The sequence below is a fragment of the Zingiber officinale genome, chromosome 6B (genome assembly GCF_018446385.1).
Source record: "Zingiber officinale cultivar Zhangliang chromosome 6B, Zo_v1.1, whole genome shotgun sequence".
Lineage (NCBI taxonomy): Eukaryota > Viridiplantae > Streptophyta > Magnoliopsida > Zingiberales > Zingiberaceae > Zingiber > Zingiber officinale.
In genome coordinates, this window is record NC_055996.1 from 133,083,805 (window position 1) to 133,146,447 (window position 62,643).

Here is a 62,643-nt window from a genome sequence, read left to right on the forward strand (position 1 = left end):
AGTCAATGGCGTCTCAATGTCGTGGCGGTAGCTCTCGCCACGGCTTGTGATCCCAAGAGTCCCTTCTCAATTCCAACTCCTTCACCTTTCCATCCATCATCAATGCGTGCCAACTTCGTCAAAAGTTATCTAAGTATAGCCTTACAATATATATATATATATATATATATATAATTCAGATATTTAATTCTTCACATCAATTAATCTGGAAGGTAGGAGTAACTTCGAAAGCGTGGACTGCTCGTGTTAGATATTTTTTTTCTTAATATTATAATTTAATCTCTATCCTAAAAAAATAAAAATTTATTAGCATAATTAAGAGTTAAAAAAAAATCACCATTTCAACAGCTGTAAGAGGTGTTCCCCTGCACCTTTCCCAGTTGTAGCCTAGCTAAAAATACTATAGATATATATAATTTTTTATATATAATCCGCCTTAACGAAATTTACCCTGAATGCCTGATTAATTTTGGAGTTAATTTTGGCATACGTTTGATACTTGTTTTAGCAAATCGTTCAGCGAAATAACTTGATGAATTAAATAATTGGCCAACGGTAAAATCTGATCTTATCTCAGCTGAGTTTTAAACCGTGATACTGCATGCATCCACCAAACAGTGCCAGAGGGCAAATAAAATATTATTTATCGGTTGAAGGGAAGCTATTGATATTTGCTTAAATGGGCCGTCAGTCCTTGTGGCCCGTAATTTTAGGCAGTTGAAAGGGTTGCCGTCCTTTACGTGCTGTGTAGTTACTTCATTGCTTTTGCTCCTTCCGTCGCCGCCGTCGTCGTCGTGCTCCGTGATCTTGTCTGGGAATCTTGAGATCGCGCAGGGCTCGTAGGAGATGTGGCGCCGCTGCCTGCCGCAGACCTTGCTCTTCTCGAAGAAGGCATCGTCGTCGATCGGGGCGACGCCTAGATTCCTCTCCAACAATTCGGTATTCCTCTGTCGTTCTGCGATCCTTTTGAAGTTATTCTGGTTCTGATACGGGATCTCAGCTTGACAAAAGAGCTTCGTGTGTTTAGGCCGTCCGCTTTGCATGGCCCGTCTTGGCATTTGATGGCGATGGGAAGAATTTTTTTTTTGTATTTTTAAAATTTTTTTAATCGCGTTTTAGTGAAGTTCTTGTCTCTCTGAAATTTCAATAATAAGAACGATCCGTTCTTGAAAAACCATTTGGTCGTTCTAACTACTAGCATGCCTCTGCTTTGGATTGGATCACGAGCACTGTCGGAGATATGATGTTGTTTAATAATATTTGTTGCTTAATGAAGAATTTGTTCCTTTTTTTCTTATTTCTGTGCTCGATTATCGTCTCGCTTCGTCTCTCTCTCTCTCCCCTTTTTTTTCTTTATTTTCCTGGTCACTAGTCGATGTCTTGTTTGGTGTTTTATCATCTCAAAGGACTGAATCTCACTATTTTCCTTTGAATGTAGATGATTTAGTTTTCTTAGTCAATCTATACTCTCCGATGGAGTAATTACTTAGACGACGCAATTTGCCACCATGTGTCACGGATTAGGGTTCTGTCCATGTATCGTGATCCGATTTTATGTAATTTTTTATAAAATAGCTGTGCAGTATATTTCCTTGAGTTTAATTTTTTTTTTTTTCGAAAATTGATCTTTTGTGTGTGTCATTTTACATTCAAAGGCTGTTCGTTAATCTTCTTAACTTTTTTTTCCTCTCACTAATCTTGGTTAACCATTTACAATGATATATACTTATTCTTTGTAAGACTGAATGTTTCCCTTTTGATGCAAAGGTTGGACAATCTTCATACACTATCGTAGATCACACATATGATGCAGTCGTTGTTGGTGCTGGAGGTGCTGGCCTTAGAGCAGCTATTGGTCTCTCGGAGCATGGCTTCAACACAGCTTGCATTACCAAGCTCTTTCCAACTCGCTCTCATACAGTAGCCGCACAGGTGCTGAAAGCTAGTTCTTCATTTTTAGTATTTTCAATTTGTATATTCAATCTCAAATGCTGATACATTTATGCATTCTTTTGTAGCTGTACATATGGATAACTAAATACATACAAATCCTTGCTAACTACCTCTGGCATATCTTAAATTGATTGGTTTGGTCAGTCATTAGGTTCTTGTTGGTAAGTTAAATTGTCATTCTGTAAGATAATAAGTGGTATTAAGACAATATAAGTGGATTAACTAAATATGTAGATGCAGGTCTGATACAACATTTCTTTTTTTTTTTCCAGATTATGAGATTTTGCTATATTCTTTTCTAAATTGAAACTATTTTTTTTTAATGATACAAGTGTGAATACTATATATTTCCACCTTTTGTAAAAGACTGAGCTATCATTGTGTTTTTTAATCATGCTATGAAATAATTCATGTGTAGAAGGGTGAAAGTTTAACTTTCAACCTCTTAGGAATTCTGGTTCTCCCTTTGATTGGAGAAGTGTAATTTAAAATTGGTATCGATGATAACATTTCCATGTCTGCATCACTTTTGTCATATGCTCTACTTTGAGAGGCTATAGAGGTAGTAAGTTCTAATTTTTACAACTCTTGGAAAGATTGTAGTTCTGTCCTTCTGAGCAATGGGAAGTGTGTACCTGTTTGTGAAATGAGCATCTTGATCAACAAAATTTGAATAACATACTATATTTTGAAATGCAGAATCAAGGAACTAATGCAGTTTTTTTGAATTCCTTGCTTTTGAAATTATTCAGTTACCAAATGCAACAACTCCTGTGTAATCCATTTTGTTGGTTTTGGACAAACTATCTTTGAGTTGCTAATAACCTAATGGTTAAGTGATGCCAGTTCTTTTAAAGGCATCACCCTTGTTATTTTTCTAATAGGATTTTCTGCTTGTACTTGAATTTTGGGTTTCAACCAGCTTCACTCTCACTATTAGTTTGGAAATATATACTGAATCATGTTAACAATCATATACAGGGTGGCATAAATGCAGCTCTGGGTAATATGTCAGAAGATGATTGGAGGTGGCATATGTATGATACCGTCAAAGGAAGTGATTGGCTAGGTAACTAACTTGCAAGAAGGATCTGTCAATTTACTTAATCTCATAAATGTATGATATTGTCTAATTTGCTTTGGCAGAGTAAAATAGAAAATAATAAATCCTCATTGTTAGATGAACCTACCCAGACTTTTTTCTTTTGGTGGATAGGGAGATGCTATCACTCTTTGGCTTTAGGTTTCCTCACTTCTACATCTATGTACCATAGTGACGTGTGGCTTGTTGACTTCCACTAGGTGATCAAGATGCCATTCAGTATATGTGCAGAGAAGCACCAAAAGCAGTCATTGAGCTGGAAAATTATGGTTTACCTTTCTCTCGGACTGAAGATGGGAAAATCTATCAACGAGCTTTTGGAGGTCAAAGTTTGAATTTTGGAAAAGGTTGTAACTTAACACACATGATTATGGTGAAAAAATCTCCAGGTTTTTAGTGCCTAATAATAACTAACATACTATTTGCATTGGTTGGCATATCAATAGGTGGCCAGGCATATCGTTGTGCATGTGCTGCTGATCGAACTGGTCATGCGCTGTTGCACACACTATATGGTCAAGCGATGAAGCATAATACTCAGTTTTTTGTTGAATACTTTGCTTTGGATCTTATTATGGATAAGGATGGTAAGTTTTTTTTTTGTTGAGATTCCGCTAAAATATATTAATTTGGACAATTTTTATCTTTTAGTTTCGTACTATGTATTGAGCCGACCCCGCCTAGTGGGATAAGGCTTGATTGTTGTTGGTTGTTGTAGTTTCTTACTATGTATTGGTAGACATTTTCCATGCCCTCTTTGTACTCTTATTTGGGAACTTAAATTAGCACTACTTTTGGTTATTGATTGATTTCTTTAAGGAGATATCATAAAACTCGTATAGAAATCTGATGTTTTTTTCATGTATTATTTACTGCTGAGCATGCTGACTGGTGTACCTTTGGTTGATGTTTATGCTAAAATGATCAGAAAGGTGAAATTATGAAGGAAAAGAAATGCATATTAGTGCAGTTCTGAATTCCATCTTTTTAACTCTGATCAACTCTAGCGAATGGCTCTTCCTACACATATTTATATTTTCTTCTAATTTCATGTTTGGAATACATCATAATGGCTATAAAGTCCCAGCTACTTGGGTTGTTATACAGAATTTTAGATGTAGTTTGGAATAATGAATTTTAAATAACCAAAGTAAGCAATATAGTGCAAGAGGGGAGATTAAAAATTTTGAAAAATGAATGAATGAGCTCTCTTTGTTTTGGTTAACACGCATACAATATCCACGGAAGATTTTGGCCATGTGGTCTTAGTGTCTTGATTTCTTAAAATTGTCACTAAAAAGTTAGAGTTTCTCATGGAATTTCTTTTTTGATAATGCATAAAAGCAAGCCCTCATTTTGGTAAAGGCATATACTGAACCAAGGACTTGACAATCACTTCGAAGGTCTTTTCCAACTTCTTAAGCTGACTTCTTTGAGTTGTTCATGCAAATTAAGGACTAGTTTATGTATTTTTCCTTTCTAGTTAAAGCTCTAGTAAGACAGGTATTTACGGCTTCAAGAAGAATTAGCAAACAACAGGGACCCAATTTGTTGGATTTGTTTCGAGTTGAGGATTGCACAATAGCCAATAGTAGATCAGACAATAGTTCAGATCCCTCAAAATAAGCGATTAGCAAATTTTAAAGGCCATCTGCAACTAGTAGGCATCACCGACATTCCTTTTGGTGCTTCAGCAGAGGTCAAGTGCTGATCCAGTTGGATTTCCAGATGAAGTTTGCCCTGGATCATCTCGTGTTTAGGTTTGCTTAATTGGTTTGTTTTTCTGGATCAAATAAGTTTGTAGTTGCTTCAGTATTGTTTTCTGGGAATATCTTTGCCTGATGGTTGTGATATCACGTCTTAGAGATGCAGTAGTAAACAAGTCATGCTTCATGTGTCATGACCGGTTATTACTACTATTTCTCAAACGTGGATGTTGAGCTTTAGCTACAGTGGTTGAAGTATGCTGATTATTTCAGTAAATGTTGTTAGCATGTTGTTTATCTGGAATTTCTGCTTGGAGATTAAGGGTATTTGCTGCTAATGTTTGTTGGGTATAGATTCATTAAGGTGTATCTTGGTATGTGTCAACCTGATCAGTTTTTAGAACATTTGTTGTTGCTACTAAATACAGACTTGTATATCTGGATGAAGCATAAGTGTTGATTCAGTCAAAGAGATTAGCAAAATTTTTGCTTGATGCAGTTTATTTTTTGTGAAGTTTTCTCAGATTATACTGTCAAAGTGGTTGTGAGTTCCATTTTACTATTGGGCTCTTCCATCCCGGGATTAATGGAGCTGAGATCTACCATGTAAATATATCCTTTCATTAATGCACTTTTATTTAGTCCCACGCCAAAAAGTGAACTATTTATTTAGAATTTAAAGAATGAAATAATTGGACTAGTAAATACTTGAAAGATGGGTTGTTTATAGGACTAAATGAATAGCAGAGCTAAAATCTTAGATTTGTTGAAATCTAATGCTAGCAGTTCATCTGTCACATTTTGTTATTATCCTACTCTTGCCATTCCTTTCTGATTGATCCAAATGGTTGGGAGCCAAGGCTTGTTTGTCTTGTTGTTGTCATTATTATCTTCTTTTCTGATTCATGCAATTTTTTAGATATGTAATTAATTCTTATACATGTATGCTTGTTATCAATGGCGTAGGGACTTGTCAGGGAGTGATTGCCCTTAATATGGAGGATGGGACACTTCATCGTTTCCATGCAACAAACACAATTTTGGCCACTGGGGTACTGATAGTTTACTTTTGGGGTCCAAAACAACACTTTCTTTGATTTCTCACTGAATTAAGTTATGAATTACTTTACTCAGGGTTATGGTAGAGCTTACTTCTCTGCAACATCGGCTCATACATGTACTGGAGATGGCAATGCCATGGTTGCACGAGCTGGTTTACCCCTTGAGGTTAGTTTGATTACTATTCTATTGTAGTGCTATTCTATGCCTAACACATGTGGTGCTTCTTCTTAAATTTTATTCTTCCTGTAGGATCTTGAGTTTGTTCAGTTTCATCCTACGGGCATATATGGTGCTGGATGCCTAATTACTGAAGGTTTTAATGCTTTTCTCTTAGTTTTAAGCAATCCCTGAGTCCATGTAAAGGATGTCCAATTTTTTATTCCATCCTTAAAAGAATGCTTTCTCTTCACTAATTGTGGTTTATTGATTGTTTTAACTGCAAAGTTTAGGATCTCGAGGAGAAGGTGGTATTCTTAGGAACAGTGAAGGTGAACGGTTTATGGAACGATATGCTCCTACCGCAAAGGATCTTGCATCACGTGATGTGGTTTCGAGATCTATGACAATCGAGATACGAGAAGGACGTGGTGTAGGTATGGACTGAATGATTACTTGTGGGTTTGTTTTTCTAATGCTGATTTTTGTGGTGCTGAAGTGCATGGCATTGATATTTGGTTATTTTGGATATACTTTAGGACCGCTGAAGGATCATATTTATCTCCATCTGAATCATTTGCCCCCGGATGTTCTCAAGGAAAGACTTCCTGGGATATCCGAGACTGCTGCTATTTTTGCTGGTGTCGATGTCACTAAAGAACCCATCCCTGTTTTACCCACTGTGCACTATAATATGGGTGGAATACCAACAAACTACCACGGGGAGGTTCGCTAGTGGCTATCATATGGATTCTGAGAGTGCCTGTAGCTCTTTCTATGCCCGCTACTGATTTGTTCTATTTGTACATGTGATTGGTTTCTCAGGTGGTTCAGATAAAGGGCAATGATCCTGATGCAGTCGTTCCTGGTCTGATGGCTGCTGGAGAGGCCGCTTGTGCATCTGTTCATGGAGCCAACCGACTTGGTGCAAATTCACTCCTCGATATAGTGGTTTTTGGCAGAGCATGTGCTAACAGAGTTGCCAAAATCTGCAAACCAGGTATAACGTCATATTCTCGTGTGAGCTAGAACTTAGTGAATGCCTATTGCAAGTAGAATCATCCTATTGAATGGACAGGCCAGAAGCAGAAACCTCTAGAGAAAAATGCTGCAGAAAAGACTATTGCATGGTTGGATAAATTAAGGAATGCGAATGGTTCATTACCTACTTCAGAAATACGTTTAAACATGCAACGGGTGATGCAAAATAATGCTGCTGTTTTTCGAACACAAGAAACACTTGAAGAAGGTTATTTGTGTGCCATGTAGTAGTTCATTGAATGAAGTACTTCTGCTCTGTGATTTTCTGTGCTAATTACTTTTGCCTGACTTTCTTGTAGGTTGTCAATTGATCGACAAGACATGCGAAAGCTTTCACGATGTTAAAGTCCATGATCGGAGTTTGATATGGTTGATTCCTTGTGCTTCAAATGATCAAGTTTTCAATGATCTTTCTGGTTCTTAATGTCTACTTGTGTTTGCAGGAATTCTGACTTGATTGAGACCATTGAGCTAGAAAATCTTTTGATTAATGCATCCATAACAATGCACTCTGCTGAGGCAAGAAAGGAAAGCCGAGGAGCTCATGCTCGTGAAGATTTTACGGTCAGACTCTCTCTGCTGAATATTTCATTTCACTATCGTGTTAAAATCATGGTTGTAACGTGAGTGTTCTCTTGCAGAAAAGAGATGACCAGAACTGGATGAAACATACATTGGGGTAAGTATTCAAGTTTATCTTAATTTCCTCTCAAACTTCAAACATGATGCATTATTTGAGTAGTGTTTTTCAACATGCATTGCTATCTGAATGCTGAGAAAACCAAGAACACACTGATTCAATCAATGCTCATTAAATGCTTAAAGACCTCGATAGAAGCTGCTCAAGGTTCGACAGCAAGTTAGAACAGTTGAGAACTTTGGTGTCGAGTTGATTGTTAACGATTTAACCCCATAGTCATGTGGAGTCAAAAATAGATGCTTGATTGAGCCAATAAGGAAATGGTTAGAAACAAGCTACTCTGAATTTACCAACTGGCCAGCCAATTTGAAACACCAATCAGTCGATTGATTGGCAAATACGATATACATACCTACCGTCCGGATTCTTGAAATTGGCTCTGTTTTTGCTAGTTTGGATTGGATTCGATTCTAGTCAACTGTCTGAGTAGAGGTATATTTCCTTGTTTGACAGATACTGGGAGAACGGAAAGGTGAGGCTTGCATATCGGCCTGTCCATATGAACACCTTGGATGATGGAATCGAGTCCTTCCCGCCGAAAGCACGAGTTTACTAAGCTTGTATGGATTCCCACATGTATGGTGTTCCTAAACTGATTGAGTTTTTAATAATGGAACAATCTTCTTTTTTTTTTTTTTGTTGTAATTCGTCAGAGAAATCCTGATATGTATGGACTACATTCGAACCGTCTCAAATGAGGCTCAACTTTGTAATTTGACTCAATTGAGGATCAACTGCATGAATAAATTCTGTAGGTTGGACTAATTTTCCCCAATTGTTGTTCAATGTAATCAAATATGTTTAATAAATTTGCCATTTAGTTTGTGAAATTCTTTTTTATTCACTTTATTTTTATTAAAAAAATCTCGGTCGTAAGGAAAACAGCAGCATACGTTTTAATTTTAAGTACACATCGCACTGTAAGCGTACTTGAATACAAATTAATCAGTATTTTATTATTTCTAATACCTAAAGTGCGGATACAAAAGATTTTGATCAAAAGTTTTAAAGATTTAAAGAGAACTCGAGTGTTAATTCCCAAGCAACGATGGTTTTGGTGCGAAGGTAAATGGGCGGATGGGTTTTTAGGGTTTGATTTTCATGCCGCACAAATAAATATGTGTAGTGATAGATTCACTATTGGTTCCCTAATATCAGTGCCAGATTATCAGTTTCTAAGAATATTTTTTTTTTTAGTTTTAGTTGGATTTGATAAATAGAACTCTGAGTTTTTTATTTTTGGTGGGTCATATTAAAACTAATTATTAATTTTTTAAATATGATTTAATTAGTTTTTTAGCCGTTTTTTGGTGAAATGTTGATTTTCAGACCTTCGATTTTCAAACGTTAATTGCTTTTTTGAACGTTGGTTTTTGCGAACGGTATTTTTTTTTCTCTAACAGTCATCAATTTTAGATTATATATATATCTATACTGCCTTATAAAATGTTCTCATTCATCCTACCTCTATTCTTTTTTTTTTAATCTATTCTATCCTTTATTCTTTTAAAATGGATCCAAATTATAACGGTATCCTTAGCATAGTCAATGTCTTAGCATAGTCAATATATTACGACATCATGAAATGCATGATCGCTATCCGTCAATTGACGTGTGAATCCCCTGCCGACATTTGTGATGAATATCTATGCATGGGTGAAACAACTACTCTAGATTGTTTGGTCAACTTTTGTCAGTGTGTGATTGAAGTATTTGGGTCACAATACTTAAGAAGATCTAATGTACAGGTCTTCTTTGGTATGTTGGATAGCTTTGTTTGTATACATTGGGAATGGAGAAATTGCCCTGTTGCTTAGAAAAACTAATTTACTCTAGACGATTATGGGGTCCCAACAATTGTCCTTAAAGTGGTTGCATCTATAGACTTATGGATATGACATGTTTTTTTTGGAATCGCAATGTCACGTAACGATATCAATGTGCTTAACAAATCATCTTTATTCAACGAAGTTCTACAAGGAACTACATCGGAGATTAATTTTATAATAAATGACATGCAATATATAAAAGAATACTATTTAACTGATGGGATTTACTTAGAATGAGCTATTTCGTTAAGAGCTTTATGTGCTCCTAAGATTTCAAGAGAAAAATGTTCAAACAAAGACAAGAAGCTAAAAAAGAGCATCAACCGAGTATTTGGAGTGCTCCAATCTCGTTAGACAATGATTAGAAGTCTTTGGTATAAGAATAACTTGAAGCATATCATGTATATATGTATTATTTTACATAACATGATTATTGAGAACGAGGAGATATAGTAAGCAATTGGTCAAATGATGAAAAAGATCCTCCGACATAGATATTTTAGAGCTCTCTATCTAAGAGTTTGAAGAATATCTTCAAAGAAACTGCGAGCTACGTGATAATCAAATACATCATCAACTTTAAACTGACTTTGTTAAGCATATTTAAACATGCTACTAAGTGCGATCAATAAAAGATTATTTTTATAAATTATTTGTAATAATTTATTATTTAATGTTGTATTTCTTATTTTAATAGTGTGACTATTATCAAATAATTAAGGTTTCTTTTAATATGTGAATTATTGAGGGTGGAGCCCATAAAAGTTGTAGGTTTTTTTTTTTTTTTTTATAGAGATGAGTAAGATTTTTTTACTTTTGATAAGACAAACCTCACTTGTTGAATTTTCTCTGTTTGGAGATGCAGTATATTTATGATCTTTTGGTCCATTTAATATTTTGATTCGACAAGGATAAATATTAATTTAATTATCTGTATATTATTATTTTTTTTTTTCCTTTTTCTTTTGGATTCCTGGTTGATAAGAGTGTAATTCAGCCCAGACAAGTTTAAATGTACTTAAGCCTTTTCATTTTTTTTTATCAAGCTCTCAATTAATAATAAACACACATTATTATTTTTATTTTAAGGATATTATAAAAATGTACACAATTGTTATATTTTTATTAAAAAATTATTATTATTATTTATATAAATTAAATAAATAAATTTATTTATAAATTGTTCATCACTTTTATTCAGCTTCGACTTAGAATGGAGTTCATTAATGTTCAAATTTATTTATTTTATATTTTCTTACTATATGAAAAGAATTTGTTTTATGTAATTTTTTTTAAAACAATAAAAAATGGAATTGAAATATTACTATAATTTAATTGGTCATCTCTGGCTCTGAGTTAAATTGATATAATAAATATTTTATCAGTTGAGTTCCATTATTTATATTAAAATGAAGTTATATCAATATTACCTTTTAATTTATATAATAAATATTTTATCAGTTTTGACGAGCTTATTTGAGCGTAAAAACGGCATTTTCATATACCACGTTCCTAAGTTTTTAAAATTTTAAAATAGCGCATCACATTCAAATAGGGGTGAATTTTTTGATGTTTAAGTTTGACTCGTTTATAATTGAGTCGAGCTCGAGTTTTATTTAACAAATATATTCATGGCTCACTAGCTTATTCGAGCTTTTATCGAACCTAAACGAGCTTAATAAATATAAATTATATATTTAAATATTCATTAAAAATTAAATTATATATTTTAAAAAATTATAATATTCTTGTTAAAATTTATAATTTTATTCTAATAAATAAATTTAATATATTTGTCTATGTTTTTCATAAGTAGAGTGTAAAATCTATAAATTCAATATCAAAACTATTATTTTTTTTATTTAAAAATTGATTCATGAGCTTAACGAACATGTTCACGAGCTAACGAGTCGAATATTGTGAAACTTGAGTTTGGTTTGTTTATCTTAACGAACCTAATTAAACGAGCTCAAACGAACTTTTATCGAATCAAGATTCGAATAGTTCATGAGCAGCTTGACTCGTTTACCCCCCTACATTCAAAGAGCACATGATTTTATTTTTGTTAAAAAAACATATAATAAAGATCACGTAACCTAGATAGTTGCATGACCTAACCACTTGACACAGGCAGCCACATACTGACAATTATAGGCCCGTTGAACTCAATTTTATTATGTTTAAATTTATTAATTGAGTCAAATTAAATTAAATCTAAAATGGAATAAATCATTTAAAATGATTATTTAATTTGAGTTTGATTTGTTTAGATTTATCAAATTCTCAATTAAAATTTATTTAATTATTTAAATTTTTTATATTTTAAATCTGTTTCATTGATTATTAAATTTGATAATATAAAACTATTTGTTCTTTTGATAAATTTCTTTATTTATTTAGTATAACAAGATGTATGTATATATTCAAGTTTATTTATTTAATTTAATAAATTATTTGATACGGGATGTAATTCAGGAGATAACGTAATAGTTAAAGGTGATAAATTTTAAATTTATTTTTTAAGAAAATAAACCCCAAGGAATTTGAATCTCGCTCCCGCAAAGTTATCACCCGACGTCAGGTTGTTTCCACGGTTTTGAGTAAAAGGTAATTAGTTCCTGAAGGTGGGTGTAGATACTTCAGAGTACAGCGTATTAAAGAAGATCCTACCCCTTTTTAAAAGTAATAATCGATTTAAAATCCATCAAAAAGGAAGATTTGAAGAGTCGTCGCCCTACAAGTGATTGCTTCTGTTTTCTCCAACGCTGTTGTTAGCCACAATTAATCCACATCCACATTCACAAACAACTTCTGCATCCGGTCAAAGAAGTGTTTACCTGACTCCATAATCTTTCTCAACAATTTACAATATCTTTATTGCAATAATCTTAAATTGACAAACATGCCTTGTGGGTTGTCACGACTAATTAATCTTCCAAGTTTATCTTTCTGCGGTTAGAACTGGCGCATGCTCAATTATTGAGCTTGAAGATTTGAAGCTTCATGGAGAAATGACAATTAGAGAAATGGTCTATTAGTTCTCATGATGACTATCAGTTGTTCCTTTCACTGCAGTGGCTTCCTAGAATCCAACGTCTTTCTTTATATTACTGCAGTGAGAGACTACTACTCTCGTGTTGGTAGACTGACTTCTCTTTCTACTCTCCGAGTGAGGTGGATGTAGAACACGGAGTAGAAGTTCTATAATATTTACATAATTCAAATAAATTTCTTTGTGTTCTTGGTGGAATTAACTTGTAAAAAAAAAGTTATTTCACTACTTTTAATTGCTATGAAAGTTCAAGGTTAATGGCATTAATTCAATCATGATTAACAAGACATGACTTCTTTCCTATCAACTTAAGCATTTGGGTAATCAATCATCTAAACTACATCTTATTGGTTGTTGAGATCCATGTATGTGGATTATTCTCTATACCCATTAGGAAAATCTGCAGTCGTACTCTCTGATGACTGCTGGATTATCATAATACTCTGCTTGTTTATATTATATCTTTCTTTAAAACTGTTTCTTTAAGTCATTTTTTCTGCTTGTTATTTATCTGACATTTTTTATAGGACTGAAAGTGCCTTTGGGTGGTTTTTCCTATTCTACTTGGTAAGTCTTTTGTTTACTCGATTTTATACTTTACCATTTGTTTAAGGTAATCAGCAAAGGGAACGTTAGGATGTGTCAACTCTTGTAATCTTCTGAATAAAATGAAGTACTTGTGCAAGCTTTTGTTGGAGTTTTAACAGTAGTTCTATGATTCTTTCAGCCAAAGAAACAGAAGAATTTATTTGATTCTTTTATATGTTCATTTTGTTTTCGGCAAGTATACAGGTACTTCAGAGGCAGTGGGAAAGAAGCAGAGATGAAGAGGGAGCCTGCTCGAGGAGGTCTGGTACTAAGAAACTTCACAGTGTGATGCAATGGTAAAATACTTAAAACAACAAATAAGAGGAATACTCGAAGAACAAATAAGAGGATCAAAATTCAAATAGAGATCGGCCTCCGAGTTGAGTAGTTAGTTTTTTACTGTAACATCTCATAACTTTGCAAGAATTCAGAGATTTCCTAGGCAAATCATTCATTTTGAAGACAATAATTTGAAACTACTACATTGTTATATAATACACATCCTTCAATCCTCTGAAGATGTATCAATCATAGAGAGTAGAGTTGGGAAGAAGGCAAGATTCCAATATAATTTCATATGCCCATAGCTCTGTTATAAAGATTGTTTACAATCAAGAACGTTTACCGATCACTTGATCGCCCTAAAACAAATAACATGCTAATGAATATAGGAAACAAATAGTGTGAAGAACACTAATACAAATGTGGACTGCCTGTATCAACCGATTCTCGAGTTATCCCGGCCGAATACTAGAGTGGTAGCCCAATTGACGGCGACGTAAAATCTGTTCCTCCAACTCACCACGCGAGTCAAATAGGCCGAACGCCATATGAACCAGCTGACGAACCCTGCCATCGAGAGACCCTTTGCATCCTATTTGATATGTCAGTTTTACAATGCACAACAATTAGTTTCAGTCTAAGGCTTTGTGCTTAAGAAAGAATAAGGATTTGATTCTACCTTGTTCTGCCTTAGATCGACTAAGGCTTTGTACCGGCCGACAGATGCCATGCTCCCTAAATGCTTGTAGACGAAAGGATCTCCTAGAGGAACCTCTTTGGCACAATAAGCTTTCCCGGCATTCGTCTTACCGATCTGATTGAATAAGTTGGCTAAGTACTTGCCTTCCCTCTCTGCAACCTATTTGACATATCACACAATTGTCATAATTTGACATAAAACAGATAGACGAGCTGAAGTATCAAAAGTTGGGACTGACCTGAGCCAGAGCAGGAAGAACTGGCTTCCCTGTTTGTTCAAGGAAGCCAGCACAATCCCCAAGTGCAAAAACATCTTCCGCCGAGGGAACTCGAAGCCATTGATCGACACCGATCCTGCATTCATAAATCGCCATGTTTGTTCTCGACATGATACCGAAACAGAATTGAGCAGCACAACTCAATGCCACACTAACCTTCCTCCAGGGGATTGGGGAAAGTTGAGAGATTTTATGAACTGAGAAGGCCCAACCCCAGTCGACCAGACTAGGAGACCATAAGGAACGCTTGTTCCATCGTTAAGGTGGATCACTTCCGGAAGCACCTCTTTGACGACACCGCGCACGAGGCGAACTCCAGACTGGAGAAGAATGCACACAAATTGTTCGACGATTAGCCACACTCGCAGACAAGGACAAAAAATGGCACTTGCTAGCATCTACATTACCCTTGTCAAGTGATTCGTTGCATATTGCCTCAAGCTAATATCGAACGACGACAGTATCTCATTTGCCTGCTCAAGAAACCATCAAGCCTCGTCAAGTGATTCGCCTGGTTTTATCTTGAAGGAAAAGGAAGAAGCATGATGTTGAACTTGAAGGGTTCACCTCGATGAGAGTCACTCGAATGTAGTCCTTCACATGCGAATACCTTTCGCGCACATCTTTCATGATGAAATCGCTGAGTTCACCGCTGAATTCTACTCCGGTCGGGCCGCCGCCTACGACAACGCAGTGCAGAAGTCGCTTCTTCTCGTCCTCGGATATGCCTGCACATTCCACACGAAAACACAGTGATGATCGGAACTTGGAGGAAATTTGCTAAGAGCAGATGCAGATGCCACTTGCCGGGGGATTCGGAGAGCATCAGGTTCAAGAGAAGCTTCCTCCGGATTTCTTGAGCATGGTTTACCTCGCGGAGAAACATGGCGTTCTCTTTGACTCCTTTGATGTTAAAGGTCAGAGGGTCCGCACCGGCTGCGATGACCAGCTTGTCGTATGCAACTCTGAAGCGGTGGGGGGAATGAGGCGGCTGCCCGTCGCCGGGAACGGACTCACAGTACACCTGCAAACGGCTGAAACAGTCAGCACAAGTCGAGGGAGTTGCCGTCGGATATGGTGTAGAGGAGTGGTTGAGCTGGTTGCCTCGTGTTTGTCGGTGTCGATGCCGGTGCAGGAGGCGAGGTAGAAGTAGGAGTCGGGGGATCTGGCGAGGGCGGACTGGATCCGGCTGACCGGCTCGGCGACGGAGCGGAACTCGAGCGTCCCGACGCAGGTGGAGGCCAGCAGAGGCGTGAAGACCATGTGGTTCCTGGGGGAGATGCACACGATGTCGTAAAGCTTCGCGTCCAGGCCTTTGAGGAACCGGCAGCCGGCCCAGCCGGTGCCGAGGACCACAACCCTGGGTTTCTGGCCGGGCTTGGTGGCCTCCAGCCCCGGCAGCCTCTCGTCGTCTTCGTCCGCCAACTCGTCTTTTCGGGCGGCGGCCGCGGCCGAGGCCGAGGGGGATTGGGAGTGCGGCGTGTGGCTGATGGCTCTGCTCTCGTCTCCGAAGACGCCGGCTCTTCTAATCGGAGACAAGTGGCGAGCTCCATTGAGCAGAGTGTGGTACGGTTGGCCGGAGGGAACCCCGGCGCGGAAGAGCGTTTCCGGTCTGTAGTGCATGCCTCCGGCGGCCGTTCTGCTTCGTGACTGGCTCAATGCAGCCTTCGCAATCTTAGAAAAAGCCATGTTCTGCATCGATCTACATAAACAAAGTTGTGATTTTGATCGCGTTGAGGAAGAATCAAGAACAAACATATAAAAAATAGAGATTGAACTCCAAGAAATTGGGAGAACTCCAATAAAAACTGCAAATTTGGCATCCTTACCTGAATGAGATGCAGATCACAAGGGGACGGAGCTTGAGCCTGAGCTTGCCGATGAAGAACAGTCGGCAACTTCACACAGTTGCAGAATTGAGAATAGGGCAAACTATACATATATATTTATAGTAATGATTTTTTTTAAAAAAAAACAAAAGGAGAAAAAAAAAATCTTGACTTACTATACAAGAAAGAACGAGTTTTGAAAGGACAAATAAAAATAATTAAAAATGTGTTTTTTTTTATTGTCATTTGTCTATAACTTGTAAAAATAGAATTTGAATTTAAACTTTAATTCAATTCAATGTATTATGCTCTCTTTTTGTTGGCAGAGAATTTTTATAATAATTTAAAAAATTGGGAAGAAAAGGAAAAAAAAATAATGAGGGAAATTAAAAGAATGAAGTGCACGTTTTGTTGAAGGAATTAAATGAAGCTTTGAATTGTCCACCGTCAAGGATGGGTTGGGCACAGCAAATAATATTAATAAAATAATAAATACTAAGAATCTTAACCTAAAAAATGAGTTTTAGTTTGTATCTACATGGAATGGAATGAAATGAAATGAAATGAGATGTGTTTTGAGGTTTTTGGTCTTATGTTCCAAAGCTCTATAGAAATGTGCGAGGAGAGGTGCAAAAATGGTATTTCCCTAAGAATTTTTCTACGAGAAGAGTTTTAGAAAATTCTTTCCAAAGAAATTTATGCCCAAACTATGAAAATACTTTATTCAAAGATCTTTTAACCCGACTCAAGTTGAAGAGACTTATTCAATGGTGATGTCAAGTTTTATTATCTCAAATCTTAGGGTTGCTTTTTTTTTTTAAATAAATGTGAGTTACATTTTTTTATATAAATAAATGTTATTAGGGTAATTGGTCTAGTTATGAATGTACATGTCTATGATTACGTTTCCTAAGAAATAGGTGAAAAAGAAAAGCCAAGACAACAACACCACCAAGATACACGGCAGACGCCAAGATTGACTGACTGCCAAGTGCCAACCAATTCAAACGAAATTGGAACACGACCATTTTCCCCCAATTTTTTTCTTTGTTTCCATGTTTTTATTTTCCTTCTTCCTGGTTTCGCGGAAGGTGTTTCGTTTGAGTGGCAGTTAAAGGTCTGGGACCCACCAAAACAGTTGGAAAAGAGCGAGAGTTTTTAATATAATTTTTCCAAATCATATTTCTTTTTTTACAAAAATCAAAAGGGCATTGTTTTTTTTTAATCACGACTTCCCATTTTAATTTTTTTCTTTTAATGAAAATTGAAAGGGGATGCTGTTTCTTTTTTTTTTAATATTATTTTCGTCCAAAATTCTAAACGGGTCGGATGCATGGTAAGACTTATTGTTCGAGTTGTAGTAATTACAAACCGTAAATACTACACATGTTTTAACCGTTATAATTTTTATAGTTGCTGTAACATAAATATTAGAGGAGTAGATCTAATTCACATTGTAATAATTATAATTTTATAATTACTATCATAAATGAATCATAATCATTATAATGTAAATATTTTTTAACATATTAAATATGTACTATAGTAGTTACAAAATAGTGATTGTTACAACATATTTATCAACTATAAAATTATAATTATTACAACAGCTCACATTTAGATTAGAAATTTAGATAGGAAAACGATCATTTTAGTGGCCTCTTCAAGAGGTCTCACACATTCTAAAAGAGGATAAATATTCATGGACCAATTGTGACAGATATCTAGGGATGTAAATGAATCAAATCGCTCGTGAGCTATTCGAATCTCGATTCGATAAAAGTTTGTTTGAGCTCATTTAATTTGACTCGTTAAGATAAACAAGTCAAGCTCAAACTTCACAATACTCGGCTCGTTAGCTCGTGAACACGTTTGTTAAACTCATGAATCAACTTTTAAATAAAAACAATAATAATTTTGATATTGAATTTATAGATTTTACACTCTACTTATGAAAAGTATAGATAAATATATTAAATTTATTTATTAGAATAAAATTATAAACTTTAATAAGAATATTATAATTTCTCTTAAATATATAATTTAGTTTTTAATGAATATTTAAATTTATAATTTGTATTTATTAAACTCGTTTAGGTTCGATAAAAGCTCGAATAAGCTCGTGAACCATGAATATATTCGTTAAATAAAGCTCGAACTTGACTCGATTATAAATGAACCAAGTTCAAATATTCAAGAATTCGATTCAACTCGACTCGATTACACCTCTACTGACATTCATATAAATACAAATTGTGCCAACTCATAAAGACTATAATTATACATAATTGAAATCATTATCTTATCGACTCCTACATCGTCTTAAAAAAAAGATAAATTATGGGAGGACATTTATCCTTACACAGGATCTTTTGCATTATAAAATTAGACATTGAGTGAGATATTTTATACCAGAAATTATTGTAGTAACCATGCATGTACTAATATTATCGTACACACTTTTTTTTATTAAAAAAAATCAAGTGAGTTATATCAGCAGGGATCTTCTGATCCGTAAATTGTGGACCAGGGGATGATCCATTGATCTGGACCTTTGATTTGAATGGACCCCATCTTTAAATAAATGGAGTTCATTCAAATCAAAGGTCCACATGTAATGGACCATCTCCTGGTCCGTAATTTGCGGACCAGGAGATCTGCTCCCGAGTTATACCTTTATTAGGAAAAAATAGGCACGCCCTTCGTATGGAGCAAAAAATAATTGCGTGGAAATTGGAGTATGAGGAAATAAATTGATGAGACTTTGGAGAACATGGACATGCATTAAATTATACTGATTTGCATGTGCCACCGTCAGAAAAGACACGACATCGAAAACGTTTCCCACTTGAACTGTTAATAAGTCGTGTAAAATTGCAAGCGACTTTGAATGGACTTACAAAAAAAATCTAAAGATCTACTTATTTTGACGGCTCTTAATATTAATTTTATAGATATAAAAAAAAGATAAATATAAATATATAGATTATAAATATATAATGAGATAAATCTTAGATCATCACAACCAATCCTTATTATTACATTAAAGATATCATACGTTCATCATCTGAATTACATCCGGAGACGATTTATATTTCTAAAAGCTTCCAGGTGCTGTGGAAGTATAAATAAATACGAGTGTAATGCATGCAAATAGCCATCTAATTTCAAATGAACTTGATGAACAAGCTTACCATTTGATTCGTTTAAATCGTGTTAATGCTTATGTATGAAGAAGTAAAGCTATAAAATAAAATAAATAATACAAAAAATACCCAAAAGGGCGATTGATATAATAAAAAGACGATCAATAGCAAATGATTGTCTTCTATTGTAGGGCTATTATCACAATTCGAATTGGAAGATCGCATGGTAATAATTTTATTATTTTCCAACAATAAAATTTTATATATATATATTTTTTTACTATCTCATAAATTCTTAATTGCTCCTTTGATATATTTAACTCATGACTTAATAATCCAACTCATATCGTCGTAAACTTATATGGAATTACTTTGTATAGCAACTCTAAAAGTGATATTATTTTATATAAAGTAGTTTCAAAGTGATGATGCTGTTTTGCACAAAACAATTGTAAGATGGAGCATAGAGACATTTTATATAACAAATTATAAATAGAATGCTATTTTGAAAATTTTTGAAAGAAAAAGTACTTTTTCGATAATACCATAAAAAGATATTCTTTTAATTTTCTATCCAAATGATTTCAAAAAAACTATCTCAATGGTCCCCCATACTTGGTAAGTTTAGGTTTAATGCAAGAAAGGAACAAGGATATATATAAATAGTGCAAATATTGTATATTCATGATTATTAGAAATATTTAGCATTGGCAAGGAATACTAGGGTTGTAAATGAACCAAACATTCGTGAACAAGCTTGGTGTTCGGCTTGATAAAAGCTTGTTTATGTTCATTCAATATACATAAGATTAATTAAACAAACAATCTTGAACAACTGGTTAAGCTAAACAAACAAACTTAAACACATATGTGTTCAGCTCGTTAATGTTCGTGAACAATGTTCACAAACCATATTTATTAATAAAACTCTTTTCAATATGATAAATAAATAATAAAATAAAATAAATAAATAAATTTAAATGATCAATCTTAATAACCAATCAAACAATCAAACAAGCTTGAATTGAGAGTTTGATAACATCTAAACGAACCAAGCTCAAGCCAAGCTCGAACCAAGCTCGAACCAAGCTCAAGTCATGCTTGAATTGAAAGTTTGATAACATCTAAACGAACCAAGCTCAAGCAAAACTTCAAATAAGCTCAAGCTCATAAAAAATAAATCAAGTCAAACTTGAATACTCATTTCAAAAGCTTGGTTCATTTTAAGCTCAGCTCAGCTCGGTTATCTTATCAAACAAGGTTGAACACCCTAAAGTTCGACTAAGCTCGGCTTGTTTACAGCCGTAAAAAAAACTAATTTATATATAATCGAAGGTACTTATGGTAATGGAGAAATTAAGAATGAAATTCATAAAAACACACGCTAAACATGGATGGAATTATCTTCATGCCAAACTTGAGAAAGCATTATACACTTCATCCATTGTTGCTTACTTGGTTCCTAAGTTGAACTTCTCATTCAACAATAACAATGATAAGCACAATGCAAAAGAAGTGAAATTAACTCTTAATTCAATTCATTTTGAAGATATGAACTCTGAAGGATCGACTTATCAGAATACATAGAATAATCTTATTTGCCCGAGCACAATATATAAGGCAGATCCAAGTATAAGTGAAGGAGACCATGGCGATCCCATCAAGCGGTAGTCCCCTTGACGCAAAGCCACTGGCCTATGAAAACCTTGTCGCAATCAAGGTTAGGGTTGATCGCACTGAATTGAGCAGGCGTCAAATTGAACATCTGAGCCACTGCAAAGCATGTGTCACCTTGCTTTGCTCCGTAGACATTGTTGCACCTTGGAGCTAGAGGTGCAGGCATTGGCCTCCCGATCCCGAAAGATAAAGCTAAGAAAAAGATGTTAGTTTGATAAGAGATTTTGGAGGGAAGATTAGTACGAAAGTAAATTTAGTTTTGGATCATCTTAGCTCAGTAGCAGTTAAAGCTTACCCTCGGCCGAGGAGACAAGGAGAAGGAGAGCTAGGACGAGGGACAATAAGTAAAATGTAGAAGATCTATTGCTTGCCATGGCAGCTAACTCTCTTCTACTTCTTCTTCACCTCACAAAACCTCTTGTTGACCTGCAATGGCATGTAGATCCCCTATTTATATGAATTGTGAGGCAACAAAACTAAACGAGACGCTTTGGTTAAAACGCCTGGCGACCGGCTTCAATTTTGTTCAATCTGAGACAGAATAGATCAATGAATTAATGTATTTTTAAGGTCCGACGGGCTTATCCATGTTTAGATTTGCCATAACACAACAAATTTTTTGACGAAGTATAAGACACAATTCTCCGTCGTGTCATTTGTCATCTAATTTAGCTATTTGTGAGTGAGAAGATCAAAGCACAATTGTGAAAATAACTCAATTCCAGATTACCACAACACGAAACAACATGAAGCTGCAATTGTAACCCACTTTGTAGATTTCTGTCACTTCGAACCAACTCACTGATCTATTGATATTCATGAAGCACTCGCTAGAATTTCTTAAGTAATTATACATTGAAGTAAAGCTGAAATTTTACTTGTTTATTTCATCAGCAGAATCTAACTACAAGCAGGAAGAACCTTATTTGAGTACAGCAATCACAAGCATCTACTCTCCGACAGGCTGGGAAGTGGAGTTGGAGCAAAGTAAATGTCTGTCCAGGCGTCATTGACTACTGAATTGATGTGGACGACCAAAATACTGCGCTATATAGAATCAACCAATTCAATCTGTTGTCGAACTAGATACCTTTCCCTGCGCTCTTTCTGATAAAAAAAACAAGAATTATGTATATAATTAAAATAACAAATTTGTCCAAAAGTTTAGTGTCCAATAATGTTGTTGTTGATCAGGATATAATTTACCCATTCATCAATAACAAGCCCTTCACCCAGAATTTTTGGTCCAGTATCTTCAGGCTGTTTCTTTCGAGCCTCAACTGTAGCATCAGCCTCGGCTAGCAGTCGTTTCAATTTATCCAATTGCTTCAACATGTTCCAACATATTAGCCAAGTTATGCAGCATGTTTCAAGAAAGGGGGTGATTTGTGTAACATAATTCAACTTAATTGACTTACAGTGCTTGGACGCTCAGGATTCAAGAATACAACCCTTAGGATTTGCTCCACATAGACCTGATCTTTCTGCTCATCGAACTGTTGGACATGTATATGACCATGCCTTGGAATGTTACTTTCAGTCCAATATGCAATCAAGCAGGGATGTAGAAAACTTTTAAAGAAAAAACTAACAAGAATATTAAAAAAAAAAAAAACAGCCCGATGCACGAAACTCCCGCTATGTGGGATCCCGGAGAAAGATCCATTGTACGTAGCCTTACCCTACTTTTTACAAGAGGCTGTTTTCATAATTCGAACTCATGACCTTTTGGTCACAAAGCAACAACTTTACCGTTGCGCCAAGACTCCCCTTCACTAACAAGAATATAAGAAAAGGAAAATATTACTGTTGATAGTGTCCAACATATGAAAGTATAGCTCAACAATTTTTCAACTATATGGTAGCATTTTAATGAGCTATCTATGTGCCACCTAAATGGCTAAAATCTTCAATGCACATTGCATGTCTTCGAATGATACTTGAAGAATAGTGGAACATGAACAATTATTTTTTTTTAAGCATTCAGATTTAGGAGACTGCAGGTATAGAGATGCTGAATACTATCTGAAACCTATCATTCAATTTCAGGTAGTTACTAGTATTGTCTTATCTCAGGTAAAGTATTATGATTTGTACCAAACTCAATAATATATACATATGATTTATGTGTAGCAACAAATTTACCCAAAACATAACATGTCACAATCTTCCCAATGGAAAGGTTTATTAAATGTCAATATGTTTTGCATCAAAATTAAGGTCAATAAAAGGTTTGGTTTACGATATCTCACCAATTCAGGCACATACTCCATTTGCTCTTTGACCTTCAAACTTACAATCTTAAACTTAACCTTGGTTTTCTGATCTAGTGCTTTTACACTGTTCTCTGGACGCTCCACGAACTTGAAAACTGCAAAATTGAAGTTTGCAATGAGACCAAAATGGCCACGTCCATATAAGAGACAACAATAAAAAGATAAGCTGAAATATGAAGGAATGAACCAGTTGCAACGATACTTTCGCCCGGAGAAAGTATTGCTCCAGGAGGGCGCATGAAACAGCTCTTTGGCGAGGTGGTTTGAAACTAATATCAGAAATTGATATCAGCAATACCTCATTCGAAACAGACTGAAGCAAAAAGATCGCAAGTGCTGGACGAACCTTAAATGCCACATGTGATTTGCTTGTATTTTTAATCCTGATTGCACTCTTGACTTGCTTCCCAGGTTCATCTTCAACATAAAAGAATATGCAGTGAGCAAAGATGAGTAACTATACCAACCAAGAAGTTATGCATTCCAAACTTCCAATTTATGATAAAGATCAGATGAAACACAAAACACACGAGAATGAGTGAACTTATTCGCAAAATAGGAAAGTACGCAACACACTGTTCCGATGAACACTGATAAACGACAATTATAACAGGTAATTAGACCGCACAAATATAACTAATTAGTTGTAGCAAGCGAAGAAGCTTTGATCCTCGTATGATTATTAAATTTCCCCCCTAAAGATCACATAAACATCACAGGAAGAAAAAGAAAACAGTTAGTTCACCACTTCTTGTTCTATAGATTCGACATAAAATGTAGATTTTGAGTAGATCGATCATTAAGTCAACAGGAGAAGATCAAAACTTCCCTCATTTAACACCAACTATTCAGTTTAAGCCAAAGTTGAAATTCACAGGAGTGCTACCAAAATCGGTAATTCGTCTGCGAGGAAAAGGAAATAAGGCGAATGAAACTCACAAGGGAAGTAGAGCTTGCTCGAGGGATCGAGACGGAGGCAGCGCCGGACGGGCAGCAGCGATTTGGCCACCGACGAGACCGATCCTCTCCCGCCCCCGCCGCGGGAGGTCGTCGAGTACTGCGTGTCGGATCTCTCTGCCGCCCGCGCGTCGGGACCATGGCTGATGTGGCGGTGACTCACCGCCGCCGCCGCGGAAGACGAGGAGGAGGCGCCCGCCTGCCAGAATGGAATCCGGCAGAGCTTCCAAATCTTTCCGCCGTCAGACGGCTCAGCCCTCTCGTCAGCTAGCGCCATCGCTGGCGCTGGCAGCTATCCGATCTGAATAACGGAGAAGAAAGGAAAGCCAAAAGGAAGAGAAGGGCGGACTTGACGCCGACAGGAAGCAGGATTCAAATTCAGCGGAGGTATCAACTTCACATCCGCTTACCCACTTTGCAATATATATCCACACATTTTCCCCCACAATTACAACAACTACTCCTTAATTAGTATAACATAATATTCATTAATATTAATCATAATAAATTATTTATATTACTTTATAATTGTTATAATCTAATATTACCATGTATTGATCAATGTTAACTAGTATTAACTAGCAATGACATATCCAAATTATAAAAATTATGAATATGCACAATGATTAATGTTGATCAAAGTCAAAATAATAATCATAATAATAAATATATCTACTATATGATAATATTGATTATTGATAAAAATGAAATACTCATATTGTCACTATAACATGATTTATTAATGTTGATCAGAATTAAAATATTTATGTTCTATCAGTTATGATTTATAATTACTATAATATAATTTTATTTGAAATGGTAATATTGTAATAGTTATAAATTTATTGAAACTACAAAATCATCAAAAATAAAAATAATTTTAAAAATAAAAATGTACAAGATGAAATACCCTTTTGATAAAAGGGCATCCTATATACCAAACTCCCACCAGTGAGAGGTCTGAGAAAGAGTTGAATCGTATTAGAGTAAAAGGTAATAATACTCATCCCAGACTCTAATTATACATAGACAAATAAATTATGGAAGACATTTTATCTTAGCACAGTGACTCTTTACATTGAGAAGGTGAAACATCTAATAAAATATTTTACATTTATTGAGAGTCAGATTATATTGAATCTATTATATACAATTTTACCTTATATTTTACAAGAAATTATTTCCATAATTCAAATATATAATTTTAAGATTATGTTGCAACAATTTTATCATCGCACGAAGACTCACTTTCAATACACCCTTTTATAACAAATCAAAAGGCTCTCTTTGGCTGTTAATAGACATTTTCTTGTTGATATGGACAATGTAAAAATGTCAAAATACATTTATCTAATGTTTGTATAGAATTACAACTCAGAACATCTTTGCATTTTGTCAAACAGTTTGCTGAATGCTCTCTACTAATTCATTGCTATCAAAATCCTTTCAGTATATACAACATGGGCACACTTAACCTGGTTGATGCTGTTACCATGAGAAGTTTGTCACAAGGCTAACAAAAATGTACTCTCTGTGCTATCGACCATCTAGGACTGTGATCGAGAGATGGTTCCTAGTGAGCGAGTCACCCTTGCTCGTCGACGTATCAGTTTCAGATGGTTCCTTTGTCACTACGAAACCAGGCGGCTTTGGTTCGGGTAACATAGAAGCATCGCTGCTTAACATTAGTAGCACCGACGACATGGTTGGTCTATCTTCGGGTCGTTCTTGAACGCATAAGAGACCGACCTTTATACATGCTAAAACTTCATTGATAGGGAACGATTGAGCCATCGAATCATCAACTAGTTCTAATGCTTTATCCTCCTTCCATAGGCTCCACAACTGCAACATAACGATATTTGAAATGTCACTCCCCAAAAACTAAATAAATAAATAATTTTTTTAGGTTTACTTACATATCCGATGAGATTTTTATGGTGCATATAATTATAAATTCCTCGATTCTTTCTACCGCTCACTATCTCGAGCACGATCACACCGAAGCTGAATACGTCTGACTTTATCGAGAAAATTCCATCCATCGCATATTCAGGCGACATATATCCACTAAACAAAGGAGATAGATAGTTAGAACATAAGCAAACAATTGTAGAATGTCTCAAAGAGAATACTCACTAAGTTCCCACCACTTTAGTGGTGTTTCCCATCATTTCATCGCCTCCGAATATCCTTGCCATTCCAAAGTCTGAAATCTTGGGAGTCAAATCTTTGTCGAGGAGGATGTTACTCAACTTCAAATCCCTATGGATGATCCTGTATCTCGAATCGTGATGGAGATAAAGAAGTCCTCGAGCAATTCCGACTATGATATTGTATCGCGTTTGCCAATCGGCCAGCGCCCGGTTCTCGATATCTGCTCAATTATCAAAGTTTAACATCCCCAAATCTTCATTATGATGAAACAAAGGGAGGGCAGCACTGACCAAACAAGAAGGTGTCTAAGCTTCCATGAGGCATGTACTCATACATCAGAATCCTTTCTCCCGCTTGAATGCAGCAACCGAGAAGCCTAACGAGATTCCTGTGCTGCAGCTTGGCGATCAGCATCACCTCGTTCTTGAACTCATCGGCTCCCTGAGCTGAGGTTTTGGAAAGCCTCTTCACGGCGATCTCTTGCCCTTCGCGTAAGCTACCCTGTAATCAATGAACACATTAATTCAGCGTCGAGTCACCTTCTCCGAGTTCAAGGTACAGTGTGCGTACTCTGTAGACTGGGCCAAATCCTCCTTCACCGAGCTTGTTGGCAAAGGAGAAGTTGCCGGTGGCATCTTCGATTGAGCTTAGATCGAACAGAGGCAGGTCTAGGTCTTCTTCTTCTCCTCCTTCTTCAGGAATGGAATTCTCTGTTAACAGAAACGCACCCTGTTATTATGGCTGCTGACGGTGGAGTAGTAAAAGAGGTCTGATGAAGTGGGATTGGCCGTACTTCTTCTCATCTTCCGAATTAGCAAAACGGAAGCGACGAGCGCCGCGAGGAAGATCCCCGCACAAGAGACGGAGATAATCATGGCCTGACGACCTCGGTTAGATTTGCTTGACTCTGAGATGGCAATCATGTCGGCGGCCGCCAGACGGATGTAGAGATCCTGCCCTGACCCGCTGTCGGAGAAGCACTTGATGTCCGTCGGCGGGGCAGTCCAAATGATGCACCCGCTGCCGCCGCTGCTGATGTTGGCGCTAGCGTAGGCCGCGCAGGAGCAGTTGCTCAAGCACCGGGTCTCGCACTCGTCCAGATTGATGCTCTCGTACAGCTCCGCCGTCGATGTGTCCGGCAGCTTGACTCCGCTCTGCTTGAAGAACCCATCGGTGCCGTTCCGGCAGTCCAAGTTTGTGTTCCTCAGGCAGCCGTCCGACCAATCCCTGAGGAGATCCCAGTTATGTTCGTTCTCCGGGTGGAATCCCGGCAGGCACTGGCACAGGGGCGAGGTGTTGGGGTAGCAGACGCCGTAGGGGCCGCAGGTGCCGTAGTAGTCGCAGGGATCCAGCGGCACATAGCCGCGCACGTTCCACGCCTGGCTCCCGTCCACCCACGTCTGGATCTGGTTCAAGCCCGAGTAGGAAGTCGCGGCCGTCGATGGTGTACTGGTAGTCTACCAGGTTCTCGGTGTACATCTGCGGCGCGCCGCTGAGGTAGAGGCCGTTGGACGGCCCCGCGCGCCAGTACGGCTGTGCGCCGCGCCACACGACCATCTGCGGGACGCCGCGCCAGTCGACGCCCATGACGAAGTCGCCGGGCGAAGGATCGACGGCCGTTCGCCACGCGGTGAGGTTGGCGCGGCGACCGCTGGTCAAGTTGATCCCGATTTGCATCCCCGGGAGAAGCGTGTCGGTCGGCAAGTCGAAGCTCTGCCACGTCGACGAGCCACTGCCGCCGGTCTCGCCGACGACGAAGTTTCCAGTATCGAGCAGCCGCGCGACCGGGTTAGCAAGGGCAGGCGAGCCGGAGGAGGACCAGATAGTGGAGTTGCCATCCGAGAGGATTAGCATACCGGCGGAGGTCACGGAGAGGTTCCCGGAGCGGCCGACGACCGGGGTCCGGCGGTTGGCGACCCAAACCACGGTTTGGGGAGTCATGTTGTAGAACCATATGCCGACGTAGCGGTTGGGGGAGGTGGGATCGGGGCTGAAGAAGCCCAACTCAAACTTGTCGCCGGAGGAGATCAAGGTGGCGTCGGAGGCGTCGAGGAGGGGTTCGTCAGGGGTCAAATTGTCGGCGGCGAAGCAAACGGCGATGAGGCAGAGAAGGAGCAGGGCTCTCCGGACCATGGCGGGCGGAATCACCAAGCCTGGCGATCAGGCCAGCTTCAACGCGAACGGGCCAGATAAATCTCTTGGAATTGATCGTCGATCAGTGTAATCATCGCCGCAACAGATGACGACAGCCGGCCCCAAAAGAAAAGGACTGCTCCAGCTTTTCTAGGGCAAGGATTAACCTCAAGAAGACGAAAGTAAAGTTGCAGATGGCAACGAAAGCAAGCGCGCTGCACTTTGCAGAAAAATGGATTTGAGGGGGACTTTGACTAGTCAAAAGTCAACGCAGGTGGACGAGAATATCTATCTGGTTAGGAGCAATCCAATAAGAGTCCCCCACGTCGAAAGATTGCCCCCTCTGACGGAGGATATCATTTTACAGCAAGAGAAGGCCAACAGATTCATATTACGAAGTTGACAAGGCAAGCATGACCCACACGAAGAATTAAAGGGAAAATTTTAAAAGAAAAAAAGTATCTCGAACTATTCAAAGATGCTTCCAAATTAAAAAAAAAATTGATTACTTTTTTATATTAAAAATAATATTATTTCAACATTATTTTAATCACAAAATAGCTATTATATAAAAACAAATCAAATTAAAAATCTAAAATATTTCTATATTTAAGAAATCTTTATAAACTTAATTAAAATTATTTTTTAAAATAATTAAATTTATCATAAAATTATTATAACGCTCAATTAATTGACTCTAGTACTTATTAATTAGCTACTACCTACTGCAAGCAATGATAGCCGCCACTAATCAAGATTAAATAATATTAATTAATTTGGTTTACAAAATTATATAAAAATAATTTATTTATGGTTTTTTTTTTTGACTAAACTAAACTTTAAAATAATCTAATTTTATATATTATGATAGTTATTAAAATAAAAATATTTTTAAAATAGAGGGTCTCTTTTAACATTTAAAAAGGAGAGATTTTTTATTTTTATGATTCCGGTATCTAAGACACTTTTGATTTTTGCCCAAGATTAGGTGAAGAGGTTGAATAAGTGTGGAAACGAACTTCTCTTCCAATCTTGCAACTTGTTAGAGACTTGAGAGAGGGGATTATCATTAATAAAACTTGTTAGGAACTTAACAGAGGGGATTATCATTAATAAAAAAAGAGAGAAAATTCGAAAAAGTAATTAGTTGGGCACATACCATTGTCACTGCCTTATATTGAATAAGCTTTACTTCTCAAAAATAATGTGACATGAACTTATAATCTTTAATCTTTCATCCCAAAACTCTGAATTAAAATCGCTTAAACCATTTCATTTTCTAATCCTTTCTTGGCGAAGGATCGGTGTCACCGTCATCAAACTGAGGACGCCAGCCGGCCCCAAAAGCAAAGGGCTACTCCAACTCTTCCAGCCCGAGGATTAACCTAAAGAAGACTAAAGTTGGAATTTTTTAGTCGTGTTGGACCATCTTCCCTCGAGGTATATGGGAAAATTATTGAATTTAAAATAACATAATTAAAATTCAATCTTATATGTTAAATGACCTCAACGGTTAATCTTAAACTACCAGTGGGACTGATTCAGTCAAGCTTTCGATTGTCTGAGTATAAGTGGAACATCATTGCTGCTGAGACAAGCCCTCATGAGTGCTTTCCGAGCTTGAGTGAGAAGCAGTGCGTTGAGTTTGAGTCAGCTAAGTCACTTGATTGCCGAGCTGTTAAGTCAGGAGGATTGTCGAGTGTTCGAGATGTTAAACGTCAAATAGCGACTTGTCTGAGTCACTAAGTGCTAACCTGGTTGATTGCCAAGTGGTCAAGAGGATTGCCGAGTCGAGACGTCGAGTGTTCGATCCGCCGAGTCGATGCATTGCTCGAATACCTAGTCGGTCGAATGCAAGTGCCGAGTCGGGAGAGAAATGTCCCGATTGCCGATGTAGCCTGAGCTCGAATGAGTATCTGCACAGAGTCAAGAAATGAAATTCCAAGCCTATATTCAATTCATCCTCTCTATTAGTGCTACAAGGTCACGTCTGTTCCCTAATATATGACTACAAAACTATGAGCACAACTTAGCACATGTTGTCGTGGCGAACAGAGCATGCACCCGAATACTATCACAAGTAAACTGTTGAGCGAAAATTGCATGATAGAGAGAAAGAACGAGAAAATGAAGTTGGATGGAGTTATTTGCTTCTGCATCCCTCTATTTTTTTTCTCCGCCTGAATCAAAATGTCAATCGTTGGTCATCAGTAGTCGGCCGTTAACGGATTCTCCATTAAACATTGATTGATTCGATTAGGCAAATTTTGGCTTAATTGGTATGGCATTTGAGGCGCGCAGGTTGTGCTCACACGAGTCACCTTTGATTCAGTATAATCTAAATCTTAGATTTACACCCATTGCACAAACACATGTGAAAGAGAGTCTGCCCATGTATATATTCACAATTTCAATAATTATAACATATTATAAATGAACTGTTATACAATTCTTAATATGAGACTAAAATCAAAGTCTCCTCCCATCCATCACTTTCCATTCATATCCTTTCCAAAGAAGGCACCGAACTCAGAGAAAAATAAAATTTAGAAGGATTTTGATTGTCATTAGTCAACACAAGTGTAGAAGAATCTATTGGTATTGATCCTACTAGAGAATGCTGACGAACGAGCCATCGGTGAGTAGGTATCAGTGTTTGACTTGGTCATCGGTCATCTAGCAACAGTAATGATTTGTGAAGAGACCCACAGGAGTATGAATAAGAGAAAATAGGAAGGAGATGGATAGAATGACGACTGAAGGATTCCTCATATAGCCACTTTGATGTTTAAGTAAGTCTTTGATAAAGGAAGAAGAAAAAAGAATAGTAGTTTAGGGTTTTTGGATGTGTGTGTACTTGCGCTGGTAGGAGGGGGCTATCTTTTATAGAGCTGCGGCTATGTTTCCTGTGTTCCAAAATCCATGATGGTATACATTACCCATGTTTCCTGAAATCAAGGTATACATTACCCACCTTTCTCGGATTAAATGGTCTGTATTTCCCATGTTCTTCGGTGAACAACGGCTATGTTGTCCGTATCTTAGCTAGCAACAACTATCCCCTTAGTTGTCAGTAGTCGAGTGTGCCGCTCTGGTTAGTTCGAGTGATCCAGACTCAAGATCGGTGTGGAACCAGGGTCGCTTGGAGTCATGGATGATTTAGACTCGAGATCGGTGTGGAGCTGGGGTTCGCTTGGAGTCAAGAATGATTCAGACTCGAGATTGATGCGGAGCTAGGATTGCTTGGAGTCGAGCTGCACAGAGCCGGGATGATCTTGGCTCAAGAGCGATACAGAGTCAGGGTGGCATGAAGTCTCCGGAGTATGCAAAATTAGAGAGTGCGGCTCTCTGTTGATTTTGATTGCTACATCAGCATAACTATTGACCTCCTTAACCCATGTAACACCCTCTGATTATCTCTCATATCACCAATCTTCCCTTCAAGTATAGTCAAAGGAGGCGAAAGTTTGAATGATTGGGCTGTTGTGTTGTTGAGGCTACTTTTGTCCCAATTGTATAACATCCACATAGTGAATCCCAGACGTGATCTAAACGACATTGCACATTAAATGCCGCTATGCTTAATAAATGCACATCATACATAATCTGTCTCGATTGTTGAGCCCGAAGTGTGTCAACATGTCTCCAAGATTGTATTCCTTAAGGTGATGTGACCATCTACAAAAAAGATGAGGCATCATCCGAATCACAATGATTACTAAGATTTGATTTGAACCATAGACTCAATCGAACAATCAAAAACCTATCCTGCTCTTGTGATTGCTGAGATCCATCGGTCAGGATTTAATAAATGAGGGTATATTAGGTTAAAAAAGGATGTCGTTGCCCTTATTGCGTAACCATTGCTTCTATGCCCATCGCTTGCATCTCCTTCATCTCCGAGCACTCCGATTCCCAACTTGCAGTAAGTTGCCATGTTTTTCTTTATCACTTTCTTCTCAGATCAACTATTGATCATCTATCCTCTAGATATAGTATCCGTAGTTTGGTATTGTGCTACTCAATAGCTACGGAGTCTTCTTTCGTTGCCTAGTATAGGTCTATCGAGTCTACTTTCACCAGCAGTGCCTTGGATCAAATAAGGACAACTTACGAGATCCCAGCCAATTATCGGATCATGCTTCTAAATGATAATGACTGGTCGGATTGTCCCCTAGTTTCATGACCTTTTTATGAGTCATTTGTTAAGTGGGTTGCGCTTCCCCATTTCGGCCTTCCTTGCCGAAGTGTAGTGATATTTTCACATTCCTTTGTCTCAATTTAGTCTAAATTCTTTCTGAATCTAATCAGCATTGTCATTCTTTTTTGACTGTATCGAATTGCCCTATCTTCTCGACTCTCCCATTTTTCTTTTACTCAAAGAAAATGGAAAACAAGGTGTTCTTCTTTTCGTCCAGAGCTTGGCTTAATCTCTTGAAAAACTTCCATTCTTCATACAAGGGGTGAAAGACCCAGTTTTTCTTTATAAAGCCACCAAACCTCCTGTCTTGGCCGACTTGGTGACAACTTAGGTTTCCCCTGTTGGTTGCTACTCGAAAAACCTAATGGTTCCTCTGTACAAAAATTTTGTACAAGATCTGAACTTTTCCAAGCTACCATATTTTCTTTTAAATTAAACTTGGATCGCCTGCGGAACTTAACACGTTTGATCCCAAGTTTAACTTATATGTTCTTTTAGGTTTAGATTTGGATCTCCTGCGGAACTTAACACGTTCGATCCAAATCACCTAGGTCACAAAGTTAATTAAATATTAATTTCCAAATTTGGCTTCCAAGACTGCATGGCGAGGCACATGGCCTTCTTGGATATGGGAGCAACCACCGCCGCCTAGACAAAGCCTTTTAAGGAAAGTTAATATTTAATTTCCTTAAATAACTCTAGGTTAACCAAAAGGAACAATCGAAGCACAAGTTCAAAAAGGAAACAAAAGAACACAACATCGAAAACTAATTCGAAACCTAGAATCACATGCCTCCTGTATTTGGTATTTTTACAAAGAAATAAAACTAGTATGATGTGAAAAATAATTACTAGTTATACCTTTCTTTGTGAACTTTTAATGACCTCTTGATCTTCTACCGTATTCCTCTTTTAACCTCGGATATTGTGTGGGCAATGATCTTCCGAGTTGAGAACCACCAAGGCACCTTCTTCTTCCTTCCTTCAAGTTTCGGCCAAGCAAACACTTCCAAAGGATGAAGAACTTTTTCCACCAACCAAGCTCCAAGGGATGCAAGAAACAAGCCTCCTTTCTCTCCTTTTCTCCAAGCTAGATCCGGCCACTTCTATATCTCCAAGAGGTGATGAAGTCTCGGCCACAAGAAGGAGAAGAGAGAAGGGGAAGGGGAACCTCTAGGGGCCGGCCACACCTAGGAAGAAAAGAGAGGAAGAAAAAGAATAGAGTTGTTCACCATTAAGGCACCTTTACCCCCTTTTTTATAATCCTTGGTCTTGGCAAATAAGGAAATTTTAATAAAAACTTCCTTAATTCTTTTTCCATGAAAAAAAAATTAATTAATTAAAAATCAATTTTCTTTTTCCAATTTTATTGGCCGCCACTTTCTCCCCAAAACAAGGAAAATTTTAATTAAAACAAGAATTAAAACTTCCTAATTTGTTTCCGGAAATTTATAAAAATTTCTCCAATAATTTTTATCCCTTCATGATTGGTTAATAAAAAGGAAATTTTATAAATTAAAATCTTTCTTTTAAACATGTGGATAATTTTCAAAAAGGAAAGTTATCTCTAAAAATTAAAATCTCCTTTCAATCTACAAATAAGGAAAGATATTAAATCTTTTCTTAATCTTTTGTAGAAACTAATAAAAGAGAATTTTTAATTTTTAAACTTCCTTTTAAATCATGAACATGATTAAAAGGAAAGCTCTTCTCTTAATCTTTTGTAGAATCTTATAAAAGGAAATATTTAAATTTTTAAACTCTCTTTTAAATCATGTTATCCACATAAGAAAAAATTTTAAAATTAAAATTCCTTTTTATTTTAATAGAGCCGGCCACCTAACCTTGAGTTCAAGCTAGGGCCGACCACATGAATTCACCCATGAACCAAGCCATGGCCGACCCTAGCTTGGTCTCCAAGCTAGCTTGGTCGGCCCCTATAGGATGGGTAAGAAGGTGGGTATAGGTGGGTATAGTACTCTATAATTAAGAGGCTACGATAGGGATCGAGAGGAGGAATTGGTTTTGGTCTTCCGATAAAATTAAGCATCCCGTGTTCGCCCCGAACACACAACTTAATTTTATCAATAATAATTCATTATACTAGAGAACTATTATTGAACTACCGCACCAATCCCAAATTATATTTCGGGCTCCTTCTTATTATCAGTGTGTTAGTCTCCCTGTGTTTAAGATGTCGAATGTCCACTAATTAAGTGAGTTACTGACAACTCATTTAATTAATATCTTAGTCCAAGAGTAGTACCACTCAACCTTATCGTCATGTCGGACTAAGTCCACTTGCATGGTTTAACATAACAATCCTTATGAGCTCCTCTTGAGAACATTCTCAACCTAGATTACTAGGACACAATTTCCTTCTATAATCAACAACACACACTATAAGTGATATCATTTTCCAACTTATCGGGCTTATTGATTTATCGAACTAAATCTCACTCATTGATAAATTAAAGAAATAAATATCAAATATATGTGCTTGTTATTATATTAGGATTAAGAGCACACACTTCCATAATAACTGAGGTCTTTGTTCCTTTATAAAGTCAGTATAAAAGAAACGACATCTAATGGTCCTATTCAATACACTCTAAGTGTACTAGTGTAATTATATAGTTAAGATAAACTAATTCCTAATTACACTACAACCTTCCAATGGTTTGTTCCTTTCCATCTTGGTCGTGAGCTACTGTTTATAATTTATAAGGTACTGATAACATGATCCTCTGTGTGTGACACCACACACCATGTTATCTACAATATAAATTAATTGAACAACTATATTTATCATAAATGTAGACATTTGACCAATATGATTCTTATTTCTAGATAAATGTTTATACCAAAAGCTAGGCTTTTAGTATACATCCTAACATCTCCTGACTCATACCTTGAAAAATTATCATTTGGACCTTAGGTGGCAGCTTACATTCAACTCAGAGTTGACCTTGGGTAATTTTCCGGCCATCTAGAGTTGAGTTTACTCGAACCCAACTCCGGCTATCTCCTCAAGCAGTCTTCCTCCCTAGTTTCTCCTCCCTTAGAAGCGCCACACAAGTCCTTCTTGTCTATTGGTGTACTTTTTGCAGCTCATTATCCCTCAGATACACCAAGCCTGTTGACTCATTTTCTGTGCCATCCTTCTCACTCGTTGTGTCTTTCGCTCGACTTCTTGTGTTCCTAAGTCCTTGCACACTTAGACATAAGAGATTAAAATCACAATCTAACTTAACTCGTTTGATCACATTAAAATTAATCTAGGGTACTTATACTATAGCCTCCCTATTGGCATCTGCAGAACCAACTCCGCTCGCAAAGTTGGGGTTGCCCCTTAGAATAATGAGGAAAAGACGTCATTCACAAGTTCGTCTTCACCACCGTCAACTCAAATCTCTATCGACTTTACTTGTTGAGTTCGGGAACCATAGGTTATGGCTAGTTTCTCTCGTCATATAAGGGTCGAGAGAAACTAGCAACAACCTGTCGTACAAGGGTTGAGCGCATACCATATCGTCAATATCCTTTTTAGGGCCCAAACTTCATCGTCAATATTGACGATACGGTATACGCTCAACCCTTGTACGAAGGGGAGATTGATATCACAATCTAGATCTCGACCCCGATTATATCTGAGTTGAGGGAGTTTGAACCCTAAAAATGATATTGGCGATACGATATGTACTCGACTCTTATATGAAGAGAGGTTAATATCACAATCTGGATCTCTACATTAACTATATTAGAGTCAGGGGAGTTTGGACTTTGAAAAGAACATTAGAGATACAATATATGTTCGACCTTTATACGAAGGGATGTTGACGATATGATATGTGCTTAACCCTTATAGAAAGGGGAGTTGATATGACAACCTGGATCTCAACCCCAATTATGTTTGAGTTGGAGGAGTTTGGACCTTGAAAAGGATATTTCTAATATGATATACACTCGACTCTTGTATGAAGGGGAGGTTGATATTGCAACCTAGATCTCAATCCTGACTATCTTCGACTTGGGGGAATTTAGGCCCTGAAAAAGACATTGGCGATACAATATGCACTCGACCCTTATACGAATGAGAGATTAGTATCGCAAAATAGATTTAAACCCTGATTATGTCTGAGTCATGAGAGTTTGGGAAAGAAGATACGATTCTATTGGAAGTACTTTTTCATTGATAAAATGAAGATACAAAAATTTGATAGTACATAAAAGATAAATGAAGGATACAAGAACTACTTAGGAATGATACAACTTCAAATGATTGGCGCTCTAGGGACGATCAAGCTTCTTACCACATGAGTTTTGTATGTGATATTCTCTGGAACTTAGCTTACGAATCACCCGATAAGGTTTCCCCCATTGCGGTTACAACTTGTTGATGTTTTCAATGGGCTTGACCTTCTTCCAGGCCAAGTCTCCGACTTAGAAGGTACGAGGGATTCAACTACTTTTTCCTTGGTTTTCACGATCAAATCAAGGTCAAGGAGTTTCTGATCGGAGTTGTCCTAACCATAGGAGCTTCTCCAAGTAGATTCTTCGCCAACTTCCATAGAGACGACTACTTCTCCAGCATAAATGAGATGAAAGGAAGTCATCTGTATCCTATCCCGAGTGGTAGTTTGATAAACCCAGAGGATACTTGGCAGTTTATCCACGCAACTACATTTAACATGGTCTAATTTGATCTTGAGCCCTTGAACTATCTCTCGGTTGACCACTTACGTTTGTCCGTTGCTTTGGGAGTAAGCCATTTAGGTGAAAATTTATTGGATACCAAATCCTTCACACCATTTCCTTAGTTTACGACCTTGAAATTGTCGACCATTGTTATAGACGAGCCTGTGAGGTAGTCTATATTGGTAGACAATATTCTACCATAGGAACTTCTTGATGGCATCTTCTGTGATTTGAGCTAAGGCTTTGGCTTCCACTCATTTGGAGAAGTAGTCTCTGACCACTAAAATAATTTTTTTTAGAGAACAAAAAATGGAGTGAGTATTTTTTCTAGATAGTTCATTAAAAGATGAAGTTGTAGGAATAACTAGAAAGAAGGAGAGAATTATAACTTTCAAGATAATAGTGGTAAAAAAAAATGTTGAACGTAATTAGCATATATGTATCTCAAGTAAGATTAGATAAAGATACCAAATCAAGATTTTGGAACGACTTAGATGAAGTATTATAAAATATTATGTCAAATGAAATGATGTTAATAAGAGGTGATTTAAATGAGCATGTCAGTGAAAAATGAAGAATATGAGAGGGTGAATGGAGGTTATGGGTTTGGAACAAAAAATAAAGAAAGAAAAATTATATTGGATTTTATGATAACATATAACTTTATACTAGGTAATATACTTTTTAAGAAAAAAGAACACTTGATCATGTTCAAAAGTGGAAATAATAAATCACAAACTGACTTTCTTATAGTTATGAAGAGGAATAGAAAGATTTGTAAAGATTACAAAGTTATCTCTGGAGAAAATTTAACTACCTAACATAGGTTAGTAGTGTTGGACATATGTTTCAATTGTAGTATCAATAGAATAAAAATATACACCACACCTAAAATTAAGTAGTAGAAGTTAAAAGATGAGAAACAAAATATATTTAAAGAGAAAGTAGTAGTACAAGCATTAGGTGAAATATATGGTGACTCTAATACAACATGGGAGAAAATAGTATCAAAGTTGAAAATAGTAGTTAAGAGTGGACTTGGTGAGTCAAAGGAGCATATACCACTAAGTAAGAAATTTTGGTAGTGGAATAAGAAAATACAAGAGAAGGTAAAGCAAAAACGAAGAACCTATAAAGAACTATATATTTGTAAGATTGAGAGCAATTTTTTAAAAAATTACAATAGCTAAGAAAGATGCTAAGAAAAAAGTAAATGAAGTAAAAAATGAACTTTTGAATGGTTATATCAAAAATTAGATACAAAAAAGAGGAAAAAGATATTTATAGAATAGCTAAAGTGAGAGAAAAGAAGACAAGAGATTTTATCTAAAAAATATATATTAAAGATGAATGTTTTAGGGTACTAACTAGTGATGGAGAAATAAAAGAGAGGTGGAAGAGATATTTTCATCAACTTTTTAATGAAGGTTTATGTGACCAACTTAATTTAGATAATTTAAATAAGTCAAATGAGTATAAAAATTTAAATTTTTATTGCAGAATTCAAACTTCAGAAGTATAATAAGCTTTAAATCGGATGCAAAAGGGAAAAAGCGTTGAAGCAAATGATATTCCGATAGAGATATGGAAGTGCCTAGGGAAACAAGATATTAAATAACTTATAAAATTATTTAACATGATATTGAAAATAAAAATAATGTCGGATCAATGGAGGTTAAGTACTCTAGTTCTCTTATTTAAAATAAGGGAGACGTATAAATTTGTGCAAATTATAAAGGTATTAAACTAATGAATCATATCATGAAACTTTAAGAAAGAGTAATAGAAAAAAGATTAAGGAATGAAACTACAATGATCAAGAGTTAATTTGGGTTCATGCTTGGAAGGTTGACAATAGAAGCTATACATCTTCTCGGGAAACTAATTGAAAAGTATCAGGAGCAAAAGCAAGATCTACACATGATATTTATAGACTTAGAAAAACTTATAATAGAGTCTAAAGAGAAATTATATGAAGTATTCTAGAAAAGACATGTGTTAGTATATTATATATTGAACTAATTAAGGATATGTATGAAGATGTAACAATCAGAGTGAAGACTTTAGGCAGATTAACTAAACTATTTTTAATAAATATAGAATTACATCAAAAATCAACTCTAAGTCTATATCTTTTTATACTAATTAATTATGGACAAACTCACTAAACACATTCAAAACACGGTACTATTGTGCATGTTATTTACAAATGATATTATTTTGGTAGATGAGGCATGTGAAAAGTAAAAGCTAAACTAGAATCTTAGCTAGAAACACTAAAAGTGAATGTTTTAGCTTAGTATAGTAAAAACATAATATATAAAATTTAAATTTAACAATATTAAACGTAATGAGACAATTGTTATGATAGGAGTTGACGAGTTATTTGTAATTGAAAGTTTTAAGTATTTAGGATCATTTTTGCAGAACAATGGAGAGATTGAGAAAGATGTCTTACATAAAATACAAGCAAGATTGTTGAAATGGAGAAAAATTTAAAAAAAATTGGTTAGCAATAATAAAATAAGATAAAATTTTTTTAAATATAAATGATGATATAGTAGCGGATAGAACCCAATGACGTAGAAGCAGAGGCAGACCGACTGGGTGTCGTCCACTGATATCGCCGGATGAAAAGAAAATTTCCGAGCGACGCAAGAGGATGAGAGGAGGCTTCAGCCTCCCCCACCTGGACACTGCCCACGGCGCTTGCTGCCGCCTGCCAGTGCCGCCTGTGCGCCTGCTGCCGTGCTGGTGCCGCTGCGGGCCTGCGGCGCTGCTTGCCAATCGCCATCGCCATTGCCATTCGCCACTGTGCGTTTGTCACGTTTGTGTGGTGCGTCCGCGTCGGCGTCGTGCAGGTGCGGTGACGGAGAGAACAAGGCGTTTTTTTCATATTCTTACTTCCTTAGTTTTTTAAATTAAATAATACATAACTTAGTGGTAAGTGGGCCCACGTTAAATAAATAAAATAATTATAAAAAAGTGAAAACATTAAACACAACATCTTCTTTTATTTTCTTTAATTCGATGCCGATTTGCCTCTTCGCTGCTACTTCACAGAACGGCGGCGGAAACCTTAAAGGCCTAAATCCCTAATCTCTTCCTCTCCCACTCCAACTCTCCTCCAACTCCAAGGCTCTAGAGTCTAAGGCTCCAATCCTCCAACCAAGTCTCCAAGTGCGGTAGTCGGTGCCTCTGAGCGACTGAGCCTCGGTGGAGTCGCGGTCTCGCGGACCTGCAGGCTGCAGTTGTTAGGACCAAAAGTAGCTAGAGGGGGGGGGGGGGGGAATAGCTCGTCGCTCGCTCGTTACTCGACGTTGCTTGTTTCTTCTAAGATGTGCAGCGGAAAATACAGAAACAAATCACACAACGCTAACACGGTTGGTTTACTTGGTATCCACCTCACAAGAGGTGACTAGTCCAAGGATCCACACCACGCACGCACCCTCCACTATGATAACACTCCTTTTCGGTAACTACCGAGGGCGGAGAAGCCCTACAAAACTCTCAGTACAAGAAGAAAGGAAAGGGAAACAAAATACAAGCGCAAAGCTTACAATGAGTACAGAAAACCCTAACCCTAGCTTCTCTTCTTGCCTTTGATCCGCCTCTTGACTTGGAAAGCTTCCAAGATCCTTCAAGAACTGGCGATCTGATCTTTGAGAGCGCTGTGGAGGAGTTGGCGAGAGATCTGGAGTGATTCGGTGAAGCGATGTCGAAGGAATCGTGCGTCTGCGGCCTTTATCGACGCCAACGGTCGGATCCCGATCGATTCGAATGTTCCCAATCGATCGGGGAGGCTTTGGATCGATTCACGGATCGATCCAGAGCGCCTCTGTGCTCTGGGAAAAACGCCTGGATCGATCCATGGATCGATCCAGCGCTTATCGCGCGAAGCAGCCGCGTCCCAATCGATCCACTGATCGATTGGGACATCTGGATCGATCCACGGATCGATCCAGAGGCTCTCTGTTCGCTAGGAAAGGCTTGGATCGATCCACTGATCGATCCAGTACTTGGTTTTTGCCCAAAACCAAGTCCCAAGCCTACCAAACCAACACCCGGTCAACCTTGACCTGTTGGTACATCATGCCTAGCATCTGGTCACTCCTTTGACCTGCTAGGACTTCCCACCAAGTGTCTGGTCAATCCCTTTGACCCACTTGGACTTTTCTATTCATGCCAAGTATCTGGTCACTCCCTTTGACCTACTTGGACTTCCATCAGATGTCTGGTCAATCCCTTTGACCTATCTGTATTTCCTTGTGCCAAGTATCCAGTCAATCCTTTGACCTACTTGGACCAGATGTCCGATCATCCTTGATCCATCTGGATTTTCCCTTGCCTGGCTTCACTCACCAGGGCTTTCACCTAGCTTCACTCACTAGGGTTTTCCATCTGCCTAGCTTCACTCACTAGGACTTTCCTTCTGCCTGGCTTCACTCACCAGGACTTCCATTCTACCTAACATCCCAGTTAGGACTTCCCAGTCAAGTATCCGGTCAACCTTGACCTACTTGACTCTTCTTCAATCAATTTCTTATTGTCAAACATCTAAACTCAAACCAAGACTCAGCTTGGTCAACCAGGTCAACCTTGACCTGAGGGATGTTGCACCAACAATCTCCCCCTTTTTGATGTTTGACAATACCACAATAACACTTACAATACCACATGTAAGTTAGGCTAATCCTATAGCCTCAATCTTCATGCCACTAGGCAATGAACACATAAGTTAAGCTCTTCATTCTCCCCCTAAGAGGGCACACTCCCTCTAGGTAATGAAAGCCTAACTTACACCCATTCACAGGTCCTTTCATTCTCCCCCTATTGGCACACATCAACCCATCTTTGGGCACACATCAACCCATGCCCCAATTTTGGGTATACATCAACAAATCCATTTGTTGACAACTCTCCCCCTGAAGAGTTGCTCATCGTTGTTCACAACATCACTCGTTGTGATCAACACGATAATGAAGGTCCCATACCCTTCATTTATCCTTAACTTCTCCCTCAATGTAGACAAATACCCAACCTTGAGCATTTTCTAACCACTTGAGTTTCCACTTGAAATAATGAGGATATCCACTCCCCATTTCAAGTTCAAAAGTTCATACATGAGCATTTTCTTTACAGAAGGTTAACCACCTTCCAAGGTTCATGAAAAATAATTTTTCATGTCTTTAAAGAGTCCCTCCCCCTAAAGACATGGTGGTAACTTCTGTCATTACACCAACAATGACTTGGAATCCCTAAACCCTCAGGAAACCCAAATTTAGAAGTTTTGAGGTTCATATACTCAAAATTTAAAACAAACCTCAACCTAAACTTCAATGAAGCCTTCCTTAACCAATCCATCCTTGTTTTCACATGAAAACACCCTTTGTATGTATACACATGTATTTTAGGGGTTTGGAATGGTTACCTAGACTCAAAGAGGTTCAAAGATGCTGAAATCAGGCCTTCCCAGCCAAAATCAGCAACTTGGATCGATTGGAGTTGAGTTCCAATCGATTGAACCTTTCTGAATCGATCCACTGATCGATTCAGACTACCTGGATCGATCGGCTGATCGATCCAGCGAGCCTTCTGAATCGATCCACGGATCGATTCAGGCACTCCAATCGATCCATGGATCGATCGAAACTCTGATAGTTGCTGAAATTCCATTTCAGTTAACTTCAGAAACCCATTTTCAATTCTACAAAAATCCAAAAATCATGAAATTTCGTGTAGACATTATTTAGGGCATACCTAATCATGGAAAAATAGTTTTCTATGAAAATACATCATATTTTCAAAGATTTGACACCAGATTGAAAACTTGCTAAAACTTTAGCGTTTTCTTCAAGTTTGTGTCTAACTATTTAATGGTGATTACTATCAAAAGATCGCCTTCACCATGGTTTTCCAAAAGTATTTTTAAAACATTTTTAAAACCAATATCCCATCATGTTCCTTGGGCATAATGCACATGACTTGTACATTAGCTTTCCCAATGATGGGAAAACACATAACTATGTGTTTTGATGAACCTAAAAACTCAAAAGAATGCACTAAATCAACATCTTGAGCTTTGTTCATCATCCTAACATCTCACTTGTATCTAATGTGCATTAAACCACATACAAGTCACCTTATAGTCTTTGTGAGATGTAGATTTTGGTTTTGCCCTAATCTAGGGATCATGCATATCTATCTAGGCATTTTAAAGGTATTAGACATCCACCTAGGATGTCACTTGTTAATAAGTGTTGCTAAATTGCCATTTGTCCTTAATTACAAGGAATTAAACTAATGCATGATAATGTTATGGCATACATCAAAATAGAAATAATTTTCAAAAGAAAATATCCTATAACTACATGATGTATGAATGTCATGACATGGTATTTTTGGATTTTTCATAATAAAACATGAATGCAAAAATAAACATGATGTCATGGCATATGATGGGCAAACAATCATGGCAAGATTTAGCATAAATAAAATATACCTAGATTAACTATCTAAGTATCCTTAAAACCTTAGCTAAACTTACAACTTAAACCTAGATTGCCCTCACGTGCTTCAAGAATTATGACATCGCCTAAATTGGCATTTCTAATTCCCTTGATTAATTTATGCCAGTCGAAATTAAGCATATCCTCAAATGTTGGCATATTTCATCTTTCACAAAAGTAGCACTTTTAAATTAAGGCCCGGATTGCCTTAAATTTCCCAAGAACATACCAAAGTCCCAACTTGGTAGTTCTTATGAATTTCCCAATATGTGCCATTTAAGATTAAAATCAATTCTTCCACCATTAGGCACATTTTACTCTTTCAAGGAGTAAATAATACTTCCATTTCATTTTCAAAGGTTAACAAAACCTTGAAAATGCTCCTTGAGTGTCAATTTCCTCAAAGTTGGGTTAACTACCATTCTAATCGGAGTTGACACTCTCTAACCCATTTATGGAGTAGAGAAAATGCTCCTAGGAACCCAACACCTATTAGTGCTCCTTGGATGCTCTAGGTACTCACTAGGGATAACTTCCCTAGATACCTTCCTAGTGACCTTGTTGGGCTTCTTAGAAGCCTTGGTCACATTTTCTAGGTCAACTCTAGGGATAGCCTCCCTTGTGACCTTGTTAGTGACTTTCTTAGACTTCTTAGAAGTCTTAGTCACTTTGGTTGCAAAGAGACTTCTAGGGATATCTTCCCTTGTATCTTTGACTTGACCTCTAGACTTAGGGTTTGTTCCATAGCTATATGGAACCCTATGATAACTAGGCACATCCCTTTTAGCTTTAGGTTTGTATCCCAAACCTCTATGGCCATTGGATGGCTTTTGTACCCCTAAACCTAGGTCATGCTCATTTTGCCCTTTTAGGATATTTTTCATCCTTTTTAGGGTCTTTTCCATTTTATCAAGTCTTGACCTCAAGACTTGATTTTCCCTCACTAAATCCTTAGGCTTTGGTCCATGAGCATTTTTGTTTCTAGGCTTGTAACTATGGTCCTTAGTGTGATTGCCTAGATTTTTATCTACATTCCTAGCCTTAGGGGTAGTAGTTTTGGCATGTAGGGCCACATGCTTTTCCTTAAAGCCCTCATGCTTCCTATCCTTATGGTAAATTGCATTAAAATGATAAAAATTAGAACTATCATGCTTTTTACCATAATGTAAAGGGGTAGGCTCAATAAAAGATACCTTCTTCTTTACCTTGGAGGCTCCCCCTTGACTAGTGCCTCCTTGAGCCTTGACCATCTTCTTCCCCTTGGGGCATTGACTTCGATAATGCCCCTTTTGATTGCAAGAGAAGCATATAATATGCTCCTTGCTCTTCTTTGTGTTGGGGATGATCTCCTTGGGCTTCACCTTGCCTTTTTGTGCCACTTGGCCCTTCTTCTTGGCCAATTTAGGGCACTTGCTCTTGTAGTGCCCATGTTCCCTACACTCAAAGCATATAATATGATTTTTATTATTAATTGAAATATTTATACCTTTGCTTGTAGGGGTGGCATTTTCTTTGGATCCGGAGGTAGAAGTTTCCTCTTGATCGGACCTTGATTCTCTTCCATTTGATTTTTCTTGACTTGTGGAGGTAGAATCTTCTTCCTCCTCTTTGTCTCTTGACCCGGATGTAGAAACTTCTCCTTCTTCTTGATCCGGCGTCACCAAGGATTGCTCCCCCTCAATCCTAGAGGTGGAGGCTTCATCATCTTGAATATGAAACAAGGAGTATGCTCCCTCCTTGTTCCCTTCGTTGCATTCCCTTGAGGATGAAGCTTCTTGGATTTCCTCTTCTTCGGAGGTTGAGCATCTCTCAACCTCGGAGTCCTCCTCTTGGTCTTGCTCCAAAGAGTCACCCTCTCTGGATACTTCTTGCTCTTGTACAGTGGAGGGGATCTCTTCATGAAGCTTGGCCAATTTGCTCCATAATTCCTTTGCATCTTCAAATTCTCCAATTTTGCAAAGGATGGTGCTTGGCAATAAATTGACCAAAAGCTTGGTCACTTTGTCATTTGCATCGCACCTTTGGACTTGCTCCGAGCTCCATTTGCTTTTCTTGAGAAGCTTGCCCTTCGAGTTTGTTGGAGCTTCAAATCCTTCCATTAGAGCAAACCATTGCTCTATCTCCATCATAAGAAAGTTTTCGATTCTTGATTTCCAAGAATCGAAGCTCGTGGAAGTGTACGGTGGAGCCACCCTTGTATCAAATCCAAGTCCATCTTGGAATTGCATCTTGAAGTTGAGCTTCTTGAAATCTTTGACTTTTGATGAATTTGCTTCAACTTCTTCACCCTCTAGCTTTTCTTGTTATGCTTGACCCTTCCGGTGATGATTCCGGTGAAGAGCGGCCTTGCTCTGATACCACTTGTTAGGACCAAAAGTAGCTAGAGGGGGGGGGTGAATAGCTCGTCGCTCGCTCGTTGCTCGACGTTGCTTGTTTCTTCTAAGATGTGCAGCGGAAAATACAGAAACAAATCACACAACGCTAACACGGTTGGTTTACTTGGTATCCACCTCACAAGAGGTGACTAGTCCAAGGATCCACACCACGCACGCACCCTCCACTATGATAACACTCCTTTTCGGTAACTACCGAGGGCGGAGAAGCCCTACAAAACTCTCAGTACAAGAAGAAAGGAAAGGGAAACAAAATACAAGCGCAAAGCTTACAATGAGTACAGAAAACCCTAACCCTAGCTTCTCTTCTTGCCTTTGATCCGCCTCTTGACTTGGAAAGCTTCCAAGATCCTTCAAGAACTGGCGATCTGATCTTTGAGAGCGCTGTGGAGGAGTTGGCGAGAGATCTGGAGTGATTCGGTGAAGCGATGCCGAAGGAATCGTGCGCCTGTGGCCTTTATCGACGCCAACGGTCGGATCCCGATCGATTCGAATGTTCCCAATCGATCGGGGAGGCTTTGGATCGATTCACGGATCGATCCAGAGCGCCTCTGTGCTCTAGGAAAAACGCCTGGATCGATCTATGGATCGATCCAGCGCTTATCGCGCGAAGCAGCCGCGTCCCAATCGATCCACTGGTCGATTGGGACATCTGGATCGATCCACGAATCGATCCAGAGGCTCTCTGTTCGCTAGGAAAGGCTTGGATCGATCCACTGATCGATCCAGCTCCTGGATCGATCCAGTACTTGGTTTTTGCCCAAAACCAAGTCCCAAGCCTACCAAACCAACACCCGGTCAACCTTGACCTGTTGGTACATCATGCCTAGCATCTGGTCACTCCTTTGACCTGCTAGGACTTCCCACCAAGTGTCTGGTCAATCCCTTTGACCCACTTGGACTTTTCTATTCATGCCAAGTATCTGGTCACTCCCTTTGACCTACTTGGACTTCCATCAGATGTCTGGTCAATCCCTTTGACCTATCTGTATTTCCTTGTGCCAAGTATCCAGTCAATCCTTTGACCTACTTGGACCAGATGTCCGATCATCCTTGATCCATCTGGATTTTCCCTTGCCTGGCTTCACTCACCAGGGATTTCACCTAGCTTCACTCACTAGGGTTTTCCATCTGCCTAGCTTCACTCACTAGGACTTTCCTTCTGCCTGGCTTCACTCACCAGGACTTCCATTCTACCTAACATCCCAGTTAGGACTTCCCAGTCAAGTATCCGGTCAACCTTGACCTACTTGACTCTTCTTCAATCAATTTCTTATTGTCAAACATCTAAACTCAAACCAAGACTCAGCTTGGTCAACCAGGTCAACCTTGACCTGAGGGATGTTGCACCAACAGCAGTCTCGCTCACGAACAGCCAAGCGGCAAGCGGCGGCGGCGCTGCGGTGGCAGTAGTCTCCATTCTCCAACCGGCAACTGGATCTCTAAGCTCCAAGCTCCAACGTCATTTCTCCATAAGGTTTGAACTTTGAATTTAGATTTGTTGTGTTTTTTTTTTTTTTATAGTTTGATTTTTTTTGAAAATGTACATAATACCATTTTTGGGTACTTGGTAGTTTCCATTATTATTTGATTTTTTTTTTGTAAAATGTATAGAATTGCATTCGTACATTTTTCCATTACGTAATTTATTAACGTTTATTAAAGTTTTAGTTTATGAAAGTTTTAGTTTTAATGTACAGAATTGTATTTGTACATTTTTTCCATTACATAATTTATTAACGTTTATTAAAGTTTTAGTTTATTAAAGTTTTAGTTTTAATATATAGAATTGCATTTGTACATTTTTCCATTACATAATTTATTAAAGTTTAGTTTTCTATTGCATTTGTAGTGGTAGTTTATTAAAGTTTTAGTTCAACATATATTTTTTCATTACATAATTTATTTTTAGTTATTTATTTGTATAGGATATAGAGAGATTTTTTAAACGAACTCGTAGTTCCGGGCCTTCCGGCTCTAGCTCCTCTAATGAGCCGAATGTTATTGAACAAGTGGAAAATCAATCCCGTGTAGAATTAAATTTGGATGATATTGTTAGTGATCCGGGATTACGAAAACCAATTGAAGACTTTGATATTGCTATTCGAGATCAAGCTCGAAGAGAGTATGTGCTCCGAGGGGCCTTGTCAACCAAATGGTCATGTGTATCCGAAAACAACTTTTGGTAATCAAGAAAGAAGTTTTCAAGAAACTTGGTATAAAAAATATACATGGCTAGAGTATAGCATATCAAAAGATGCTGCATTTTGCTTTTGGTGTTATCTTTTCAAACCGTTAAATAAAGAAAATGTAGATAATGCCTTTATAAAAGATGGATACAACAATTGGAAAAGGGCATTAGAAAGATTCAATCGTCATATGGGGACTGTGAATAGCTGTCACAATGAAGCTAGAATACAATTTGAGGCTTTTCAAGATCAAAGACATAGTGTGGAGAATATTTTACGAGTACATAGTCGCGATATGGAAATTGATTATCGCACTCGTTTAACAGAAATGTTGGATGTGACACGCTTTTTATTGAAGCAGGGGTTACCTTTTCGAGGACACGATGAGTCAACTAGTTCTTCAAATAGAGGTAATTTTCTTGAGTTGCTTGAATGATATAGTCAACGAAATGAAGAGGTTTCTAAAGTTATAAAACAAAATGCTCCTGCAAACAATCAATTGACTTCCCCAAAAATTCAAAAGGATTTAACACGTGCTTGTGCTTCAGAGATCACACTTGCTATAATCAATGATATTGGAGATAAATTCTTTTCTTTGATAGTTGATGAGGCTCGGGACAGTTCAGTGAAGGAGCATATGGGAGTTGTTTTGAGGTATGTGAATAAAGAAGGATGTGTGATTGAACGATTTCTTGCGGTTGTGCATGTGCCTGACACTAGTTCTCATTCTTTGAAAATGGCTATTGATACTTTATTTGTGTAACATGGTTTATCATTATCTAGATTGAGAGGCCAAGGATATGATGGAGCTTCAAATATGCGTGGCGAGTTTAATGGATTGAAATCCCTGATACTACAAGAAAATCCATTTGCAATGTATGTTCATTGTTTCTCTCATCAGCTCCAATTAGTTCTTGTTGCTGTTGCCCATGACAATTTTACTGTGAGTGAATTTTTTGGGTATATAACCATGATTGTGAATATATCTGGAGCATCTTGTAAGAGGAGAGATCAACTTAGAAAAATTCAACATGATAAGATAATTGCTGAATTGGAAATTAAAGTGGAGAAATTACTAGTGGAAAAGGAAAAAAATCAAGAAACTAGTTTAGCAAGACCTTGAGATACTCGTTGGGGATCACACTACTTAACATTACTTCGTTTATGTTCTATGTGGTCTTCAGTGATAGAAGTGTTAGGAAATATACATGATGATGCCTCTTATTCTGCGAATAAAGGTGTTTCCGCAGGTTTAATTGAGAAGATGGAAAGTTATCAATTTGTTTTTGTGTTACATTTGATGAAGTATATATTGGGAATTACAAATGAGTTATCACTTTCCCTACAACAGGGGGATCAAAATATTATTCAAGCCATGTCCTTGGTTAGAAGTGTGAAATGTCGACTACAAGACTTCAGGGAAGATGGATGGCAGATAATTTTGGAACAAGTTAACACATTTTGTGAATTGAATATGATTCCAATACTTGATATGGAGGACAACATGCTAACTCGTGGTCATGGTAGGCGTAGAGGGCAACTCATCACCAATTTTCATCATTATCGTGTGGAGATTTTTTGTCAGGTATTATTTCTAAAAATCTTTTTTTTTTGTTAAAGAGATTTCATTGAGTATTAATGTTATCATGGTTACAAATTTGAATGCTAGGTTGTTGATTTAATTATACAAGAGATGAATAATCGGTTTTCAGAAGTTAGTACGGATTTGCTTAGTTGCATATCATGTCTTCATCCAAGAAATTCTTTCTCTCAATTTGATGTTCACAAACTCATCCATCTTGTTGATTTTTATCCCGAGGACTTCTGTGGTACTGATTATTTATTTTTGGAACAACAACTTATGAGTTACTTTTATAATCTGCGGGATGATCCTTACTTTTCTTCAATTGATGACTTGGGAATTCTTGCTCAGAAATTGGTTGAGACTGAAAAATATTTAGTGTTCCCATTGGTTTATCGTATGATAGAGTTGGCATTAGTTTTACCAGTTGCAACTGCTTCGGTTGAACGAGTTTTTTCTGCAATGAAGACTGTGAAGATTGATTTACGCAATAGAATGGGAGTGAATGGATGAATGACAGTCTAGTTGTATACATTGAAAAGGACATTTTTTCTACAATTGAAAATGAGCAAATATTACAACATTTTCAACAAATGCAATCTCGTAGAATTCAATATCCTCCTCTTGTATCGACTCGTTGACCGTCGCAGTCGCAGACTTCTGTGCCAACCAGGAAATGAAGCTCACCTATGGAAGAAAGGTAGACTAATCTTTCCTAAACTTCTAGTTTTTTTCTCTTGCAAGTTAGATTAAATGTTCTCAATGTTACTTTATCAGGTTATGGAGAATCAGTCGAGTATTAAGTGGGACAATGGAAAGACTCTCGAGTTCTAGTATCTTGGACTCTTGGTAAACTCTAACAATATCATTTCAATCACATATTGTAAGTATTAGTATTGCAGCCTATTATATGGTTTAAATGAGAATCTTTAGTGTTCAATAAGATCAATTGGTTGTGGTTAACTTAATAGGCTAAATGGCTAATAGCTTTTGCATGGAGAGTGCTTTATGTTGTTAGTCATCAAGTGGGTTGCAAAATGAGATGTAGACCTATTTCTTATTGCTTCTATATTGACAGAAACATTTGCTATTAAACTGTTCTTTGTTCATCGTTGATTCCTCAAAATTCTGAACCTCTTTTTTTTTGCTCTGTTCTACGCTCTCTCTCATAAAAATTCCGTGCATATTACAATTTATGTGAGTGACGTTCATGTTTATTTGGCTGCAGTTTCTGCAGTAACGTATATTATGCAAGAGTTGGAGCCTTGGAGGGATCAGCACAGTGGAAATGAATAGACTAGAGTCTAGAGCTTAACTCCTTTGTCCGTTAGATTTCAGATTTCATATGTATAGTTTCTGCAGTATCGTATATTATGTAAGAGACTAAGAGTTGATGTAAAACTTTAATTATTAAATATTTTTATTTAGTCGTAAAAAAAAATATCTGTACAATTCAGCCCCCCTGAATTTTTTTTTTTTGGTTCCGCCCCTGCGTAGAAGGATTCATATAGCTGATTGATTCCATCTAGTGTAGCAAAAAGATGATTCGTTCGCCCCCAGTGCCCCCGCCAACTAGTCGCTAGGCCAACACAAAGCAGGTAAATTATTTGATTCCACCTAGTGGCATAAAGTTTGGTTGGTTGTTGTTGTTAAATAATTTTGATCAAATTGGTAAAAAAATATTTTGATACAAAGTTATAATAGTTTTGTAGGGTTCAATTTCTACGCAAGGCACATCTATGACGATTAAGCTACTGGTGATGTTGGATTGCCACATTAGGTGTTATCACGTTTCTTGAACTTACTTGTTCGGCAGAATATTGGTGGAGTGTCTATTTCAAAATTAATCAACTCGTAAAAACTAGATACTTGATTAAGAAAAATATTTATAATATATCATAATTATTTAAAAATAAAAATAAAATTATCACATTAGTAGCCCTCTAGAGTTGGTCCTACAAATATAGAGGAAGTTAAATAAAAAACCCAAACTAATAAGTACATGAGGGAAGTCCGAAAAAGGATGATGAAATCTCTCACCAAAATTCTACGACCATTACCCATGCACCCACCAGCTAAATCCATCCCGGACAATGTAATAACTATTTAGTCAGTAATATTAATTGCTAAAAATTATTATTTTTATTTTAATCAAAAGCACTTTATACAAAATTAGTATTATTCGAGAATGCACTCTATCTCTCAGCACCACACCAATGTTACAATAGTCAATCGTAGTTGTTATATCATCGAAAAGTATTTTTTTTTTTAACAAAAAACAAGAAGTGCCCGTCTACTATTTGATAAATTGAGGCATCCTTCGACCTTTACCCAAAACAAATATACAATAAGATCCACCATGATAAAAGATTGCCTCACCGAAAAGGTAGCGTAGAAGAGAAGGTCCACATTCATATTACGCAATTGACAAGGAAAGCGGAGACTCGAAGACATGCGCAGAAAAAGCATGGTCCACTGTCATGCATCAAGAATTAGGGGGCAAAAAGAAAAAGACGTCTTAGTTATCTAGAACCGTTAAATTAAATGGACGCTTCCAACTTTTAGAAAGTCAAAAACATTTTTGATTATATTTTTCATATTAAAAATATTTTATTTCTGTATTATTTTTGTCACAAAATAACTATTATATAGAAATAAATCAATTTAAAATCTAAATATAAAATATTTCTATATTTAAGAAATCTTTATAAATTCATTGAAAATTATTTAAATTTAATTAAAATTATCACAATTAATCGAAAATAACACTTAGGGTACATTTAATTTAAATCATCATATATATAACTTTGGTTATATGATTATTAAATAATTACATAATTAAAATTATAAGAAATAAAATATAACTTAATATTATTTGATCAATATAGTAATATAATAAAATTTTATTTATTTAAATATTTTCACATATAACTTAATTTAATATTTTCAATTACAAAACTAACCATACATATATATATATATATATATTTTTCTTTTTAATGTTTTTTTTAACTTTATACTTGTCTCCTTTTGTGTTTTTTTGTACTTTATATTTTTCGTTTTTGAACTTTACGTTATATTTTTTTTAAAACTTTACGTTTTTTAAGTATATTTTTAACTTTCCTAATAAAATAATATTTTCAAAAATACAACTTTATATTTTTGATTAAATAATATATGATTAAATTAATATTATTACAACAATGATAACAACCACTAATATGATTAAATAATATTAATTAAAGTAGTTAAAATATTTTTGATTAAATTAAATTTAAAAATGATTTAATTTTACGTATTAGAATAAAAATATTTTTAACATTTTAAAAAGGAGAAAATTTTGTTTTATGATTCCGGTGATTAAGACACTTTTGATTTTTGCCCAAGATTAGGCGAAGAGATGGAATAAGTGCGGAAAGGAACTAGATTTTTCACTGTCTTTTCCAATCCTACAGCTTGTTAGAAATTAACACAGGGGATTATCATTATTAGAAAAACGAGAAAATTCGAAAAAGTAATTAGTTGGTAAATATCACTGTCACTGCCTCCTTATAATGAATAAGCTTCGTTCAAGGGAAGAGAGCTCCGTCTGTTTTACTTCTAAAAAATACCGTTACATGACCTTAAATCTTTATTTTTAATGAAAAAAAACACTCTGAATTCCAGCCTCTTCCTACTCCATTCTAACACTGTCATTAAATAACGTAGGATCCCGATTGAAAACTGAGAAAATAGAACTGTCAGTATGATATATAATTGGAATGCTGACTAACTTATCATGCTTTGAAGGGGGAGAGTATGATGTGTTATCTTTTATGTTGTTCAAGTTTAACTTTTGATCAATACTATTTATAGATAGTGATCAGATTTTTTCGATTCTTGACACCCCGATGATTAAGACGGATCCCACAAATATATAAGAAGCAGACTAAATAGTAGAATAATAAAATGAACGAAAAGTGAGTACAGTGATGTACCCCTAATCCGAGGGAAGGGGGAGGGTGCCTTTTGGTGGATTGATGAGTTGGTCATGATGCTGATCGAATAGTCGTGGTCCTGAAGGATAGATGAATGTGAGCCGAATGAGGAATTTGATCTGTCGGCACAGAGCATAACAGTGGCTCGTAGGCTAAACCATAATAGTGGCTCGTTGGCCAAAATGCTACAGCAGCATGAAGGTCGGATCGTAATAACGGCTCACAGGCCAAATAATACCAACATCTCACGATCATAATAATAGTGGAAAAGCTGAAACACAACAACGACATAGAATTGGCTGGAACATAGAGGTGGCTCGAAGGCCAGATCAATGCCTAAAACACATGCCAACATGGATCAGATATCGGATCAGCGTTAGGAGTGTATGACAGCTTGGATTGGAGGTCATCTACGACGATGGGGTTGGTTGCGATGATGGGCATCGGATGCAACTTAGGGATGATCTTGTGTTGACGTGGTTGACCAGTGACAAGGAAGAGACAATAAGGTGGGCGGTGACCCCGGAGGGCAGCGTCGGTTGGCTGTGGCCGGCGGAGAAAAGAGGGAGGGGGAAGAGGAGTATGTGCATGAGGCAGCGGGGTGTGTGCTGCGTCAGTGTTGTCGGCCGGAAGAGGTGATGTCGATCATGGGAGCGGAAGATGCCAGAAGCAGCTGGCGGGCGACCAGGAAGGCAGGGGCGTCGAGTAAGCGAGAAAGGTTGTGCACACCCCTACGGTGACGACGTGCCCCCGTGCGGAGGTTGGCAGCAACCAACAAGGCGACAACATCCAGTGAGGTGTCACAGGGGTAATTTCTGCCTTAGAAATTTCCTGTGCGGCGACCAAGCACCCCACTTGATTCAGCATCCGAGATGCACCACCAATGTGCTAGAGAATGCACAAGACAAGCCCAAACAAGACAAGCCAACGTACAGGAAAACTCCCAACCTTTTTGTATTAACACTCAAAGGATTACAAGTGACTCTCTTGGCAGAATGCTCATACAATCTCTCTTGTGTCTTGCCTTTGCTACACCCATGCCTATTTATAATCCATAGGCAGGGTTGGTTTGGCAGTTTACAAGCAGTTGCATGGTAGTTGCCTCAACTACCATGCCACATGTCCCAAACCGCTAGCTACCTCATTGCTGCCTTGGCGCCATGTCAAAGGCCAGCATGCACCCCTGTGCTTGGCCTATGGTTCTGCTTCATGGGCTTCGGCCGAAGTAGCCTCTTTGCTGCATCTTTCCTTATGCTGCATTGCATGCACCCGTTGAATACCATGGCTCACGAATTCTGCAAGCCATTCTTGGCCAAATGCTCTGATTCTGCGCGTCCGCTCTTCGCATCTATTTACCACCATCAAGTCGACCTCCCGCTCGACTTGTGCTTGGACAGCGCCCGCACACTGCCACAAATCCACCCGTTGCTTGGCATGTCTTGTGCACATGCCCACCATGCTGAATCCAAGGACCAACGAGTCAATCCTTGCGCCCAGCCTTGCCATTGAGTCTAAGGGGCTAACAAACCACCCCCACCAGAAGAAGTCGACGCCCTCATCGATTGCTTCTGTAAGTATGCTTGAATCTGCTTCTCGAATTGCCATAGAGTAACATTTCTTTCCCATGTAGCCTCAGACTTGGGTTTTCCCTTTCACAGAACCAAGAATTCTATTCTTCTATTCTTTTTGCTCATCCCAAATGTTCTATGGTTCAGGATCTCCGCAACATCATCGCTGAATTGTTTCCTTACAACTAGCGGAGCTCTCTTGGCACAACTTCTTGATGGATCCATGTCATCTGCATGATATTTCTTCAAGAAACTTACATGGAATGTAAGATGTACCCTTAGCCTTTCAGGCAAGTTCAGCCTGTAAGCCACATTCCCAACCTTCTCCACTATTTCGAAGGGTCCGTCATACTTGGCAATTAGCCCCCGGTGAGCATTCTTGCTGCTTATTCTCTTCTAGATTTGAGGAGTAAGTTTCAGTAATACCTCGTCCCCAATAGAGAATTCCAAGGGTCTTCATTTCTTATTAGCATACTTGTTCATCCTTCTAGCCGCTTTTCTTAGACTGTCTTGAGCTTCTTCAAGCAACTCCTGTTTTTCCCTTGCATATTTATAAGCTGCAGGGCACTTTCCTCCAGACTTCTGCTTGGCTATTTCCATAGGAGTTGTTGGCTGCTCGCCCAGTACTATTTCAAAGGGACTCTTTTCTGTGGCTAAGGACTTGTGCATATTGTTGCAGAATTGTGCACTACCCAGCAACCCCAACTAATTCTTTTGACTTGCTGTCACATAATGCCGCAAGTATTCTTCAAGCGCATGGTTGATTCTTTCAGTTTGTCCGTCCATCTGTGGATGATTTGCTGTAGAAAATTTTAGATCGGTCCCCATCAGGGGTTTCAATAGCGGTGAATAGCGCGCTATCGTGCACTACGATCAGCGAATGCTCTACAGCGTTCGCTGATTAGCGATTGTCCCGAATAACCCACACTATTCGGGACAAAAGCGTAGATAGCGCACATAGCGTGCGCTATCATGACTTAGCGGCCCATAGCGGGCGCTAGAATTGTAAATTGCTGACACAGTAGGTAGGGCAAAGGCGTCGAATCGTGACCGTCGAGGTAGGGCAGAGGCGACAGGCGACGATAGGCAGCGATTGGCGAGCGACAACTTGCAAGAGGCGAGTGGCGAGCAGAGACCTAGAGGCGGTGTGATCGGCTGGCGACAAGGCAAGCGGCGAGTAGTGACCTGTGAGCGGCGGCGAGGGACAACGATTGGAGGTAAGCTTTTCTTCTTCCTTTCGTTTTCTTCGTTTCTTCATTTTTTTCTTTTTTTTTTCTCAAAGGAGCAAAGATTTCGTGAGCCAGGGATATGGATCGATCGAGTGATCGATCTCGATCCTTTCTGTTCGAACAGAAAGGATCTCGATCGATCACTCGATCGATCCAGTGATCGATCCAGACGCCCTGGATCGATCCAGACCCTTCCTGTTCGAACAGAAAGGATCTCGATCGATCACAGGATCGATCCAATTCCTTGGATCGATCCAATGATCGATCTTCTAGATGCCTTGATTGTTTCCCATTTTTTTCTAATTAATTAATTATTTGTTCTGATTTTTTTCTTTTGTTTTTCTAGGATTTTGATTGTCTGGTTAGAATTTGCAATGTCTACGAATTTGTCAAAAAAAGATAAAAAAAGATATTGGTTGGAAATATTATTATCAAAATGAAGGGAAAAAATCTGTTCCGTGCAAATTTTGTCATCATATATCGAATGGAGGGGGTTACACCTTGTGTTAGTGTTCCGGATGATATTAAGAAAGAAATTAGAGAATCACTTGACAAAATTAGAGCATCTAAAAGCAAACAAACCGAATTGTTACGAGAGATTGGTGAAGGCCCCCAGAGTATGAGTACGCAATCATCAAAAGTTGAAAGTGTAGGGAGAAATTCAATTGGATGTTCTGGTAGTGGTGAATCAAAAGGTAAAGGTACCCTTCGTGGATTTGTTAGTTCTGAACCTCGACAAACAACTCTAAATTCGACATACAAAAAAGATTTACTGGTTGATGTGAAGCATAGAGTTGGTCGTTTTATATACTCTGCCGCACTTCTGTTTAATGTTGTGAATGATCCTTATTGGTTGCCTATGGTTGAGGGCATTGCGGAATATGGAAGAGGGTTCAAGCCTCCTTCAATATATGAGTTAAGAACTTGAATACTTAAAGCTGAGGTTGATGACATCAACCTAATATATGATGAGCATAAAAAAGCATGGAAAAAATATGGATGCACTATTATGTCCGATGGTTGGACGGATGGAAAGAATAGAAGTTTGATTAATTTTTTGGTAAATAGTCCCGCCATCACTTTCTTTTTGAAATCTATTGATGCATCAACTTCTATTAAAAATGGGGAATTGATCTTTAAATATCTTGATGATGTTGTTGATGAGGTGGGAGAGGAAAATGTAATTTAAATTGTCACGGATAATGCTTTGAATTGCATTAAGGCGGGGAAAAAATTTTGGAGACTAGACATAGAATTTGGTGGACACCTTGTGCGGCGCATTGCATTGATCTAATGTTGGAGGATATTGCAAAGTTGAAGATTTTTTCTGACACAATTGAGCAAGCTAAGATGGTTGTGAAGTTCCTTTATGGTCATGGGACTATACTTTCTTTGATGAGAAAGTATACAAACGGTAAAGAAATTCTCCGTCCGTTACTCGCTTTGCTACTTCATTTCTCACTCTTCAGAGTATGTATAAGGTTAAAAGGCCACTTGAACAAATGTTTGCTTCCAAAGATTGGGTTAGTTCACCACTATCTCAAACAACTCAGGAGAAGGTCGTGAAGAGAATTGTTATTAATGATCCCAACTTTTGGCCACATGTTGCATTTTGTGTTAAGAGTGTTGTTCCTCTTGTAAGTGTGTTAAGGGAAGTTGATTCGGAGGAGAGATCGACCATGGGATATATTTATGAACTTATGGATAAGGCAAAAGAGACAATAAAATTTAATTGTGGGGGAGTTGACAGAAAATACAAGCCCATTTGGAAAAAAAATTGATTCACGATGAACTCCACAACTTCATCATCCTCTACACACGGCCGGGTACTATTTGAACCCGCAATTGCATTATGAAGAAAGATTTTCTGATTGTGATGAAGTTAGAGATAGATTGTATACTTGCATGGATAGGATGTTGTCTTCTGATGATCGTCTTAAAGCAGACATTCAATTGGACTTGTATAATAAAGCTGAAGGAGAATTTGGAACTCCAATACCAAAACGAACAAGAATGTTGCTTATAAATTGCATGTCATATTTAATCTTTCTATTATTTTTTAGACAACTTGTATAAATAAGTCTATTGACTTTAGTAAATATTAATAAAAGAATTATTCTTTATTCTATTTCTTTTCTTCATCTATTAGTTTCAACATGATATCAGAGTCATTTCTCTCCCTCCTAATTTTCCTCACAACTTCGACAACGGCAACTTCGATAGCAGCAACTTTTCTTCTCTTTTTTATCAACAACTCTTTTCTATAGATGACAGCAATTTTGATAACGTCAATTGTAACAAGGCAAAGTTGTTATTAGTTCGTCTTAATTTTCTCTTTATTAATTTTTTTCCTTATCCCTTTTTTTTCGTTTATGTTAGAAAACTAAAACAAAAAAAAACATGGAAAAAACATAGAAAGAAAAAAAAAACGAGCAAAACAAACAAAAAGGACGGGAAAAAATGAGTGGAAAAAAGCAAAAAAACATAGCAGTAAAGGGAAAAAAAATAGAGACGGAAATAAAATGGGAAAAAAATATCTTCTGTCAATTCATACTCAAAGATTTTCTGGTTCAAAAACTAACTCTTCCTTATTCTATAAATATAATGAAGAATTTTTAATATTTATTCTGATTTATGTGGATGATATATTAATAACTGGTAGTGATCAAAACGGAATAACTACTTTACTTCATCTTCTTCGTCAAAAATTTCCTATTCGGGATCTTGGTAATGCTCGCTTTCAGATTCAGAAAGTTGTATTCTCTCTCAAAGCAACTATATTACTAGATTTCTATAACGAGCTAAAATAGATGGTGCACATCCTATCTCCATATCAATCATTAAAGGTGGTTTCACTGCACTTTCATCATCCTCTTTAATGTCTGACCCTCAAATCTACCAAAGTATTGTTGGTGCCTTATAATATGTTACCATTACACGACTCGATATTACTTTCGTTGTGAATCATGTCTGTCAATTTATGCATGCTCCTATTGAACACCATTGGGAAGGTGTTAAGAGAATTCTTTGATATCTCAAAGACACTATTCTACATGGTCTTCTTTTATATCGTCAGTCCTCACGAGAGTTGATTGCCTACAGTGATGCAGATTGGGCTCGATCTCCCAAAGATAGACGTTCTACTAGTGGATATGTCATATTTATTGGGTGAAATCTTATTTCTTAGTTTTCAAAGAAGCAACCTATTGTCTCTCGCCCAAGTACTGAAGCTGAATATAAAGTTATAGCTAACATGACGTCAGAAATTATTTGGCTACAATATCTTCTTTCTGAATTACACTTTTCCTCAACTACTACGCCTAAAATATGGTGTGATAATATTTGAGCAACTTATCTTGCGGCAAATCCTATTTTTCATGCTCATACCAAGCATGTAGAAATTGATTTTTATTTTGTTCATGAGCATGTGATGACTCGACAACTTTCAGTTTCTTACATCTCTACCGAAGATCAAATTGCTGATATATTTATCAAGCCATTATCCAAACAATGTTTCACCAAATTAGCACTTAAACTCAACGTTCAAGCACTCAAAATATGATTTTGTAGCCCCCAAGGACCAACAATGAGCTGAAAAAGAAGAGTACTCACGAACAAAGAAAGAGCAAGCGGACTTCATAGCAAATGGACGAGCTGAATTCCATCTGCTGAACGTGCTCCACAAGAAGTCAGCAGAATTGGCACCTACAGATCAACAAAGAAAATTTGGGAGAAGTTTCTTGAACTACACAAAGGTACATCTGAAGCCAAGCTCACAAAATAGAATCTGCTACGGAACCAACTGACGAACCTCCGGCTAAAAGGAGAATCAGTAGTGCAACTGCACGCTAAATTAAAGGATCTAATCACCAGACTCATGAATCTTAGAGAAAAGGTAACAAACCGAGATTCTCTAAGGTACATCTTAAATGCTTTTCCAAGGACACTTGAATAGTCCTTAATTGGCGACTCCTATTATATTTCTAAAGATCTAGAGGTAAGCACATTAGAAAATTTATTTTTCACTTTAGAACTTTATGAATCTAGATGTGCAGAATCAAAGAAGCCAAGTCAGACAATTGCCTTAAAGGCAAGAACAGACGATTTAGACTCCGAAGCATCAATCGACGAAGATAAAGCAACATTTTGGTAAGAAAATTTAGTAAGTTTATCAAATCTAATAAATTTAATAAGTCACAGGTGAAAAAACACTTTTGGAGCAAAAGGAAGGTACGATACTATAACTGCTAAGGAAAAGGGTACATCAAGGATGACTGCCCCGAACTGAAGAAGAAGAAGGACAACGACCAAAGACCAATAAGATTGAAGTACAATAATCTGAAGGCAACATGGGATGAATCGTCGTCATCTGAATCCGAGATCGAGGCTTACGCTAGACTAGCCTTGATGGCAGACACCAGAAAGACATTGAAAGTTCCTCAGAGATGAGCATCGACGAAGGGGGAGTATCAGAACACGAGGTAAGTGAGGTACGTGCGTTATCTCCTAAGTAATCTTTTGGATTTATCAAAATGCTTTCCAAAAATATGTTTAAATTAGAAAAAGAAAATATTGATTTGAAAAAACAATTAGCCAATGCATGTTCACTAGAATTATTTGATAATTTAAAGTTAGAAAATGAAAAATTGAAGACACAAATAAAGAAATTAAAAGATTACCATGCATGTTCTAACTACATTCAACCAAAGTTTAGAAATTATGATAGAATTAACTGGTACATTAGAAATCACCCGTGACAAATTAAGAAAATTTTTATAAGTTATATACCTCCCAAATTTTTAGTAAATCTAGTAGAGAGTAACCTATATTGGATTCCAAATTTTTTTAGATTAAAACTCTATTTTTTTTAATTATTAGGATAGATATTGTCTCAATTAGAATTTTTTTTAAAACTTTTTTGTTTGCATTTTGAGTTAAAAAAATGTTTTCTATGCTATCTGATGATTTAATGTATAAACAGAATTTTTTTTCATATTTTGTTCACTGTTGAGTTATTTTTTAAAATTATTAACAAAAATCATACTTTAAAATTTAAATTTATTTCTTTTCAAATACAAAGTATTTCTTTGTGTGAATTTTTATACTGATCTAACACTGTCTGGTTGAGGTTGACAAAATTTTTCAAGATTTTTTTAAAATTGATAAGTAATTTTTAACATTATTTTTATCAAAATAGGAGATTAATTAGTAAAAATAAAATATTTTTAAAAATTATTTCTGAAATATGTTAGCTTACTGGTAATCGTTGTAATGCACCCCTCAAAAAGTTTTTTAAAATTTTCTAACCGTTTATTTTTTTTTAAAATTTTTTTCTTGATTTTTTTGATGTGATTAAAGGGGAAGAAATAAGTAAAAGTAAAGGGAGAGTTAGGATAATTCCCATAATTTTATAGTTTTTACCCTTGTATTTATTTTTGTAATTAACTTGTTTAATTAATTGTTTTACTATATTATTTCATTGCAATTTTAACCCTAACTTGAACTTGGGTTGATGCACATAAAAAAGAGGGAGACTGGTAGTACCCAAGGTAGTTTTGATGTGGTCAACCAAGTTCGGTTAGGTCCTGTTGTGTTTGATCCTTGTGTCTAAGTGTGTAGGAGTTTAGGAACACAAGAAGTCGAGCGGAAGACGCAGCTAGCGAAAAGGATGACA

General features: G+C 37.3%; 5 protein-coding genes across 6 annotated transcripts; 1 reads left to right on the forward strand and 4 right to left on the reverse strand.

Annotated features, from left to right (window-relative positions):
* Positions 1-712: 712 nt before the first annotated feature.
* LOC121989606 (succinate dehydrogenase [ubiquinone] flavoprotein subunit, mitochondrial-like) lies at positions 713-8,495 on the forward strand. The gene is made up of 16 exons (XM_042543747.1): positions 713-939; positions 1,768-1,932; positions 2,935-3,022; positions 3,256-3,402; positions 3,502-3,642; positions 5,728-5,813; positions 5,896-5,988; positions 6,073-6,136; positions 6,273-6,416; positions 6,519-6,706; positions 6,805-6,979; positions 7,058-7,228; positions 7,320-7,389; positions 7,464-7,584; positions 7,662-7,699; positions 8,174-8,495. Exons 1-16 carry the CDS (start codon positions 847-849, stop codon positions 8,274-8,276), a joined length of 1,887 nt encoding a protein of 628 aa, XP_042399681.1. The 5' UTR covers positions 713-846; the 3' UTR covers positions 8,277-8,495.
* A 5,237-nt stretch (positions 8,496-13,732) lies between these two features.
* Positions 13,733-16,397, reverse strand: LOC121989607 (internal alternative NAD(P)H-ubiquinone oxidoreductase A1, mitochondrial-like). Its single transcript, XM_042543748.1, has 9 exons — positions 16,278-16,397; positions 15,553-16,150; positions 15,256-15,472; positions 15,016-15,176; positions 14,856-14,921; positions 14,605-14,768; positions 14,410-14,524; positions 14,151-14,330; positions 13,733-14,063 (listed from the first exon to the last, which is right to left on the reverse strand). Exons 2-9 carry the CDS (start codon positions 16,144-16,146, stop codon positions 13,908-13,910), a joined length of 1,653 nt encoding a protein of 550 aa, XP_042399682.1. The 5' UTR covers positions 16,147-16,150; positions 16,278-16,397; the 3' UTR covers positions 13,733-13,907.
* A 5,405-nt stretch (positions 16,398-21,802) lies between these two features.
* LOC121989609 (vesicle-associated protein 4-2-like) lies at positions 21,803-24,735 on the reverse strand. Of its 2 annotated transcripts, none has more exons than XM_042543750.1 (7): positions 24,316-24,735; positions 23,723-23,793; positions 23,579-23,645; positions 23,353-23,471; positions 22,519-22,596; positions 22,307-22,426; positions 21,803-22,207 (listed from the first exon to the last, which is right to left on the reverse strand). In XM_042543750.1, exons 1-7 carry the CDS (start codon positions 24,608-24,610, stop codon positions 22,148-22,150), a joined length of 810 nt encoding a protein of 269 aa, XP_042399684.1. In that variant the 5' UTR covers positions 24,611-24,735; the 3' UTR covers positions 21,803-22,147. The 2 variants fall into 2 exon arrangements, with proteins under 2 accessions (XP_042399684.1, XP_042399683.1); XM_042543749.1 differs by having other exon boundaries at positions 23,564-23,645; positions 24,316-24,734.
* A 925-nt stretch (positions 24,736-25,660) lies between these two features.
* On the reverse strand, positions 25,661-28,822 carry LOC121989614 (receptor-like serine/threonine-protein kinase SD1-7). The gene is made up of 6 exons (XM_042543755.1): positions 27,284-28,822; positions 27,061-27,200; positions 26,781-26,991; positions 26,473-26,710; positions 26,253-26,403; positions 25,661-26,178 (listed from the first exon to the last, which is right to left on the reverse strand). The coding sequence occupies exons 1-6, from the start codon at positions 27,411-27,413 to the stop codon at positions 25,870-25,872; spliced, it is 1,179 nt and encodes a 392-aa protein (XP_042399689.1). The 5' UTR covers positions 27,414-28,822; the 3' UTR covers positions 25,661-25,869.
* On the reverse strand, positions 27,733-28,623 carry LOC121991563 (G-type lectin S-receptor-like serine/threonine-protein kinase At4g27290). The gene has a single exon (XM_042545553.1). It carries the CDS (start codon positions 28,621-28,623, stop codon positions 27,733-27,735), a length of 891 nt encoding a protein of 296 aa, XP_042401487.1.
* Positions 28,823-62,643: the final 33,821 nt, after the last annotated feature.

What these genes read in the sequence shown, in the direction of transcription:
- LOC121989606 (XM_042543747.1), top strand. Translation starts at nt 847, where the DNA reads ATGTGGCGCCGCTGCCTGCCGCAGACCTTGCTCTTCTCGAAGAAGGCA. An exon ending in ACAAGAAACACTTGAAGAAG is followed by an intron (nt 7,229 to 7,319) that starts GTTATTTGTGTG and finishes ACTTTCTTGTAG; the next exon opens with GTTGTCAATTGATCGACAAG. An exon ending in CATGATCGGAGTTTGATATG is followed by an intron (nt 7,390 to 7,463) that starts GTTGATTCCTTG and finishes TTGTGTTTGCAG; the next exon opens with GAATTCTGACTTGATTGAGA.
- LOC121989609 (XM_042543749.1), bottom strand. Translation starts at nt 24,610, where the DNA reads ATGGCGCTAGCTGACGAGAGGGCTGAGCCGTCTGACGGCGGAAAGATT. An exon ending in AATCACATGTGGCATTTAAG is followed by an intron (nt 23,646 to 23,722) that starts GTTCGTCCAGCA and finishes TTCTGATATTAG; the next exon opens with TTTCAAACCACCTCGCCAAA. An exon ending in GGCTTGTTATTGATGAATGG is followed by an intron (nt 22,208 to 22,306) that starts GTAAATTATATC and finishes TTTTTTTATCAG; the next exon opens with AAAGAGCGCAGGGAAAGGTA.
- LOC121991563 (XM_042545553.1), bottom strand. Translation starts at nt 28,623, where the DNA reads ATGGTCCGGAGAGCCCTGCTCCTTCTCTGCCTCATCGCCGTTTGCTTC.
- LOC121989607 (XM_042543748.1), bottom strand. Translation starts at nt 16,146, where the DNA reads ATGCAGAACATGGCTTTTTCTAAGATTGCGAAGGCTGCATTGAGCCAG. An exon ending in TCGACACCGACAAACACGAG is followed by an intron (nt 15,473 to 15,552) that starts GCAACCAGCTCA and finishes AGCCGTTTGCAG; the next exon opens with GTGTACTGTGAGTCCGTTCC. An exon ending in CAACGAATCACTTGACAAGG is followed by an intron (nt 14,769 to 14,855) that starts GTAATGTAGATG and finishes ATTCTTCTCCAG; the next exon opens with TCTGGAGTTCGCCTCGTGCG.
- LOC121989614 (XM_042543755.1), bottom strand. Translation starts at nt 27,413, where the DNA reads ATGATTGCCATCTCAGAGTCAAGCAAATCTAACCGAGGTCGTCAGGCC. An exon ending in CTTAGACACCTTCTTGTTTG is followed by an intron (nt 26,711 to 26,780) that starts GTCAGTGCTGCC and finishes ATAATTGAGCAG; the next exon opens with ATATCGAGAACCGGGCGCTG. An exon ending in ACTAAAGTGGTGGGAACTTA is followed by an intron (nt 26,404 to 26,472) that starts GTGAGTATTCTC and finishes TCCTTTGTTTAG; the next exon opens with TGGATATATGTCGCCTGAAT.